The 69,854-nt window shown below is 46.2% G+C and overlaps 2 protein-coding genes across 4 annotated transcripts; both read left to right on the top strand.

Annotated features, from left to right (window-relative positions):
• Nucleotides 1–4,157: 4,157 nt before the first annotated feature.
• On the top strand, nucleotides 4,158–23,575 carry LOC135179385 (myosin-1B). Of its 3 annotated transcripts, none has more exons than XM_064151136.1 (38): nucleotides 4,158–4,361; nucleotides 4,451–4,594; nucleotides 4,937–5,093; nucleotides 5,668–5,695; nucleotides 5,794–5,911; nucleotides 5,992–6,084; nucleotides 6,197–6,260; nucleotides 6,342–6,440; nucleotides 6,544–6,647; nucleotides 6,729–6,867; nucleotides 7,046–7,164; nucleotides 7,254–7,403; nucleotides 8,013–8,183; nucleotides 8,430–8,735; nucleotides 9,470–9,541; nucleotides 9,837–9,924; nucleotides 10,011–10,128; nucleotides 10,962–11,085; nucleotides 11,169–11,305; nucleotides 11,832–12,087; nucleotides 13,952–14,194; nucleotides 14,280–14,456; nucleotides 14,541–14,686; nucleotides 14,778–14,868; nucleotides 14,957–15,346; nucleotides 15,944–16,070; nucleotides 16,992–17,110; nucleotides 17,422–17,618; nucleotides 18,022–18,205; nucleotides 18,292–18,457; nucleotides 18,628–18,752; nucleotides 18,947–19,255; nucleotides 19,348–19,551; nucleotides 20,315–20,440; nucleotides 20,532–20,702; nucleotides 20,789–20,893; nucleotides 21,173–21,268; nucleotides 23,295–23,575. In XM_064151136.1, exons 1-38 carry the CDS (start codon nucleotides 4,158–4,160, stop codon nucleotides 23,448–23,450), a joined length of 5,823 nt encoding a protein of 1,940 aa, XP_064007206.1. In that variant the 3' UTR covers nucleotides 23,451–23,575. The 3 variants fall into 3 exon arrangements, with proteins under 3 accessions (XP_064007206.1, XP_064007204.1, XP_064007205.1); XM_064151134.1 differs by having other exon boundaries at nucleotides 8,430–8,739; nucleotides 9,468–9,541; XM_064151135.1 differs by having other exon boundaries at nucleotides 8,430–8,743; nucleotides 9,472–9,541.
• A 12,289-nt stretch (nucleotides 23,576–35,864) lies between these two features.
• On the top strand, nucleotides 35,865–69,483 carry LOC135179383 (myosin-1B-like). The gene is made up of 39 exons (XM_064151131.1): nucleotides 35,865–36,068; nucleotides 36,166–36,309; nucleotides 36,404–36,560; nucleotides 37,330–37,357; nucleotides 37,448–37,559; nucleotides 40,677–40,769; nucleotides 40,864–40,927; nucleotides 41,017–41,115; nucleotides 41,203–41,306; nucleotides 41,443–41,581; nucleotides 42,409–42,527; nucleotides 42,621–42,770; nucleotides 42,856–43,026; nucleotides 43,735–44,044; nucleotides 45,375–45,448; nucleotides 45,805–45,892; nucleotides 47,126–47,243; nucleotides 48,972–49,095; nucleotides 49,958–50,094; nucleotides 51,289–51,544; nucleotides 53,264–53,506; nucleotides 54,351–54,527; nucleotides 55,150–55,295; nucleotides 55,382–55,472; nucleotides 56,386–56,775; nucleotides 56,861–56,987; nucleotides 57,390–57,508; nucleotides 58,247–58,443; nucleotides 59,915–60,098; nucleotides 60,974–61,139; nucleotides 61,900–62,024; nucleotides 63,927–64,235; nucleotides 64,322–64,525; nucleotides 64,610–64,735; nucleotides 65,651–65,821; nucleotides 67,317–67,421; nucleotides 67,502–67,597; nucleotides 68,039–68,173; nucleotides 69,289–69,483. Exons 1-39 carry the CDS (start codon nucleotides 35,865–35,867, stop codon nucleotides 69,301–69,303), a joined length of 5,817 nt encoding a protein of 1,938 aa, XP_064007201.1. The 3' UTR covers nucleotides 69,304–69,483.
• Nucleotides 69,484–69,854: the final 371 nt, after the last annotated feature.

The following is a 69,854-nucleotide window of genomic DNA, read 5'->3' as shown; positions in this document are numbered from 1 at the left end:
TAAGAGGGACAGGGATCTGCTGGAGAGAGCCCAGTGGAGGGCTACGAGAATGATTAGGGGACAGGAGTACTGCCTGATGAGGAGAGGCTGAGGAACCTGAGGCAGTTTAGTTTGGAAAAGGGACGACTGAGAGGGCATCTAATAAATGTTTATGAATATCTGAGGGCTGAGGGTCGGGAGTGGGGCAGGACAGGCTCTGCTCACTTGCTTCCTGGGATAGGACAAGGAGCAGTGGGTGGAAGCTGCAGCACAGGAGGTGCCAGCTCAACACAAGAGGGAACTTCTTTCCTGTAAGGGTCCCATGGCACTGGCACAGGCTCCCCAGAGAGGCTGTGGAGTCTCCTTCTCTGAAGGCTTTCAAGGCCTTTCTGGATGTGTTCCTGTGTGACTTGAGGTAAATTGTACGGTCCTGCTCTGGCAGGGAGCTGATGATCTCTTTGGGTCCCTTCCAACTCCTGACATTCTGTGATCTCAGCAAAACCTCTCATACTTTTCCACACTGAACACTCAGAGCATTTGTAGCACGAGGACCCTGTGCCTTTGCCTTTCCATCCCTACATATTTCCCACTACAATACACTGTCTCTTCCTCATCACTTTCTCTGCTCGAGTCAGCATCCCATGGATTACAGTCCCAGTGTAGCCCCTTTCATCTCCTCTAGCGCACCCTCCTGCTTCTCCCCCCTCTCAGGCCCTCTTGTGAAATTATTTATAGGAGATTGATTCACAGACCTGTTATGTCTAATTATATCCATTCACTTCTAATATGAATGGCAATTCTGCTAGGAGTTAAGATTGCCAAAAATGTTTTGACCTAAGAAAGAGGAGGCGGTGGCTACGTATGCAGATCAGACCCTATAAAAGCACCCTGGGATCAGTGTGTCTTGTCCTTCCTCAGAAATCTCTAAGGTAAGAATGCCAGAGCCTTTGGGCTAGGGAGGTGGGAGATGAGGGGGAGCTGGCCTTGCATTCCACCAGCACCAGTGCATTCCTGCAGATGCTCACTTTCATTCAGTGGGGTACTGCCAGTGTCAGCTGGGATTTTCAGTCTACTCTCAAGGCATCCATATGTTTCCTGTCTATAACTTTCCTCTGGAATTCTGTGCAGCAGTGAGAAAGGCTAATTCTAATTCACAACACTGACCAGCTTCTGGTCTGCAAGCCATTCACCTTGTCTCACAAAAGGTAAGATCTTGATTTATTCACTCTTTAGGGACAGAGAGAGATGCTGTAAGGTAGGACTTCTACACAGGTGTGTTGCCAATCCCTGTATTCCTTTTGGTTTTGGCCACTGTATAAATATAGCATGAGAATAGAGCTGGACTGTTGATATCTTTGCCAAAGTATTCTCAGAGACAATGGTCTTAAAAGTACTTATTACTGCTGCATTGCCTGCATCCCCCCCTAGATACTTCTGAAGAGAGCAGTTTCCTACATGAACAGATACTCAGTTCAAAGCTTAGGAGACACAAACTGTTCTAAGAAGAAAAAATAATCAGCAAGTAGTTTCCACTTCCTTGTCCACAAATTAAATATATTCCCAAAGCAACTTTAAAATTATTTACTTTTTATTTATTTACCTTGGACATCCAGGGGCACTGCTGCTGGGGAACAACAGGAAAAGGGATATGTATTCACATATAAGCACCTTCTTCTTTCTCAAAAGGAAGCTTGGGGACTGGGGCTGGAAGGTTGTGTACCAAACCATGGAAGTGCTAAAAGAAAGCACTCTCCAAACTTTCTTATGAGCTCTCTCGTGCCTCTGAAAATGTGGCACGATTGTGACATACTTAGATAAGCAAATATTAATAATCATGGGGAAAGGAAGGAAGGATGGAACCTTCTTGTGTAACCAGAGAGAGAGAGGTGGCACAGCAATTACTATGGAAGCCTTAAATATTTGCATCCAGGACCATTAACTGCTCACCTCAAAATGAGAAAATGTCAAGAAGCTATGATCTAGACTATGTAAGTAGCATGGTCTGTGTAGAGTATATAACTAGCATGACCTACACAGAATACATAACGAGCACGGTTTGAATAAGGAGAGGAGAGTTTGAAACCATGCATACATGGTTTGAATAAGGAAAGGAGAGTTAGCATAGCAGCCTTTTCAGGCAAAAAAAATTATAAACCATTCAAAATAGTCATCAAATACTTCAAAAAGTCAGTCTCAATGATACATATAGTGTATATTGTTTTCTCAAAGTGTTTAGTTTGAGTCAGAGGAGGCTGAGGAGAGACCTCATTGCTGTCCACAGCTACCTGAAAAGACATTGTGGAGAGGCTGCTGCTGGGCTCTGCTCACAAGTAAAGAGACAGAACAAGGGGGAATGGCCTCAAGATGAGCCTGGGTAGGTTTAGATTAGACATTAGGAAAAAGTTTTTCGTGGAGTGAGTGGTCAGGCACTGGAATGAGCTGCCCAGGGAGATGGTGGAGTCACCCATCCTGGATGTGTTTAAGGGTTGTTTGGATGTGGTGCTTAGGGATATGGTTTAAGGTGAATCTTGTAGAGTAGGGATATAGGTTGGACTTAGTGATCCTGAGAGGATTTTCCAACATGGATGGTTCTGTGATTCTGTGATAGGATGTTATCATAATATAGCCTAATCTTATCTATCTATCTATCTATCTATCTATCTATCTATCCTGTATATCGTAATTATACCAGAGGCAAATTGCAATTACAGCCTAAAACATCTACACAGAAATGCAGTATGCAATATATATGCATTACACCTGAGGTACACTACTACACTATACTGATGCTATATGCTAGCATAGCATAACCTAACATATATATAATACTCTGGTATTATTAACCTGTGATTCTGGGATTATTCCTCTAATGAACCCTGTAAAAAAATGTGGGATGGTACAGGTAAATCACCAGGTAAAACTGATGGTGAAAGACTGGGTCCATTTTACAGCCTTAAGTAATTATTCTGCTCAATGGTCTCAATTGATAAGTAGCCCTTTAGCAAAAGGGATAACCATTTAGTTAGAAACAAAGTTGTCAGTCAGGGGATTGTACCCAGGCATCTGAAATGAGAACACTGAGTTGGCATCAAGTCTGTCTTTGCAGGCTGAGAAGGCAAAGCAGGTTTGTTCACGTGTAAGCAGTGGAGTGAGTTTTGTAGCACACAGAAATGATTCCAGGCTGGCCACACTGTGATGCTGAGACTGGAGTAGGGTTTAAAAGAGACTTTATGAAAATATTGCAAAGTTCAGAGTATCTTCCCTGAAACCAAAGTCAAACTCTCAAGGAAAAGTTGACAGACTATTTGATTTTCACCTAGAGATCTGCCATAGGTGCAAGTGTTGATAGGGAAATGAGTTCCTTAGCTGATTGGGGGAAAGCTCTTCAAAATCCAAACTGCAGGTGATGAACCCAGATAAAATTAGGCTAAAAAAATTAAAAATTGGAAGAAGAATCATTTTGGAACAATCCACCTACGTGCCAGCTTCACGATTGCATGCAATTTTTCAGCCGGGACAGTTGTTCGCTCCAACATATGGTTACACAGCAGTGCCTGAATGCGAGCGGCACAGTTCCTGTTACAGAAGAGATCAAAGCAGAGAATATCAGCTTTGTCTGCTAGCAGATGGATCTGTGCAATAGTTGAAATGCTTGACAACTTGCACTATTTTACCCCAAGGGAATGTCTTTAATGAGAGGTGCTAATAATATCAACTTTTTCTCATAGCCAGGGTAGATTGCCTCTTCCAGTACTTTGAGTAAACAAATCCAATAGTCTGAAAGGTGCTAAACAAAAAAAGACATGAGAGGCCTTCCAAAGCTCTAAAAGTGGGAATATCTAGTGAGTACAGTCCTTGCAGCCTTGAAAAGCATCTGTGTGTCCTGTTAATTCAACAAATGAGTGGGGAAAACCCCGCAGAAATTATTCCTTTGGGGTCATTCCAAAAGCCTAGAGATCTGACTACACAGAACAGATATAAAGGGAAGAAAATGACAGAACAGAGCTCTGAGTGAGCAAAAAATGGAAAGAGCCAATTCAAGTGGTTCATATATAGACCTGAGCACCACCTAAGCCACCGTGCTGTAGGAGTGTCCTTCCATCAGTACTGTAATGCATTTTCTACCCTCACAGCTCCTTGCTGCCCTAGCCCTAGGGAAGGGAAAGTAAACAGCAGCCATGTCGACGGATGCCGAGATGGCCATCTTTGGGGAGGCAGCTCCCTACCTGCGCAAGTCAGAGAAGGAGAGAATCGAGGCCCAGAACAAGCCCTTTGATGCCAAATCATCTGTCTTTGTGGTGCATGCAAAGGAATCCTATGTGAAAAGCACAATCCAGAGTAAAGAAGCAGGAAAGGTCACCGTCAAGACTGAAGGTGGAGAAGTGAGTGAAAGAAAATAAATGCTTAAGAATACAATTTAACCCTCTTGTGGCCTTTTAGATGGCAAATATCTCTCTCCTGTCTTTTCCAGACTCTTACCGTGAAGGATGACCAAATCTTCTCCATGAACCCTCCCAAGTATGACAAGATTGAGGACATGGCCATGATGACCCACCTGCACGAACCCGCTGTGCTGTACAACCTCAAAGAGCGTTATGCAGCCTGGATGATCTACGTGAGTAGCAGCAGCAGGAGCAGGTTCTTGCTTCTGAGGAGATGGAGACCCTTGTCTATCTCTCCAAAGACTGTCCTGACTTCTTGCCTCCATTTCTCTTAAATTTTCTATTTGTCCTTTCCTCCTTGTGTGTTTTCCTCCTGCTGTTCATAGCCTCTCCCTTTTCTCCACAGTTTTACCTTTTCTGGTCATATGTTATACCTGAGCTGTTCTCTGATAGGTTATTCCTTCACTTTATGTCCTTTCACGACTCTAAGTCTCCCCAGAGCATCAGTCACCTCTGCCTTATCAATAATTCTCCTCAGCTTTCCAAAGCTAACATCACATTCCCCTTGCCCACAGACCTACTCGGGTCTCTTCTGTGTCACTGTCAACCCCTACAAGTGGCTGCCGGTGTACAACCCGGAGGTGGTGTTGGCCTACCGAGGCAAGAAGCGCCAGGAGGCTCCTCCACACATCTTCTCCATCTCTGACAACGCCTATCAGTTCATGCTGACTGGTGAGTTAGTTGATGTCTCTCACAGCAGCCTAACCCAAGCCACCCCACTGATCTCCCTGCAGCATGTGACAAGCCAGCTAAAAGCATCACAGAGAAGTTTGTCTGAGAGCTGCTCTGAGCTATGCAGGAATTAATTTCCAGTGCCTGTGATCCAGGAGCCTGCCTGGGCTCAGCTCTGAGTCCTGTGTGCACTTCATTGTATGGAATTCCACACTCAGCACTGCACAAACATTGTTTGTTACCTTTTTGCACTGCTGGGACAAGAATCACAGTTCCACAAAGCCTCTGCTCCAGCACAGGTAGGCAGCTGGATTAGATCTCTAGCTGAGAACTGTGTGAGGGGCAGGTGGGCACAGAGCTTGTGTGAGGAACATTCTATGCATAGTTTCAAATTACACTATCTACTGTTGGTGTCTGGGAGGAAATAAAGTGATCCTGGATTATTTGAACTGCTTGGACTGCTACTCTTGGCCATTTTAGAAGAGTCCTAAACTTACATTGACAGCTTTACTTCTTGTTCAGCTTAGCATTACATAGGACAACTGCTAACAGTCTTTCACTCTGCCTCTCACAGATCGGGAGAACCAGTCCATCCTCATCACGTAGGTACCCTCCCTTCTCTCATCCCTGTGGCGCTGCCCTGTGCCAGGAGACCTCCTGCCTGACCACAGGCTCTCTGCTTCCCCCTTTGCTCTGGCAGTGGAGAATCCGGTGCAGGGAAGACTGTGAACACCAAGAGAGTCATCCAGTACTTTGCAACAATTGCAGCCAGTGGGGACAAGAAGAAGGAGGAGCAGCAGCCAACAGGCAAGATGCAGGTGAGCTTCTGCGTGTAGGAACCGGCACCTGTCAGACTGATCCCTGAGCTGTATCATGACATTCAGATTTCTATTTTAAGGGGACACTTGAAGATCAAATCATCAGTGCCAACCCACTGCTGGAGGCCTTTGGCAATGCCAAGACCGTCAGGAATGACAACTCCTCACGCTTTGTAAGTTGTGGCCTGGCACAAAGTGACTTCTCTCCTGCCAGTGCATGGGCTCCAATGTTCAGCAGCCACTGCTGCTACAACACACCTCCACTGGCTTTTCTGCTCCTCTCAGGGTAAATTCATCAGAATCCATTTTGGTGCCACGGGAAAATTGGCTTCTGCTGACATCGAGACGTGTAAGTGACCACCTCGGCCTGGGGCTGTTGCTGCCAACCTTCCTCAGCTCCTTCACAACTCTGTCCTACCTTCCTTGACAGATCTGCTGGAGAAGTCCAGAGTCACTTTCCAGCTCAAGGCAGAAAGAAGCTACCACATCTTCTACCAGATCATGTCCAACAAGAAGCCAGAGCTCATCGGTAGGGAAGATCACAAACTCCTGCAGACAAGGTCAGGGGACAGCACTGCCTTCCTCTGTGAGCCTCTCACCTCTGACCTGTTCCTCTTGTGGCTGCCTTTCAGAGATGTTACTCATCACCACCAACCCATACGACTACCTGTACGTGAGTCAAGGGGAGATCACAGTTCCCAGCATCAACGACCAGGAAGAGCTGATGGCCACGGATGTGAGTAGCACAGGCAAGCTTTCTGCACTGCACTCTGCTCTCTAACAGGCCTGCCACTTACTCAAGTGACTCTCTTGGCAGAGTGCCATTGACATCCTGGGCTTCACTCCTGACGAGAAGACAGCCATCTACAAGCTGACAGGGGCTGTCATGCACTACGGGAACCTCAAGTTCAAGCAGAAGCAGCGTGAGGAGCAGGCAGAGCCTGACGGCACAGAAGGTACCAGCGCAATACAGGCACAGCACAGCTTACACCAAACACTCCCTGGCACAGGCAGTGACTGAGGCTCAGAACCCTGCACTCAGCCTGCTCATCTGCCCAGATGCTACTATTGTAGAGCTGCAGTGTGTCTGGATCAGAGCTAATATTTGATCCTGCTTTATGTTTACATCCTTAGTTGCTGACAAGGCTGCCTACCTGATGGGTCTGAACTCAGCAGACCTGCTCAAGGCTCTCTGCTACCCTCGAGTCAAGGTTGGGAATGAATACGTGACCAAAGGACAAACTGTGCAGCAGGTAAGCAACAACTGATGAGAGAAAACAAATTACAAGAAGGAAAAACTTTGAATTTCCTTTTAAGCCTTGCATGGGGACTTTTTCTTTAGGTGTACAATTCCGTTGGTGCCCTGGCAAAATCTGTCTTTGAGAAGATGTTCCTGTGGATGGTCGTTCGCATCAACCAGCAGCTGGACACCAAGCAGCCCAGGCAGTACTTCATTGGTGTGCTGGACATTGCTGGCTTTGAGATCTTTGATGTAAGAGGAGGATCTTCGTACAAATATCCTCACATAGGCATTAAGAGACTTGACCAGTCTGGGTTTGGTTGGTTGTTTTTTATTGCATTATTCATTTGTTCTTATTTCTGGATAATCCTGGCAGCCCTGTAGGAATGGCACTCTTTCAGTTCTCATCACTTGTATTATGTCTCAAGGGCTGCAGGTTTTTAGAGATATTCTTTGTTGTGTGCAGAAGTGAAAACTGCAGTGCAAAACAAATAGGAAAATGTTGAACAAGTGATAGGTAATAGCAGAAAGAGATTTTTAAGGAAGTTAAAATATGTCACCTTGAAGTAAGATTTTGTTGATACCGAAGCCAGATTTCCTCTGAGTGACTGAGAAGAGACTGGCAGTGCAAATTGAAGTAGATGAAAAGCTGTCCTTGGACTAAGCTCTGCGACTCCTTTCAGAGTTCAGAAATACATTGAGACATAGGACAGCTACAGGATGAGACTGTCCAGTCCTGTGACTAGAAATTCAGGATGGCAGTCAGGGAAATGTTAATGGATTGAAAGTAAAACCTCTTGGAATATGGCAAGCGTTTCTAAAATTGAACTGTACAAAAAAGTAAATCTCTGCATTCTGCAGTTCAACAGCCTGGAGCAGCTCTGCATCAACTTCACCAATGAGAAACTGCAACAGTTCTTCAACCACCACATGTTCGTGCTGGAGCAGGAGGAGTACAAGAAGGAAGGGATTGAGTGGGAGTTCATTGACTTTGGCATGGACCTGGCTGCCTGCATTGAGCTCATTGAGAAGGTATTGCTGTAATTTACTGTGTCTAATATTTTCAGGAATGCAGGGGGGTTATATATTTATATATGAAAGGGTTTTATGTGTTTATAGACATAGCTTGAAAGCATAAATGTGATGCTGTAAATACAGACATCGAGATTATTTTACTATTTGCTCTGCTGAGCAGAAGAGCAATTCCTGAGAGTTACTTCTTTATTTGGGATTCTTTCTGCCTTTGTGCATCTTCCTCTTTCCTTTCATTTCTCCCAGCCCATGGGCATCTTCTCCATCCTGGAAGAGGAGTGCATGTTCCCCAAGGCAACTGACACCTCTTTCAAGAACAAGCTCTATGACCAGCATCTGGGCAAGTCCAACAACTTCCAGAAGCCCAAACCTGGCAAAGGCAAGGCTGAGGCTCACTTCTCCCTGGTGCACTATGCTGGCACAGTGGACTACAATATCACTGGCTGGCTGGAGAAGAACAAGGACCCCCTGAATGAAACTGTTGTGGGTCTGTACCAGAAATCATCCCTGAAGACCCTGGCCTTGCTCTTTGCCTCTGCTGGTGGGGCAGAAGCAGGTGAGTTCTCTGAAATTACTTCTACTACAATTTACAGGGGAGGAGGAAATGGCAATAATTCTTTGCGAGATAGTTTAGGTTTCAAAAATGGAAAACTCAAAACTTCATCTGCATTTTGGAACTCAGTCACTCAGACTTATAAAGGGTATTACATTTCCATTGTGATCTTTAATAGATCTGTAGGTTTGGAGACCAACCACCCACACCACAGTGACACAGGTTACCTGACAAGTCACATTCTGCATTGTGGGGCACTCTCATTTACTCCAGGGAATGCAATCAAATGCTTCAGTATGATGCTACATTTATGCACACCTTTAGATGCCAAGATACCCTGAGGCTGCATTTGATGTGCTAACTATTTATTTATTTATTTATTTATTTAAATTACTTCCTATGCCTCATTTTTATTTCCTGTTTACATTCTCTTAACTTCATCTTGGAGCTATTAGATCTCACTCTGCTATCATCTGAAAAACCTCAGGTCTAAGACTGTAACTCAACTTTGTATGGACTTGGAAATTTTGACCATTTCATTACATTTTCTTTTTTTTTTATGATGGGCACACAATGTTTTTTCAGATTCTAACCATATTCTTTCTTCCTTCCTTCCTTCCTTCCTTCCTTCCTTCCTTCCTTCCTTCCTTCCTTCCTTCCTTCCTTCCTTCCTTCCTTCCTTCCTTCCTTCCTTCCTTCCTTGTTTTATTTTTAATTTAACTGTTGTTTAGAGAGCGGTGGTGGCGGCAAAAAGGGTGCCAAGAAGAAGGGTTCCTCTTTCCAGACCGTTTCAGCTCTTTTCCGGGTACTGTCAAATAATCATTACAAATGTTACTGGAAGATTATATAGCAAATTCAGTTCAGAAACCCATTAGATTCATCTAATACACAAAATCCTTAGTTATAAAAAGGCTACAGGCATGTGTCTCTTAATAAAGAAGGGTTCTCATTGAGTCCTTGGGAGTTTCTTCCATAACTGCCCAAAAGTTCTGAAAAACACCCCAGCTGATGATGGGCTGATTGCAGTGGTTTTATTCCATCTAACACTGGGATTGTCCAAGTGACATTTTTAAACCCAAGTCTTTGCTTTTGCTCTTAAGGAAAATTTAAACAAGCTGATGAGCAATCTGCGAAGCACACATCCCCACTTCGTGCGGTGCCTCATTCCTAATGAAACAAAAACACCTGGTAAGTTGTTTGCATTGGAAGATGTGGTAAATCTGTTCTCCTCTGGCCAGAACAGTAAAGTAGCAACTCATTAAGTGATTTATTAGGTGCCATGGAGCATGAGCTGGTGCTGCACCAGCTGCGCTGTAACGGCGTGCTGGAAGGGATCCGAATCTGCAGGAAGGGATTCCCCAGCAGAATCCTCTATGCAGACTTCAAACAGAGGTGAGATTCCAGGTCATCCATCCTCCATAACATCCATCAAGGCTGAATAATTTGCATTTCCATATCTTCTAACTATGGTGGGAGCTATGGGAAGGGTTCACTGTACTTAAGCTTTAGGTATGCAAAGATCCATTGCCCAAGTTAGTCACCCAGCTCCCTTCTGTTGCTCACCAGACTAACAGACACCTTAAAGAGCAGTTATTTATTTCTATCTTTGATTCATATTCTGGTATGAGAGAAAGCAGTTTTTTTAAGTTAACTATCTAGAATTAAAGTTAATTAGCTTAGACTTAATTAAGTTCTGGGCAGCAACGTAAGATGACTTGTAGCTCTCAGCATGGCTACAAGTGAAATAAATGAAGTTAAATATAACTAAAGAAACCAGAGGTTATTCTATACTAACTTGTTGGGGGAAACAAAATAAAAAGATCTTGCATCTTATTCTGTGTCAGCTGGAAGCTACTCAATATGTACTGCTACTGTTTGGGATCAAGAATTGCTCCTCCTCTCCATATACTTTGTTCTTACTTGGAGACAAGGCATTAGACAACAAGATATGCCAGATGTGCCAGTACTTGCACATGGGAATAAATACTCACTCTGTGTCAAGAATTCCTGAAGTTAGGAAAGTGCAAGGCTTTTTTCCTAGAAGCATGTTTACCCATGAAAATGTGGTTTCTAAATCAATAGAAGAGAGTTCAGGCTCATTCACCTTCCTTCCACCCTTCATCCACCCTTCATCCACTTTCAGAGAGCTTCAGCAATGGCAGCAGTTAGTGCAAGTTTGATGGAGTTTCCAGAATCTAACCTTTGTATTCTACTTCCTCCCATAGATACAAGGTGCTTAATGCCAGTGCCATCCCAGAGGGACAGTTCATTGACAGCAAGAAGGCTTCTGAGAAGCTTCTTGGGTCAATCGATGTGGACCACACCCAGTACAAATTTGGCCACACCAAGGTACAGTCTCCTTGACTCACTCAGTGTGTGCCTGTGCTGTGCTCTGCCTGGCAGTCAGGTGCTGCAATGTTCTCTTTCCCAAGGTGTTCTTCAAAGCTGGGCTGCTGGGACTCCTGGAGGAGATGAGGGATGAGAAGCTGGCACAGCTCATCACCCGCATGCAGGCCATGTGCAGGGGTTACCTGATGAGAGTGGAGTTCAAGAAAATGATGGAGAGGAGGTAGATACTTATTTTGCCTGCTAGACCAACCCTAATGAGGTACCAACGACATGAATTCATTTCACCAATAGGGATGCATTTGGGAGTGTACCTTGGCAGTAGATGAAGTAGTACAAAATTCCAATTTAAGAGAAAAAACTATAATTTTTAACTTCTAGAATCCTTTCTACTAATTTTTGCTAAATTGAGTAAATGGCTACCTTTTGTGTGTGTCCAGAAACCAGATGTCTAGTCTATACTAATTATTCTAGGTCATTATTATAATCAGTAGCGAAAAACACTGACTTCCAGCACAAACAAGGACCCTCTTCCCTTGTATAACTTCGCTGTACTAGAGGTGTTCCTTTTCTTTTGCCATGAACCAAACATCTGAACTCCAAAACTGTCCATAGAGTTTTTATGTACACAGGAACCAGAGTATATAATATTATATGGACAATTTCATGTTGCACATATGAATGCATGAAATGAAATGAAATATGTGTTAGCAGCCTAAAAGTATGTAATCTTTTTCATTACCTTGCAGGGAGTCCATCTTCTGCATCCAGTACAATGTTAGGTCCTTCATGAATGTCAAGCACTGGCCCTGGATGAAGCTGTTCTTCAAGATCAAGCCCTTGCTGAAGAGCGCAGAGTCTGAGAAGGAGATGGCCAACATGAAGCAAGAGTTTGAGAAAACCAAGGAGGATCTTGCAAAGTCTGAGGCCAAGAGGAAAGAGCTGGAGGAGAAAATGGTGGCCTTGCTGCAGGAGAAAAATGACCTGCAGTTGCAAGTGCAGGCTGTGAGTATTGCTAATGTTTTATTGCTGATGCTTTCTAATGTCCTGTGCAAAAGTATCCCAAAGGTCTCAGTAACAGACACATTACCCCCAAACAGTATTTACTTTAAAAACAGACATGAAAAGGAAAACCACAAAGAAGATTTAAGCTGAAACCCATAAATATGAATAAATTTGTGATGGATTATTGCAGCTGGTTCCTTACACTTTTAAATCAAGAGAGAAGTAATCAGTTTCCAGTTCCTACATATTACAATGAAGCAAGATTATTTTAAATCACAAAGGGCAACTATCCAGCAGCAATTTTCATCTCTTCATAAAAAAAAATAAAATCCAGTACATAAATTTTGATATCAACTGGTGAATGAAGGTGAGATTTGGAGAACCACAAGTGGATTCAGGTTAAGTAGGAGAGGCTGAGAGTGTCAGGAATTTCTCTCACCTTTGTGTCTCCTCAGGACAAACACCAATGGAAATGAAGTCTTTCTCTTTTCACCTAGGAATAAAAAAGTTGCAACGATAATCCCCTTTAAACTTTTTTTACCACTAAAGCAAGAGTGTGGTTAGTAGGTTGAGGGAGATTCTCCTGCCCCTCTACTCTGCCTTGGTAAGGTCACATCTGGAGTACTGTGTTCAGTTCTGAGCCCCCCAGTTCAAGAAGGACATAAGAGGCTTAAGAGAATCCAGCACAGGGCCACAAAGATGGTGAAGGGAATGGAACATCTCTCTTAAAAAGAGCCTGGGGGAGCTGGGGCTCTTTAGCTTGGAGAAGAGGAAACTGAGAGGTGACCTCATCAATGTTTATCAATATGTAAAGGTGAGTGGCAGAAGGCTGGAGCCAGGCTCTGCTGGGTGATGCCCAGTGACAGGACAAGGTGCAGTGGTGGAAGCTGAGGCATAGGAAGTTCCATGGAAACATGAGGAGGAATTTTTTTCCCTGTGAGGGTGACAGAACCCTGGAATAGACTGCCCAGGGGGACTATAGAGTCTCTCTCTCTGGAGATATTCAAAACCCACCTGGACGGGTTCCTGAGTGATCTGCTCTAGGTGATCCTGCTCTGGCAGGGGGGTTGGACTGGGTGAGCTTTTGAGGTCACTTCCAGCCTCTGAAATTCTGTGATTCTATGATTCCAAAGATTAGGACTTATCTGACACCATTTCAATGTCTAAAGGACAGAAGTCTGCATCTGGGCTAGTAGCTTCAGGTTTTGTCTTCACCAATGAGACATTCATTCCCTAAGAATACAACACAAGTTGTCCACCACTGTAAAGAAGTTTCTCCTCATGCTGAGGTGAAACCTATCATGCTCATGTTTGCATCCACGAGGACTACAAATATGTCTGATACAGCCTCTTGAAATTGTGATCTTGAATCTTGAAAAAAAAAAAAAAGAAAGAAAATTAAATTAATTCTCAGTAAATACATTTGGGAGGGTTGCAATAAGACTTTCTTAGCTGCTTGGATGGAGTTTTTAGCACTTTAAACACTACATGTTTGAAAATGTGCCTTCAGGGTTGCAGTTGTATGTTAATAAGCTCATTAACTGCATGCAGTAAATAAGGTCCTTTAAAAAAAGTATTCAGAGCTTGTATTTAGAGTGTGACAATTCATTCCCTTACTTCTGGGCTGGAGGCAATCAAAGGAAAATGGACATCCGCAGGATCACAGGATATTAGACGTTGGAAGGAACCTCTGGAGATCTCTGAGTCCAAGCTTCCTGCCAGAGCAGCACCACAGGGTCTGGAGTAGTGGGTTTTAAATTAAAAGGATATTGTAAAGCTGCTTTGTAAAATAATAATTAATTGTTTCAAAAGAGAAAAAAAGTAATTATTTGACAATTATTTTCTCTAAATAAATCACATCTAGGAAGCTGATGGTTTGGCTGATGCTGAGGAGAGATGTGACCAGCTCATCAAAACCAAAATCCAGCTGGAAGCCAAAATTAAGGAGCTGACAGAGAGAGCAGAAGATGAAGAAGAACTGAATGCTGAGCTGACTGCCAAGAAGAGAAAACTGGAGGATGAATGCTCAGAGCTGAAGAAAGATATTGATGACCTTGAGCTAACACTGGCCAAGGTGGAGAAGGAAAAGCATGCCACTGAGAACAAGGTAAGAGGCAGGAGAGGTCCCACACAACTCACAAAAGAGCACTGTATTGACTTCCTTTAGTTACACCTCTTCCTTCTTCTCAAAGGTGAAAAACCTCACAGAGGAGATGGCAGCTCTGGACGAGACCATTGCCAAGCTGACAAAAGAGAAGAAAGCTCTCCAAGAGGCTCATCAGCAGACACTGGATGACCTGCAGGCAGAGGAGGACAAAGTCAACACTCTGACCAAAGCTAAAACCAAGCTGGAGCAGCAAGTGGATGATGTAAGCACACAGGCAAAGAGCAAGAAGAGGACAGGGGTGGAGTTTGAGATGCTTGGCAGAGCACTGATGGCTTCTTCTCTTTAGCTGGAAGGGTCCCTGGAGCAAGAGAAGAAACTGCGCATGGACCTGGAGAGAGCCAAGAGGAAACTGGAAGGAGACCTGAAGATGAACCAGGATTCCATAATGGACCTGGAAAATGATAAGCAGCAGCTGGATGAGAAGCTGAAGAAGTAAGTGTGGCTCCATGTGGGGCAGCTGAGCACAGGGCTGGGGAACTTGTCTGTTTCCTCTGAGCTCTAACATGGTTTGCTTTGCCCAAAGGAAAGACTTTGAGATCAGCCAGATCCAGAGCAAAATCGAGGATGAGCAGGCCCTGGGCATGCAATTGCAGAAGAAGATCAAGGAGCTGCAGGCAAGTCTCTGTGGGTTCTCCTCTTTCACCCAGACTCAGGGCAGGCAGGAGAAGGGCATGGGTGTGAAGGGTCCCTTGTGTTCCCCAGGCTCGCATTGAGGAACTGGAGGAGGAAATTGAGGCCGAGCGAACGTCTCGGGCAAAAGCAGAGAAGCATCGAGCTGACCTCTCACGGGAGCTGGAGGAGATCAGTGAGCGCCTGGAAGAGGCAGGGGGAGCTACAGCAGCTCAGATCGATATGAACAAGAAGCGAGAGGCAGAGTTCCAGAAGATGCGTCGTGACCTGGAAGAGGCCACGCTGCAGCACGAGGCCACGGCTGCCGCCCTGCGCAAGAAGCACGCGGACAGCACCGCTGAGCTTGGGGAGCAGATCGACAACCTGCAGAGAGTGAAGCAGAAGCTGGAGAAGGAGAAGAGTGAGCTCAAAATGGAGATTGATGACTTGACCAGTAACATGGAGTCTGTCACCAAAGCCAAGGTAGTTAAAATACATCTTTGTAGTAATTCCAACATCATCAAGTATTCATAGTGTAGCATAGAAATTTGAGTTACTCATTCTCTAAAATAAGCAATTGCACTTCACAACTTGGTTTTATTTGGTTCAGCACTGGTATAATAATTTATTGCATCCTTCAGGTGAGATGTAAGACTCTTAACCCCAGGGACTGTACGGTCTTATTGTTGGTTCAGAATATTGTGACAGTGAAATGAAAGATGCTGATCTTATCAGTCCTCCTGTTCCCCCTAAAATATTAATCACTCCTACCATACTCTGCCCTTTTTATTTCCATTTCTCTTCCCTTAAGTAATTCAATGACAAAATCACTAAGAGCCCAACAGAAATGTGCATTAATTCCTCATGTCACAGTGTCCCAGCATCCTTCTTGGCTATAGAAAATCTAGAGCACACATTAAGAAATGACACAAGTGTTGGAATTGGGGATGCACACTTCAGATGGAGGTTTATCAGCTGATACACTTTGATTTTAGTTCTAAATCAATGGTTTCTTTACTGCCATTTCTAAGACTTCAGGTTGTCAGTAATTCCACCACCTTTCATTCTCCCTGCAAACAGGCAAACCTGGAGAAGATGTGTCGCTCCCTAGAAGACCAACTCAGTGAGATCAAGACAAAGGAGGAGGAACAGCAGCGCACAATTAACGACCTCAACGCTCAGAGAGCTCGGCTGCAAACAGAATCTGGTAAGACATTTCTGGGTTTTAAGGGAACACTCCATATTACCTGGGGCTTTAAAAAGAAAGGTCAAAATGACCAGAGGGTCTCGGTGGAAATTAAAGTTGAATATGAGCCAGAAATGCACCCTTGCAACTAAGGAGGCCAACATAATCCTGAGCTGTACTAAGACAAGGGTTCGCAGCAGTTTAAGAGGGGGTGGTCCTTGCCCCGAACCAGCTCTCCTGGATGTCTATGATTCTATGACTCTGACTCTGTGCCAGTCTCCTCAGCATCTCCTCAGAGAGATACAGATAGGCTGAAGCAGCACCAATATGTATTAAAGGGGCTGAATGACCAGTCACAGGAACAACATCTCCAGGAGTATGTTGGAGTCTCCACCACTGGAGTAGTAATCTTATTTGGGATCCATTGGAGTCTCCACTCAAGAGTAGTAATCTTATTTGGGATCCATTGGAGTCTCCACTCAAGAGTAGTAATCTTATTTGGGATCCATTCCCATGAAAGGCAAAATGAGATGACTTTCTAAGGTCCCTCGCAATGGTGATTCACTGATCAGAGTTTCAAAGAATTCATATATCCCATAACCTTAATCCTTCTACTTCCCAGGAGACACTCAGGGGAAATCAGTGATACAGTTGATTTCATACACGATGAAGCACTCATTCTGTAAGCTCGAGGCTTAAAGTGACCACTGGACTTAGTGCAAACTTACAGTCAGGCTATTCAGTTATTGTAGAACTCTATCTCATTTCTTGCACATAAAATCAATAGTTTGGCATACTTGGAAATGTAGACAAGTAAATAGGATTCCATGACAAAAACAATAATTGCTTAAGACAAAATGATTTCATGTGCATTTAATTATCAATATTAACACTTCCAAATAAGTTGTAAAAAGATTATTTTACTCATCGGAACTCCTCCAGGTGAATATTCCCGCCAGGTGGAGGAGAAGGATGCTTTGGTTTCTCAGCTGTCAAGAGGCAAGCAGGCATTCACCCAGCAGATTGAGGAACTCAAGAGGCACCTGGAGGAAGAGATCAAGGTGAGAAGGCTTTCCAAACCCTGCATTAGCCATTGCAGTCCTTCTGTCAAGGAGGAGCTGCAGATACACAAGGAAATCACAGAGTCAACAAGACGAGAGGCAGTAAAAGAAACCACTTGGGCAGTGCAGTGCAGCTCTGGTGACCCTTTTATGCAGTCTGTCTGTGACTTCCTCTGCCAACTGCTGCTTCTTCCTTTCCCAGTCTGGACCTTGCCATCTTCTCCCAGAAGAGCAATGCAGTGTCCATCAGCATTCCAGCCAGGACATTTCCCAGGACATTTCCCATTCACTTTTGCACTCTTTTCCCTCAGGCCAAGAACGCCCTGGCCCACGCCTTGCAGTCTGCTCGCCACGACTGTGACCTGCTGCGGGAGCAGTATGAGGAGGAGCAGGAAGCCAAGGGGGAGCTGCAGAGGGCCCTGTCCAAGGCCAACAGCGAAGTGGCCCAGTGGAGAACCAAATACGAGACGGACGCCATTCAGCGCACGGAGGAGCTGGAGGAGGCCAAGTACGTGGGGAAGGTGGCGTAGGCTGGCAGAGGCCAGGAATGGAAGCTGGAGGAGACCACTGTGATATTGTCAGGAAGAAGTCAATGTTCTGCTTTGGGGTGGGCTGTCAGGAAGAGATAAATGGTAACTAGGAGCAGGGGTAGAAAGGGGAAAGGCAGAAGCAGCAAATCTCTTCAGACACAGAATAGCAAAGGAACCCTTGTCTGAGCAGCAGAGAACTCCTGCAGGCCAGAGTCCAGGCACGGACATACAGTGTCTGGCTGGGAGAAGTCCTGCACCTCTGTGCAAGAGGCCACTGCCTACAATCAGGTGTCTAAGTGTGCTTTTGTGAGGAATACACTGGCTGCACACTCCAGGCTGCCATTTGCTTCCTCACCTGGACCTCTGCTCACCATCTCCCAGGAAGAAGCTGGCACAGCGCCTGCAGGAGGCAGAGGAACATGTTGAAGCTGTCAATGCCAAATGTGCCTCCCTGGAAAAGACAAAGCAGAGGCTGCAGAATGAAGTGGAGGACCTGATGATTGACGTGGAGAGATCAAATGCTGCCTGTGCAGCTCTGGACAAGAAGCAGAAGAACTTTGACAAGGTCTTTTGGGCTCCAGCACTGGGGTGCCAGGGCAGAGCATGCCCTCCTGGCCAGCACATCCACACTCACACCCCATGTCTCCTCAGATCCTGGCAGAATGGAAGCAGAAGTATGAGGAAACGCAGGCTGAGCTGGAAGCCTCCCAGAAGGAGTCTCGCTCTCTCAGCACGGAGCTCTTCAAGATGAAGAATGCCTATGAGGAGTCCTTGGACCACCTGGAAACGCTCAAGCGGGAGAACAAGAACCTGCAGCGTGAGTGCCTGGCACCCTGCTCCTGGGTGCCCTTTCTTGCCACCCAGCAGCCCTGCTGCTCCACATGGCTCTGTGGCTGCAGGTGACAGGGGTGCCTGTCAGGTTGGTGTGGCAGGGCCCTTGCCTTGCTGCTCTGTGCCTGAGTCTGCCATTGGTCTTTGTTCCCCCAGAGGAGATTTCTGACCTGACAGAGCAGATTGCAGAGGGAGGAAAGGCAATTCATGAGCTGGAGAAGGTCAAGAAGCAGGTTGAGCAGGAGAAATCTGAGATCCAGGCTGCCCTGGAGGAAGCTGAGGTACACAAGTATTATTTATTGCTGTTTTACACACCTTGGATCTCATTACAAACACTGTGAAATCATCCCCAGGCAGAAGAGAAAGCATATGTCTATAGAGGTGTAGAGATGCTACCTAAACCTTACATACCTTTCTACTCAGAGCTTCACTTTCACTGTTTCTGACATAAGTATTCTAATTTATTCTTGTCCAGGCCTCCCTGGAACATGAGGAGGGGAAGATCCTGCGCCTCCAGCTTGAGCTCAACCAGGTGAAGGGTGAGATTGACAGGAAGATAGCAGAGAAAGATGAGGAGATTGACCAGATGAAAAGAACCCACCTACGAGTGGTAGAGTCCATGCAGAGCACTCTGGATGCTGAGATCAGGAGCAGGAATGAAGCCCTGCGCCTGAAGAAGAAGATGGAAGGAGACCTGAATGAAATAGAGATCCAGCTGAGCCATGCCAACCGCCAGGCTGCAGAGGCACAGAAGAACCTGAGGAACACACAAGCTGTGCTCAAGGTCCATTGAACCTACTGGTAAATGTCTTAGCCAGCATTTTCAGGACCAAACTATTCTGAATCTTCTTATACTTTCTTTCTATGGCTCTACAGGATACCCAGATCCACCTGGATGATGCTCTCAGGTCACAGGAAGACCTGAAGGAGCAGGTGGCCATGGTGGAGCGCAGAGCAAACCTGCTGCAGGCTGAGATTGAGGAGCTACGGGCAGCCCTGGAGCAAACAGAGAGATGTCGAAAGGTGGCTGAGCAGGAGCTGATGGATGCAAGTGAGCGTGTACAGCTTCTTCATACCCAAGTGAGTTCTCTTGGTGAGAAATTTCGTCCTGCTAATGACACAAGACTTGTAGGCTTTATTCTAGTCACCACTGGAAGCTCAGCTTCAAAAACAAGCGTTAACTTTTCTGAACTATTCACCATGATCACACAGAAAACCACACAGAATGCATCAGGCTGGAAGGGAACCTCAAAGATCACCTCCAGCTGTATCAGGTTGCTCAGAGCCCCATCAAGCCTGACATTGAATGTTTCCAGGGGTGAGGTGTCCAGCCTAAGTCTACCCTGCCCTAATTTCAAACCATTGCCCACTGTCCTATCCCCACAGCCTCTTCTAAACAGTCCCTCCCCAGTCTTCCTGTCAGTCTCCCTCAGATATTGAAATGTAACTATAAGGTTTGAGGTCCTTTCCAACCTAAACTATTCTATGATTCTACTGATTTCTTGTTCCTCTTTTCAGTTGATCCAAGTGGATTTCGTTCCCCTAATTATGTTGAAAAGGAGGCATTTTGCTGACATTCCTCACTCTGTTTCTATAACTTTACTGCATCAGCTGTAGTGGATAAGATGTCACACAGATTATATTCCTAAATGCTCTTTTTCAAATTAATAAATTAATTGTTGGATTAACACAGGGCATTGTTCTGCAGTGATAAGAGATCCTACAGGAAACCTGGGGCTAACAACTTCTCATGGAATTATGTCTGAAGAGATTCAAAATCCTCTTATGCCCTTGATCTGAAATAATGAGCTAGCAAAAACAAGCCTCTGATGCTTTTCTGCAGAACACCAGCTTGATCAACACCAAGAAGAAGCTGGAGACAGACATTGCCCAAATTCAGAGTGAAATGGAGGATACAGTCCAGGAAGCTCGCAATGCTGAAGAGAAGGCCAAGAAGGCCATCACTGATGTGAGTTGGGGGCTCCTTTCACTGCTGTTGCTGGATCATCCCCCAGACTGTCTCCAGCACCAAAATGCCTTTGACCCTTTGCTCTCATCAGGCGGCCATGATGGCAGAAGAGCTGAAGAAGGAGCAGGACACCAGTGCCCACCTGGAGAGGATGAAGAAGAACCTGGACCAGACAGTGAAGGACCTGCAGCACCGTCTGGATGAGGCTGAGCAGCTGGCCCTGAAGGGAGGCAAGAAGCAGATCCAGAAGCTGGAGGCCAGGGTGCGTAGGGCTGGCATTTGTGTGTGAGTGAGTAGATCCCTTGCAGAGATGTCAGGGAAGCTCCAAAGTTGTGCTCCTCCTTGCAGGTGCGGGAGCTGGAAGGGGAGGTGGATGCTGAGCAGAAGCGCAGCGCTGAAGCCGTGAAGGGTGTGCGCAAGTACGAGCGGAGGGTGAAGGAGCTGACCTACCAGGTGAGGCAGGAGACTTCCTTGGCCCAACAGATCCTTCTTGCAGGAAGCCAAAATATAGCCCTTAGGGATTTCTTTCTGTCTTGAATCACAAAGTCAAAAAGGAGAAGAGTGATGGTGAGAAGAAATCCTCTTTCTGATTACGTTAGGAAGCCCTGGGCTATCAGCTCTGTGTTCCTGGGCAGTGGCAGTCAATAAGCAGTGCTACCTTCTGCTTTAAGAAAAGGGCATTTAAAAAGGTGGGGTTAAAACGTGCTTCACTTTCTTGTCCTTATCTTTAAGTCTGAAGAAGACAGGAAGAACATTCTCAGGCTGCAGGATCTGGTGGACAAGCTTCAAACAAAGGTGAAATCCTACAAGAGACAAGCTGAGGAGGCTGTAAGTATTGCACTGTGCAGTCAGTCCCCACCCAGGTGGAGGTGGAATTCTGTGCTGCTCCTTTTCACTGCACAACTCTGTTCAAACCATTAACTTTTTTTTTCTCTTGGTGCACTTGGGAAGGAACAGCTGAAGTGTTCTGGCTGAAGGGCTCACAGGTCTAGAGGGGTGTAAAATACAGTTTCTGGGAGCACTACTGCAGCAGAAACAGTACCAAAGGCTCAGATCAGAACCATGGGTGTAGATCTCTGCTTCTTTTCCCACTCTGTATCCCATGTTTCTCTTTCTCAGGGGGAAAAAAGAATACCTAAAAAAAAGCTAACATATAATTTTATTGCAGTAAATAAATGCCAAATGGAAATATGTATATATTTAATGGAAATAATTGCAATTGGATATAACTATTCAAACAGTCACAGTGCATTAGCAGTAGGACTGTGAGATCCTGGGAGAAGGAACTTGGAGTCCTGGTGAACAAGAAGTTATCCATAAGACAGCAATGTGCCTGTGTGGCCAAGAAGGCCAATGGGATCCTGGGATGCATTAAGGAGAGTGTGTCCGGCAGATTGAGGGAAGTTCTCCTCCCCCTCTACTCTGCCCTAGCAGGAGTCCAGAGGGCTACAAGGATGCTGAAGATACTGGAGCACTGCCTGATGAGGGAAGGTTCAGAGCCCTGGGGCTGCTTAGTCTGCAGAGGAGAGGGCTGAGAAGGGATCTGATCAATGTCTACAAATATCTGAGGGCTGGGGGTCAGGAAGGAAGGGACAGAGACAGCCTTTGTTTACCTGAGTCCTGGGATAGGACAAGAGGCAATGGATGGAAACTCCAGCACAGGAAGTTCCACCTCAATGTGAGGAAGAACTTCTTGACCGTAAAGGTGACAGAGAACTGAGGCAGGCTCTCCAGAGAGGCTGAGGAGTCTCCTTCTCTGGAGTCTTTCCAGCCTTGTCTGGATGTGTTCCTGTGTGACCTGCACTAGATTCTCTGGTCCTGCTCTGGTAGGGGGATTGGACTCGATGATGTCCAGAGGTCACTTCCAACCCCTAACATCCTGTGTTCCTATGATCCTGCTTTGTCAGAGGGCTTGGACTAGGTGACATATTGAGGTTTGTTCCAACCCTTAACATTCTGTGATTCTGTGAGCCATTCCTTTGGACTCCCTACCTTCACTACTCACATGTCACAATCTTCTTCAGTTTCTTTTATTATATGTTCTAAATTTTCCACCACGTAATGGCAAAACAGCACAGCATGCCCAGTGCAGTGTTGCAGCAAGAACATTATCACACAATCACAGAATCAACCGGCTTGGAAAGACCTTTGAGAGCATTGAGTCCAACTTATCACCTAACCCTTCTAATTAAACTAAACCATGGCAATAAGTGTCTCATCCAGACTCCTTTTAAACACCTCTTCAGGCAGCCCATTACAATGTCAATTAGACTTCCAGTGAAGAACATCTTCCTAACATCCAGCCTGAACCCGCCCTTGAACAGCTTGAGGCTGTGTCCTCTTGCTCTGTCCCTAGTTGCCTGGGAGGAGAGACCAGCCCCACCTTGTTGGGAAACACGTTCGGTGGAGCGCTATGGGAAGATGACTCTTTGTTCACCAATATGGTTAGATGGTCAAATCCACGATACAGTGACTTAAATGCATTCTAGCAAGAGGCGTGCTCCACCAAGATTGGTTACAGTCAGAGGGTCCAGAGTTACTTGTAAGGCATCAATAGGTCAGCATACCATAACAATCTGAGGGTCAGCCTCTGGGGCTGGCTAAACTCTGCCCACCTGCAGCTGCACTCCACCCCCTGCAGCTGCATGTGGGGGGAAGCTACCCTGTGCCTGCTATCTAACTCCCAAGATGGATTCAAGGACATTCCCAGCACGGGTTGCTCATGTTTATAATTCTTGTGTGCTCTGCTAACAAGAATTTCTCCAACACCACCTGGCTACAACCTTCTTTCAGGTAGGTATAGACAGCGATAAGGTCCCTAAACCCTACTTTACCTCTTCCTCTCCCCGCCCAGGAGGAGCTCTCCAACGTCAACCTCTCCAAGTTCCGCAAGATCCAGCACGAGCTGGAGGAGGCCGAGGAGCGAGCTGACATTGCGGAGTCACAGGTCAACAAGCTGCGGGCCAAGAGCCGCGAGTTCCAAGGCAAGAAAGGCGAAGGTGAAGAGTGACTGCCTCCAGTGGTGCAAAGTGAAAGAGGGATGCACAAAATGTGAAGCTCTGTCACTTTGGTGTTGCAATCGCTGCCTAGTCCTTCATCAGTCTTTAGATAATCAACGCCTAGACAATAAAAATCGTAGAGCTTTTCCCATGGAAAGAATTCAAAGTTCATTGTTGCACTTTAATCATTATCCTGAATTCTTAGAACTTCACATTTTTTCCTTACTTATTTCAATTCATTCAATGAGAAATTTTGCTCCAGGTATCTTCATGGCCATGAAGATGCTCAGAAGGCTGGAGCAGCTCTGCTATGAGGACAGGGGCTATGAGAGTTGCGAGTTCTGCAGCCTGGAGAAGAGAAGGCTTTGAGGAGACTTTGTAGTAGCCTTCCAGTATCTGAGGGAGGCCTACAGGAGGGCTGGGGAGGAACTACTGACAAGGACTTCTAATGACAGGACAAGTAGGAATGGGTTTAAACTGGCAGAGGGGACATTTAAACTGGATGTTAGGAAGAAGTTCTTTCCAGTGAGGATGGTAAGGCACTGGCACAGGTTGCGCAGGGAGGTTGTGGATGTTCTCTCCCTGAAGATGTTCAAGTCCAGGTTGGCTGAGTCCTTGAGCAACCTGTTCTAGCGGGAGGTGTCCCTGCCTATGGCAGAGGGTTGGAACTGAATGAGCTCTGAGACTGCTTCCAACCTAAACCATTCTATGATTTTATAAGTCTATTTCAAAATGTTTTAAGCACTGACAAAGTGATCAACGCAGACATCCTGCTTCATTCTCCTGATGGAATTTACTTCAGGGAGAAAATCATTCTTTCTTTGCAGCAGAAAGTAATTAACCTGTAAAAAAATCTGCATCAGGAATGCAGTAGGTTCTAACCCAAAGGTCCTATCCATAGAATAAGGAAAAAAAAGTGTGAAATCTGTCAGCAAGCCAATCTGGCCCCACAACATTCACAAATGGCACAACAGCATGCTGATGAGGTCTCAGACATTTTGCCAACACCAGTAAAAAGATCGAGTTTGACACTTCCTGCTTCCCCTCTAAGTGCATCTGTGACTAACCCCACCTACATCTGTCCCAAATCCATGTGGCCACACCATGGCTGTGTTAGCAGCCCTGTCCACATTCCCTTTCCCCACACTTACTCATGCCCTGTGTTTACAAAGCAGCTCTGCATCCCATCAGCCCAGCTCTGCCTTCCACACACCAGAGGCAGTCTGGAGGGGAACACTGCCTAGTGTCTGCTGAGGAGACCCTTGCAGCACCAGACTATATGTCCATTACAAAGCAGTGCCTTGTGGCCAAGTCTCAAAGCATGACAGCAATAAGGAGAAAAAGTATCTCTGGTTTGGGCAAACATTTCCAACAGGAAGCATCAAACAGCTACAACTGTTCACTCACAGCCATCATGCCTCGGCTGTGCCTGAAGGAAAGCAAATGGGAACAGCTCAGTCCTACAAATGCTTTTATAGAGAGAAGCAAATGAGCCTTCAGCCTGGTTCAGCCATAACATTGTTGCTGCCTTGCTGACTGCTGCTGAACCTCTTCAGGGTGTGATGTGGTAGGCTGCAGAGTGGGATTGACTGAAGAGCTGATCCTACACCTGGAAAAGCTGACACCAGTAAATTCTTGGAGCAGGACAGGCACAGGAATGAATCCCAAAATATCACTCAAGGTCTGTGTGTGTGCCTCAAGGCCTTTCTTCCACCTCCTGCTGCAGATGCCACAGTTTCCACAGGGGAAGCCCAGTTAGTGTGCAGGCAGCAACTGAGCAGTTCGTGTTAGGATCTGTGATTAAAACATGTCTGCACACCCACAAAGCAGCACCAAGGCAATGGTGGCATGTGCCTGCTGGGGATACATCTGCAGCCTTGGCACTAGCTGCACCTGAGGGCATGGAGCTGCAGCAGTCCTGTCATTCTCAGGCTAGCAAATCCAGCATCACAGAATCACAGAAACGTTCAGGTTGGAAAAGACCCTTGAGATCACCAAGTCCAACCTCTAACCCTATTCTACAAGGTGCACCCCTAAACCACATCCTCAAGCACCATGTCCAAACGACCTTTAAACACATCCAGGGTTGGTGACTCCACTTCCCTGGGCAGCTCATTCCAATGCCTGGCCACTCTGTCCATGAACATTTTTTTTCTAGTGTCCAGTCTAAACCTACTCAGTCACAGCTTGAGACCATTCGTCCCCCTCTGTGAAGATTGTTCCATAAAGCTGTGTACTTATCTCATTGCAGAAATTCAGCTGGAGCTTTTTCTGCTTCAAGAGGAGCAGCTTTTCCTCAAAACTCCTGGGCCTGCTGAATTGCTGTTACAAGTGCACCCCAGCGTTTCTTCGGACAGCTTCAGCTGGGAAGAAGGGTAAGGGAGCTAAAAAGTCAGTGAAGGGTGTCTCTGTCACGTATGGAAGGAAAGGACAACAGAGAGAATGGCAGCACACTGCACAAATGCCACCGTCCCTACAGCCATCCTGCCAGATACTTTACTAGCAAGGAGAAGTGCTTGAGAGCGTTGGGGTCAGGTGCCTCAGCAGCTCGGAGGTGGGTGGCTGGCCAGGGAGTGCTGAGTTGCCACGAGAAGAGCCGGCCCCTGAGGTCAGCCCAGGGACCTGTGCAGCTCTGCAGCTGCCAAGAGGTTGAGGAACAGGAGTGCAATAGGGAACAGCAATGACGACTGCGTCAGGCAGTCGCTTCTCCGCTCTGCCTGCACTGCGTCCCTGGAGCAGGGAAGTGCTGAGGCGAAGCAGTGTTGGCGTCTCGGACAGAGAAGATACTTAACCAAAAACAGCAGAGTCCTCAGCACTAGGCAAGCTCTTTCAGACAGCCTGGCAGCCACACCTGGGTACACTAATGATTTAAAAGAAGGATAGCTGTTTCATAACCAGCTAGCAGCAATACGAAGAGGGATCACAAGGCTACATGGGACATTACTTAGGAGGGAGGTGAGGTTACATAAGCTGTGTGAGGACACGAAGCCTATTGAGGCAGGGCTGAAGGGCTCTGCTGGGCACTCAGAGACCATCCCCAGGGACACTCACATGTCTGCAGCAATGATTACTCCTCTCAGAACGATCTCATATAACAACATATAACACTTAGCTTCTTGCAGAAAGGTGATACATCTTCTCAGATGGCTTCTAGATATTCATTATGGCAAGACCAGCTGCTTGCCCCACCTATTTCTGATTCTCCTCTAGGCTCCCTTTACAAATGTGATTTTTTCTCAGTATGTTTCACACACTACTGTGGCCTCAAATTCTACTCTTTGCCAGCTTCTACTCTTTTTCCAGTACAGATGCCAGGTTTATTTTGACACAGCTACCCACAGCACTTCTGAAAACTTGGCATTCCACTAGACAGCTTCCAGATCTTCAAAAGCAAGACAGTTTTAGTAATGGCTCACACTCTAGAACCAACAATTCCACTGCTGGAACCTTTTGGAAGTCTTGTGTAAATCCCATCCAGTCCTGGCCACTTGTTTCTACTCATTTTGTCTTGGGTAACAGGCAGAATATGCAATTAATTTATTAGCTGAACAGCTGTGGCATGGAAGTCAGGTTGGTTTCTTCACAATACTTTTTTTTTCCTCTGCTTCTACTAGAAATCATCTCAAATAAGCAACACAATTTGCCCTTCTAGCAAGAGATGACACGGGTGTGAGCCCAGTTCTAAGTGAGAAGAAACAATCTGTATTATTTCAGTTGCTCCTGCCCCTACGACTGCATTTCCTGCCAGAAGTGCCTGGGGTAGAAGAGGTTTATTGCCTCTGCAGTGCCAAGGTACAAATGATGGCCTAGTTATGAATTGCTTTTGAGTTTGGATGTCTCAGGAAGGGCAGAAGTAGAAAACCAGTCACTTAGGCTGAAATAGCCTCCTGGTCCACAGGGTAACAAAGAATTCTTGTCAATAACTTGCACAGAATATGAGCAGTTAGTTAGTAAGTAGTTAATACATCTTCAATTCAGTATTGCCACAGATGCTCCTCTAGACTGGGGGTAGTTGACAGCTGGGGGGGAAATAAAAGCTTGCAAAGATATTTTTAGAAAGGAATTCCTCAAAGATTAGCATTAATTCTGTTTGGCCTTGGTGCAGCCTCAAACTCATGCTCAGTGATGTAGTGTCATCCTTTAGACAAGTTTAAATTAACTTTCTGCTGCCTTTACATAATTTATCTTCCACCTTTCATTAGGTTAAAGTGTCACTTCAAGTCAGGCTGAGGAGAATTTCTAGTCCAGGTTTTCAAAGCTCAGCACATTGGGTCTGTTGAATGCAAGAATGCTTGCTGAGTTCAGAAGCGTGTTTGAAGACACAGCTTTCTATGCCTATGCATTTATTCTGCCTTCACTGATCAGCTGTGCTTAAAACTCAATCTGCCTGACCTGAGAAGAGCTAGGGAGGAATTCTCACTCTTCTGCCCATGGATTAGGAGACCATATGCCAAAAAGCTTTCAATAATCATGACATTATGAAATGAAACTGCAGGGTTACCATTGCATTAAATTGCAGTGAGTCACACCACAGTTCTGAGCCTTGTGGGGAATGTTTCTTTTCTCCAGGACCAGCCTCACACAACTTTGCAAAGCTAGCAGTCAAAGCACAGGGAGCAGGTTCCATCCCATAAGGCACACCTGTCTGCCTGGCAGGGGGATTGGACTCAATGATCTCTGGAGGTCCCTTCCAACCCTGGAGAGGTTCTGGGAGTCACTCACCCCCTACACCCCCCAAGGATTCACCCAGAGGAAGCTCATCTGGCTGGAAGTTAAGGAGTGAAGCTTTATCTATTCACATCTTAGCACAATTTACAAGCATATATACACAATACATTACAGATAATTACAGCTATATACAGCAATATACAAGTTAAAAGTAATACAGAAATACAAGGCTCCTCCCAGCAGTCAGAGTGCCCAGGAGGGGCTCCCAAACACCCTTCCACCTTCTTTTCACCCCTTCCCTTATCTCAGAATCTCCCTTACATGCAGGCTGATCTGGAAAGGTCAGCAAGAGGTGTTAGAAGCAGAATGATTAGTTGGAAGATGTGCAGGATCAGGCAGAGGAGTTTATATGGCATAAACCAGGCAGAGACTGTCTTATCTATGTTTGTGTCCTTGCTTTTATATGTCTCAGCAGAACAGATGGGTAATTTAGACATCACTGTATTTCCTTTTTACAGCCAATAATCTAATTTCTCTTATTAAAATATTCCAGTTAGCCTCAAACCAAGACAATCCCCTCGCATTCTATGATTCTATGAATTAAGAGCTCACATGCTAAGAATATGGATAGAGAAATGGGGCATACATGGGGCTAAAAGTAGCCAACTGACAATATTTACTCTCAACTACTGTCAAAGCTCTTAGAAAATGCTGAACTTCATGCTTATGCACCCAACACAGCACCACTTAGCCACCTACACTTGAAAGACACTGCTACCTTCATCACAAATAGCCTGCCAGGGCGAAGAGGAGGCCAGTGGGCACCTGCAGCAAGAGGTCTCAAGAGAGTGGTTTGGTTGTTGCAGAGACAGCCAGCACACGCAGACCACTGATCATCTTAGCAGAGAGACGGGCACACAAAAAGCCACCAAACGTTATGGTGGATTCCCAGGCTGATCTAGGACAACAGGCTGGCTGCACCAGGAACTGCTGACTGCAGACTGCAAGAGAACCTGAGGAACGTCAGGGGCAGCACATAGGCATGCATAGCTCAGATTACAGCCAGTTCAGAGTCAGGGACTGTGATGGTTTGAGGCTAAGTGGACTATGTTAACAAGAGAGATTAGATCACTGTTTGTGAAAATAAAGTAATGATGAAGTCTTTATCATTCAGTGGTTTGCTGAAAGGGATAAAAAGCCAAAAAGTAAACAATTTGTCCCACTCTGGTCTGGGACATTGCTTCTATTTGCTTCCCCTTCACTCCGCCCTAATATCTCCACTAATAAATAATAATGTAGGCTTTGCTGGTTGTTTTGTTTGCCTGTCTGGGAAAGTAGAGGAGAAAGAGAGGGTAGCTTTGAGCCCCTTCTGGCCAGTTTTCATTGTCCAGGATGGAGTTTAGACTTCTGTATAATTTCTAATTTGCATATAGTTGTAAATACTTGTAAATATGTTGTGTATATATGCTTGGGAATTTTGCTTTGCTGTAAATTTAGCTCCACCTAACTTCCAAGCCCTCTGAGCTGGTCTGGCAAATCTCAGTTGTGTGAGTGTAGGAAAGTTCCTAACCCACCACAGGGACTCAGAGACACAGGCTTGGGCTAGGGAGCATAGAAGGGCTGCAGGTGAACAAGGGGAGGGTTGTCAACTAGGAATGAGGCTGGAGATGGTCAGGTGTAGAAAAATCCCAACATGCTTGGACAAGCACACATCCATGATGAAAAGAGAAGCGGAGAACATCATCCCACCCTAATCTTCTACCCACTCAGAGCTGCTTCAAAAAACTCCATGTTGCATTTTCAGTCTGGTACTGCCATGTAGCACTTCTTCAGCTGAGAGGCTCAGATCACAGCATGCTGCCAGTGTCTCCACGTCCCTTAAACATGAGTTGGCTGTGCTGCCACCACATTGATAACCACTTGCTTACCACATGGCTTACTAATGAGCACCATCAAACAGGGAGCTAAAGGTGGGCTGGATTTGGAGGATGTGGTGTGGGTATGTAGTCTGTGGAAAAGATGAAAAAGGTTATTCAACATAGGAAGCAGAACTGCAGAGACAATGACAGCATTCAACTAAGCATTCAAACTTTCACCTTCTGCCTCAGAGAGACATCCTCAGTGAGGAAGATGCAGGGATGGTAATACTTGTCCAGTGGTGTGTGCTGCAGTGAAAAATGGTTACAGCAAATCAAGAGGTGAAGGATGCAGAGAAAGGGTGGTGGTGAGATCCCACTGGTGATACCTTACTGGTATAGGTGGTGAAGTGAGAAGTTCCCCCGACAAAGCATTGCTTGTGGACAGTCACATCTGAGGGGTACATAGTGCTCATGTGGTGACATTCTTCTGTCTGTGACAGTGCAGTTTCCTCCTCTACACTCATGGCTTGGCAGGCAGCACATCCTCAACTCAAAACCCAAGAAGCTTTTTTGTGAAAGAGGTCTCCACCTACACACTCCTAGCACAAGGACCTGGTAACCAGAAGGGATCCAGCAAGTTTCCCACACCTCCCAAAACTATTGCACCTCTGTGACGGAGCATGGTAAGTGATGTTAGAATGCACAGTCACTTCCTCTAGCCACCCCAGGTATTAATCCTAGCTGGTCACTGGAGGCCAGCCTGGTGCCCGGGGATGTGAGCTCTCTGCCACTTTCCTATCTGTGGGTTTCACAGAATCACAGAACATTAGGGGTTGGAAGGGACCTTGAAAGATCACCTGGACCAATGTCTGTGCCAGGGCAGTATCACCTAGAGTAGGTCACACAGGAATGTGTCCAGGTGGGTTTTGAATATCTTCAGAGAAGGACACCCCACAAGCTCTATGGGCTGCCTGCTCCAGGGCTCTGGCACCCTCATAGTGAAAAAGCTTTTCCTGATGTTCCCATGTAAACTCCTCAGCTCCAACTTGCCCCATTGACAGGACCCACATGACCTGAGCACGAGAGATCTGCTCCAGCCCTGGTCCCTGGTGCAAGCAGACATTCCTCATTTACACCCGAGTGCAGATGCCCATTAGCAGCCCCCTCGAGCCCAGCACAGCTCCTGTGTTCCCTGCTGCCCCAGCTCAGATCTCAGCCCTAGGACCTGCCCCACACTTACCTCTTTGCAGGCTCATCCAGCCTGATGCTGGCAAGCGTGCAACACTCACACTCATCCCACGAGCACCCCACATTCACAAGTGCCCCTGGGAATACCACCATGGCCCCCTGCCTGCCTGATGGCTCAGCCTGGATCTGAGGCCCCGCTGCTGACCAGCTGGTCCAGCTAGGGCTTGTGGCTGAGTGCACCTGCACGCACCATGCACACCAGGACTGGGGAAGACAGAGATGCTAATCTCAGCCCAGCAGCCAGCACCAGGCAAATGGGCTGTTAATTCTGGTCCCACTCCAACCACCAGCACTGAGCCCCTCACTTCACTCACCCCTGGTCTCCACCTCTATCTGGTTTTAGGAATCAATCCCACCCAAGTGGCTGGAAGCTAAGACCCCTCATTCACTGTGCTAGCTGATGCTGAGAGCTCACTGCCTCCAGCAGCTGACAGCACAAGCCAGGGATGCCATCAGTCTGACTCCCGTAGCTGGAACCAATTTTCACTCACACACAGAGGCCTCAGCAGTAGCTGGCACTTAGCCCATGCCTGCACACACACAGGTGTGATATAGAGTGAGATTGCACAGACAGTTCAGAAAAGACTGAATAAGAAGATGTCAGAAGCCAGCACAGACCAGGTGCAGAGCTCAGTCAGACAAACACAGTGGCTGGCTCCATTCTACATGCAGCTGATCCCTCTCACATTTGTTCTCTTTACCTGCCTTTCTGTTCCTCACTGCTCCTCCTTCCCCTGCATGGCCCCTCAAGGGTTTGTACAGCTCTGCCAGTTCCTGTACCCACACCAACCCTGTCTGAGATCTAATCTGGTTCATGATTTTCTAAATCATCAAGTCCTGGAAGTGGCAGCCTTAGCTTCTTGATAGCCCATGGATCACCACTGGTGAGATTTGTTCCTTCTCATCGTCTCCACATTTGTTTTGCCACATCTGTATCTCTCTCTGTTGTTCCTGGCTCCCTCTTTTACATCCCAGTCGAGTTTACATCCTAGTATGCTCTTGTTCATGGCTACCTCCCTTTCTTCTTAAAGAAACAGACACTCTTCTTCCACATGCCCTCCACAAGAGCAAATCAGAGTTATTCTGGATCAATGTTCAGCCTGCTCCATGGCGTCCTCCACAAGACAGTGGAGTGGCACAGAAGCCAAGCTCCTTCCTGCAGGCTGAAACTTTGAGCATGCACACAGGCCTAGACCTTGTAGACTCACAGGCCAGGGCTGTCTTGTGCTCCATGGGCTGGCAGCTGCTTTTCTTTGTCCCAAGCTTGAGGCTGGCTTCAGGCTTGCCAGCAACCCATACAGTAGTATAAAGAGATTTCATGAAAGAAAACTTCTGCCTCACTAAACCTTCCTCCTTCTCTATCAGCACATGTAGGCAGACAGAGAGGATAGGATGGGATCCACTAAAATCATCATCCATAAAGAAATAACTGTGCACGTTGAGAAGACCCCATCTTGTTAGTTAAAGCAAGCTTGTGAAGTCAGGAGCCAAGAGTTGCCTTATTTGGCTTTATCAGAGCTGCCTTTGGATTTCTCCATCCTCAATCCTGGCACAGAGCAATGTGAAAAGCACAGGTCAGTGCAGCTGACTCCATACAACCTTAAACCAACCCTGTCTCTGAGTAATTAGCAGAGAGATCAGAGCTTCAACACGTTTACAACTAAAGAGTAAATTATTATTGACCAAAAATAGAGCACTTGAATGCTGCGTGGGCAGGAGGTTACATATAAAGAGCCACAGCTGAGGGCAACCTCACTCTTTGTTACCTCAGCATCTCACGGTAAGTCCTGTCTGCTCACTTTATACTCTGACCAGGACATCTCTACAGCTCTGCAAAGAGCTGGAATACATGCAGGCATTTTCTTCTAGCTACCCACTTCTGATGTTCCAGGTTGAACCTTGTGTGCAGTTTCAAGGTTATACAAACCACAGCATGGCAGTGTAGTGGCACAAGCAAAAGCAGGAGAGCCCATGCCACTCCTTGGAGGGGCCTTCAGCAGACATTACTACCTCTAAGTCATAGGAAAAGCACAAGAAAGCTAACTCTGAAGGCAGCTGAAATCTACTAGGGAAGTGCATACAATGCAGTTGATCTTTTCCTAGACATTACGTTGGCTTTCAGCAGCTCTCAGCAATGTGGGGAGGAACCCAAGATGTTCTGTGGGCTTTGGCTGTAGCTCAGGAACTGTAAGGCTCTGTGTGCAGGTCAGCTCTTGGGAGGAACTACACAAGGTATAAAAATGATTGACAGAGCAGAAGTCAGTGGACTGTTTTTGATGTAACTCTCTCTGTCCTTTCTTTAACCATTCCACACAGATACTGAAGGCAGATTTCCTCCTGGACTCTCTCTAAAGGTAAGGGCTTAACAAATAATATTCAGTTTTGCTAACTGATCCTGAGGAATGAATGAAACTCCTCCAGACAATGGCAAGGGCAGATGGCAAAAGACCGTGCTAGAGAATCAGGCTCACTTGAAAGGATATGTGCTGCTTCAATCAGTGAGTATGTTCACAGCTCTTGGCAGGACACTCCAGGAATCAGGAAAAGAAAAGTGACAGATACTCAAGCCTAGCCAAGAGAACATGAGAGACAGTGACAATGATATATGTTTGTGGTGGAACCTAGGATTTTAGGATCTACAGATGGCAAAACTCAGCCCCTGCCATCTGCACAACTGAGGCTGTGTTCAGAGAGGAGGCTCAAAGTATGATTTAAGAAGGGTCTAAGCTGATCCTGTGTTAGGTTAGTTCCCTCTAGGGTAAGGTGCAGAACAGCATATGCTGCCTTTGGCTTATCACGTAGGTGCTGAAACCGGAACAAAGTTCAGGGCAATCTTGTCTGATTGACAGATCTGTTTATGTACAGGGTCACCTTCACACAGAACCTAATATGCACCACTCCCTTTGAGGTGATCAGGGGAAGAGTTCACCTGAGCAACAGAAGGAAACCTCCACACATGTGCATCCTAACAGCAAAAACTGCTGAAAGACAATGGGAGCTCAATGGGATGGAAGTACAGGTTATGCTCCCAGAGAATGCCTTCTTTGCTCATGAACATGCAAAGATCTAAATTTGGCACTATTTCCTACCAAAGACATCCAGCAGGTTAACAGACTGTCTCCCTTAAGAAATCTTCTGATAAGCTGTTGGCATTATCTGGTGCTCTGCTTAACCTTTTCATGGACACCCTGAAATAACTCCTCTCATTCTTTCATGTTGCTTCCCTTGAGCTACACAGAGGCACACAGGCATAAATGCTGGGCCCTGTATACATGGGATAATACTTCCAAAGCAAATTAAAAGTTCTGGATTCTGTGCTTGGAAATTCCTGGGTACTGAAGGCTCTTGAGAGATGCTGCCCCTCAAAGCCCTGCCAGGAGCATATCCTACAGCAGATAGTTTTACTGAGGGGTCAGCACTTGTACAGCAGTAAGCCCAAAGGTAGCATTACAAATGCCTTCAGACTCCTTTCTGTGGTGATGGTTTCAGAGCTGTGATGCCTTGGAAGTATACACCTGGGCTGTTCAGCTCTGTCCTTTTTTCTTTAGTAGCACTGTGGCAGGCTGTGAAGCAGCAGGAGCCGAGAATGATTTCTTTCTCTAGCCTATATAATCAGTTTGTCTGGGGAAGAACATCCTGTTTATGCTACTTCCTCACTACCTTACTTCTGCCTCTGTTATCTTCAGATACTCTTGAACTGTCCATGCCACTCCTTCTGGCTGTAGCACCCAGTAGCATCTCTCTATGTGGAAGAGCTTTTACTAGATACTGCTGAAAATGTAAAATATAACTGAGCATAAAGCAGTTTTCTGAACTGCTTCTCTTAGAATTAAAGTGTCTGGTGTATATTGCAACATATTGTCTTTTAATGTATTTATACTGATACCATCATTGAGATTAGAATATAGAATATGGTTGAGCTAAAAGGTACTTTGTAATTGCAATTTTTTGAGATGTTCTATCAAGTACTTCTTTACCTAGCTAATACTATGCTATTATTTACTCCTTTCAACATACATTTTATTCTTTTGTTAGCTAATTTTGTCACAGACCTGGAAAGATGTTTCAGATTTGCTTCATACAATGAACAGGTTCAGCTTTAGATAGGTCATGACTGATCTGCACAATTTGTTCCACTGCCTGATGTAGATAGGAGCTACTTAAATGTGCTTGACATTAAAACATAGAAAACAGAAGGGTGCCAGAATTGCTTCCACTGAGAAATTCTGAAAGTAAATCTGCTTAATTTATGGATCCTACTTGGGTCTAAATTTGTAGTTGTCTAAGGAAACAACCTGTGTATATGTGGCTTCGAGAAGTGTGTGGCTGTGCAGCTGTGTGAATAGCAGGTGAAGACAAAGAAGGAGAGGCTTTGAAGACTTAGCTTGATAATCTCCCTGCCCTCATTTGGGCAGACAGGCATCCTGTTTAGGTGGGATGTCTCCAAACACAACGCATCTCTGTCTGTCAAAAGTCTTTACTAAGATGTCTTCAGTGGATACTTAAAACTGAAGCAGAAGTTAAGTGCCTGATGCAGATTAGTCCTCTCTTCCCTTTGAGTCACTGAGCACAAGCACTGTCTGGATGGAGCTGTATTACAAACGTACAGGCTCTCTGAAACTTGTGTGAATCCCCCCAGCGACCCCAGCCATGAGCTCGGACGCAGAGATGGCAATCTTTGGAGAAGCTGCTCCCTACTTAAGGAAGTCTGAGAAGGAGAGAATTGAAGCCCAGAATCGCCCATTTGATGCCAAGGCAGCCTGTTTTGTAGTGGATGAAAAGCAGATGTATGTGAAAGGCACCATTCAAAGCAGAGAGGGTGGCAAAGTCACAGTTAAAACACAGGATGACACAGTGAGTAATACCAGCTCTTACACATCTATCGCCATCCAATTTAGGCCGTTCCCTAACTTAGACACCTGAACTTGTTGTTCCCTTCTGGCTTTGGCAGACTGTGACTGTAAAGGATGATGAAGTCTTTCCCATGAACCCTCCCAAATTTGATAAGATCGAGGACATGGCCATGATGACCCACCTGCACGAACCTGCTGTGCTGTACAACCTCAAAGAGCGTTATGCAGCCTGGATGATCTACGTGAGTAGCAGCAGCAGCAGTCTGCCTTTGGGGGCCAGCAGGAGCTGCTGTGCCAGGCTGAGTGGAAGCCAACCTGCTGTCTCCTTGCCCACAGACCTACTCGGGTCTCTTCTGTGTCACTGTCAACCCCTACAAGTGGCTGCCGGTGTACAACCCAGAGGTGGTGTCTGGCTACCGAGGCAAGAAGCGCCAGGAGGCTCCTCCACACATCTTCTCCATCTCTGACAATGCCTATCAGTCCATGCTGACTGGTGAGTTAATTGCCAAGAATGGTAACCTCTGACATGAACCCTGACAAGTTGAGTCTGGGTAGGTTTAAATTGGACATTAAGAAAAAGCTTTTCAGAGGGAGAGTGGTCAAGGACTGGAATGAGCTGCCCAGGGAGGTGGTGGAGTCACCAACCATGGATGTGTTTATGGGTCATTTGGATGTGGTGCTTGGGGATATGGTTTAAGGTCAATCTTTTAGAGTAGGGTTATAGGTTAGACTTGGTGATCTTGAGGGGCTTTTCCAACCTGGATATTTCCGTGTGACTCTGTGATTTTGTGAATGGAGCTGGCTGCTTGGTCAAGAAACACTTGCCAGTTCAGGAGTCTTAGCTGCTGTGCCTGACAGGAACAGCAACCATAGTCCTACAGCACAGTTCATCCTAATGACCTCTGTGGTGTCAGACAACGAAGGAAAGGCAGCAACTACCTGTATAGCTTTGTGCCCTCTCTCCAAGTAAGGAATTCAAAGAAACAGCAAAGGAGGAACACAGCAAGTATTTGGTTCTGATTAAACAAATCCCATATATAAAGGAAAACAAGTGGGAAGCTTTACTTGCAGTCAGTCTTTGGGCTGCTCTATCCCTTCCTGCACAGAAAAATCCACACATAGACTAATGTAGAACTTATCTGTTTACAAAGCAATAAATCCAGCTGCAGGATTCTGCCCTTGAAGTCAGTTAGTTCAGTGCGAGGAACAGGAGATCTCCACACATCTTGCTTGAACAGCTCTTTCTGTCACTTTGTTTTCAGATCGTAGCAATCAGTCCATTCTCATCACGTGAGTACACCCCTGTTTGTGTGACAAAGCTGACAGAGAAGCAGGAATGTTCCCTCTTTCCTGTCTCAACTGATATTTTCATTTCAACAGCGGAGAATCCGGTGCAGGGAAGACTGTGAACACCAAGCGTGTCATCCAGTACTTCGCAACAATTGCAGTCACTGGGGAGAAGAAGAAAGACCAACAGCCTGGCAAATTGCAGGTATGGCACTGGCTGCCCCTTCTAGTGTTCAGCCAAGGCTGTGCCTGCAGAGCAGAAGATACCAATGCATATTTTGGGGCTGCAGTAGTAGCAAAAGGCAGAAAGTGAAGGGCAGCTGAGGACACAGTCAGGACGCACAGTCCTAGCGCATCTACGCTTCTCTGCCCCTGCTACCCAGTCTCCATCCCTCTGAACGCTAAAAGAACTCCTCTTAAAGAAACATTCATAGAATGGTTTAGGTTGGAAGGGACCTCAAAGTTCATCCAGTTCCAACCCCTCACCATAGGCAGGGACACCTCCCACTGGAACAGGTTGCTCAAGGCCTCATCCAACCTAGCCTTGAACACCTCCAGGGAGGGAGCAGCCACAACCTCCCTGGGCAACCTTCACCAGTGTCTCACCACTCCCACTATAAAGAACCCTTTCCTAACATCTAGTTTGAATGTCCCCTCTTCCAGTTTAAACCCATTACCCCTCATCCTGTCATTACAAGACCTTGTAAATATTCCCTCCCCAGCTTTCCTGTAGGCCTCATTTCCTAAATGTAGTGAAGGCTCAAGCCTCAGTTTCCCTTCAGTCTCCAATTACACATAGGAAGTCTTCACCAGGGAGAGGAGGATGCAAGAAGACTGTCAGTCCATGTATCCATCCATTACTATCCTGTGAGACTGGCCACATCCACAGCACCAGAGTGCTGTGAGCAGTTCCCACTGCCCTATGGTTGTGCCACTCCTGTTCTTTGGTTCGCGCCTGTTGACAGAACTCTGGACTCCAGTGGTTGTGCTGAAGTTAACTGTCATTTCAGTTGTGTTAGGTAGTAGTAGTCCATGGGGCTTGTTCTCCTGCCTGTGGTCAACATAACATCTCTGAGGGGCAGCGTAAGAAAAGAGACAGCTGAGACCACTTGCCCAGCAGTTAGTAAGTAACCTCAGAAAGGGTCCTCCCGTGGCAGAAAGCACTCGCTCTGATGCTCCTTTTTGCTTGGCAGCCCAGCTGCTGCAAACTGAGCCCACTGGTGTATTTGCAAGGCATGGGATAATGCCCTAGGATAGAGCAAGCAACAAACTTCCTTGTGGTACAAGTGTGTGCCAGCAAAGCCTGTGAGATGGTATGTGCATCAAAGCTGGGACGTGTGGCAGCCTGTCATTTGAGTGCTCAAGGGCACACTGGAATCTAAGGAGATTGCAAGGCTGAATATTCTCTAGTGGTCAGAGGCAGGTGTCTGTGATTGAAGGGTTGATATGGCCAAGGCAAGTTCATCACAACCACTCTTTCCATCAGCACCACTTCAGAATCTCCTGGGCTCAGCTTTCACCAGCTGCTCGCAATGATGGATCTGATCTCTGAAAAACTTGGAGGCAGCTGAGCTGACCGTGTCGGATATAAGGAAAATCACCTGGCTTTCAGATGACCACCCTCCTCTTCTGCCCTCTTTTTGTTTAGTCACAGACTAGTCCATGTCCTTCAGTAACACTTGTGTGTGCCTCTTCACAAGAACATGGGTTATAGCTCTGTCTAGCCCAACGCCCTATCTCAGATGCAGGCTGAAGCCAGACTCCAGGCCAGAGTATGATAATCAGGGAAGCATGTAACAGCATTTCCCCGGAATACTGTCTCAGCCCCCATCACTTTGTCACTCAGTCTGCAGACTGAACTCCAGAATGAACTTGTGTAAAGAGCTGCCATGTCTTCTTTTGTGCTCTTCTCCATGCACAATGTTTCCTTGTGAGTTTTTAGGGAAAGATTCTTTACAATGAAGGTGATTGAGCACTGGAACAGGTTGCCCAGAGAGGTGGCTGAGGCCCATCCCTGGAGGTGAGGTTCAACACGGCAATGGACAACCTGATCTAGTTGAAGAGGTCCCTGCTCACTGCAAGGAGTTGGATTAGATGACCTTTAGAGGTTCCCTCCAACCCAGGCAATTCTCTTATTCTACGATTCCTTGGTCATGGCTGTGCACTGAAGAAAGCTTGGTGTTGGTCAGCTGCACTGACACAATTTCTTCTCCAAACCAAGCAAGTTAATTCAGAAGGCTGGAAGACACACGTGCCAGGGCATTACTCTAGGGCTTGGGGACTGGCTATGTAAAAAGTTTAAAAGAGAGATCATACGCTACCGTCTTGCCCTCATTTTATAGGGTCCACCTTCACGGTGGGCTGATAGAAACTTAATACAGTTGTGCCACCTTCAGACAGTGCTGGGAACAGCTCTCCCTCTCCGCCGCAAGCTATTGAAAGCTGCACTGAACACCAACCTCTTGAGCTGCGCTGCTCATCTGCATAAAAACTGACACTTGTTCTTTGTTGGTCATCCTTGGTTTGGAAATCATCCCTGGCAACACTTCCATGCCCTGGCTACTGTAGGGATTTATCATAACTTTTGCTAGCAGCCGTGAGAAAACCTTTGCACTGTCATTCCCCCCAAAAAGAATGACTGCTTTCTGCACCATATCACACAGAAGAGACACAACTGTCACAGCAGCTTCTTTGCCTCCATGTTTTTGCACTTAAGAGTGATACAACAGAATATCAGAAATTTACATGCTGACCACTCCTTCTACAGTCATGCAGCAAAAAGCTCAAAAGAGTTTGTGTTCTATGTTCTTTTGTTACCTGAGTCTCGTGCTTTGCCCATGAACCACTCTTCTTTTTTGAATCACACCTGCAGATGTGCTTCTGCATTCCTGAGTGGAATTGCAAAGCTTCACATTCTCCCTTGCTAGCTGTTTCCTGAAAGCTGTATCTTTTTCTGCATCCAGGACTCAAGCAACCTCCAGGAGGGGGGGAGTATATCACTTTTTTTTTCACTCTGTCGTGGTCATTGTGAATGGGAATGTAGAAGGATCTCTCTCATACAGATTTCAAATTCCCCAAGCCTCACTGTACTGACTAAAAAAATATATGGTAACAGGTAAAAGAAAATACAGGTTTGCTTTGCAGCCCTCTGGAACTAATGGCAACATCCTTCAGTGATGGCTGATGAGGGCTTAAACACTGCTAAATTTTTGGTTAAAATCATGCATGAAGTGTAAGAATGACCAGCTCCAATAGCTTCTGTGCAATATTTGTTATCAACTAGTGGTGAAGGCTGGTAAGCAGCATTTTCTCCTTTAACTAGGGAACTCTGGAGGATCAAATCATTCAGGCCAACCCGCTGCTAGAGGCTTTTGGCAATGCCAAGACTGTGAGGAACGACAACTCCTCGCGCTTTGTGAGTCCTTTTCATACTTGCTGGAATGCAAACGTTTAACACATCGTATTCAGTGATGGCTATAACCAGTGGGCTGATCTGTACTGCTTGACAGGGGAAATTCATCCGGATTCACTTTGGAACCACGGGCAAACTGGCCTCTGCAGATATCGAAACCTGTGAGTTGGAGCAAGTCAGCACACGCAGAGTTCGAGTGTGTGTGGTCTCAAGTTCACCGTGAGACAAACAGCATCCCTCTTTTGCTTAGATCTTCTGGAAAAATCCAGGGTGACCTTCCAGCTGGCCAGTGAAAGGAGCTATCATATTTTTTACCAGATCATGTCCAACAAGAAGCCAGAGCTCATTGGTGAGTGCAAAATAGCAGGTCTGGGCTTAGCTCAGCGAGAGCTGTGACCTGCCCCGGTGCCACCCAAGATTCTCTGTATGCTTGCAGATCTCCTCCTTATCTCCACCAATCCCTATGACTTCCCCTACGTCAGCCAAGGAGAAGTCACTGTTGCCAGTATCGACGACAGCGAGGAGCTGCTGGCGACTGACGTGAGTGCAGCGAGGCCCCCGGCGCCGGGCTGGCTGCGGCCGGGGAGAAGCCCAGCGCGGCACAGGGCGCTGCTAACAGCACCTTGCGCTCCAGCCCGCCTGCTTCTCTGACCCTGCCCGACCTGTGCCTCTGCAGAGCGCCGTGGACATCCTGGGCTTCAGCCCCGACGAGAAGGTGGGGATGTACAAGCTGACCGGCGCCGTCATGCACTACGGGAACATGAAGTTCAAGCAGAAGCAGCGGGAGGAGCAGGCGGAGCCGGACAGCACGGAAGGTAGCGCGGCTGCGGGCGGCCGCTGAGCCGCGCCGAGAGACCGGCTAGCCAGCCTGCCCGGAGTGCCCGGCACGGCGCGGTTCTCCCCCACAAACTGCCTTTGTAAAGTTTGCGCCCTAAACTCTTAGACTGATAGGTTGGGCTCGATGGTCTTAGAGGTCATAGAATCACAGAATGTCAGGGGCTGGAAGGGGCCTCCAGAACTCAAATCCAACCCTCCTGTCAGAGCAGGGTCGCCTAGAGCAGGTCACACAGGAACACGGCCCGGAGAGGGAGACTCCACAACCCCCTGGGCAGCCTGTTCCAGGGTTCTGTCACCCTCATACAGAAAAAAATCCTCATGTTTAAATGAAACTTCCTATGCCTCAGCTTCCACCCATTGCCCCTTGTCCTGTCATCAGGCATCACCCAGCAGAGCCTGGCTTCAGCCTCCTGGCACTCAGCTTTACATCTTTATAAACATTGATGAGGTCACCTCTCAGTCTCCCCAAGCTAAAGAGCTCCAGCTGCCTCAGGTTCTCCCTGTAAGAGATAGTCCGTTCCCTTTAGCATCTTTGTGGCTCTGTGCTGGACACTCTCAAGCAGTTCCATGTCCCTCTTGAACTGTGGGGGAGATCTTTTCCAGCCTGTAGAACTGGAGTGTCTTGCAGCTGAGATACTGCCTGTGCTAGGAGAATATACTCTCCACGAGACTGGAGAGTAGCTTGGCTTGGCAATAGGCACATTTGAGTAGCACCTGAAGCAGGATCCTTGTAAGAAAAATGCCCTAGATGACCAGGACACTTTTTGTTATCTCTTTTGAACTCATTTTCTGTCTCTGATTCTAGTGGCTGATAAAGCTGCCTACCTGATGGGTCTGAATTCTGCTGATCTGCTCAAGGCTTTGTGCTATCCCAGGGTGAAAGTCGGAAATGAATATGTAACTAAAGGACAAAATGTCCAACAGGTATTAGAGAGCTGATCAGCTTTTCATTTTGTTCAGACAGGTCTTTAAAGCTAACTCCACTTGCATTGCTTGTTCGGGCTCCATTTCTTACAGGTGTACAATTCAGTGGGTGCACTGGCTAAGTCAGTCTATGAGAAGATGTTCCTCTGGATGGTTATCCGAATCAATCAGCAGCTGGACACCAAGCAGCCCAGACAGCATTTCATTGGTGTCCTGGACATTGCTGGCTTCGAGATCTTTGATGTGAGTTACAGCAAGCTTGCCTGTGCATTGATGGCTTTGCATAACTAACTGGGATCTTCTATTTTTTTATATTTTGAATTTGCAGTTCAACAGCCTGGAGCAGCTCTGCATCAACTTCACCAATGAGAAACTGCAACAGTTCTTCAACCACCACATGTTCGTGCTGGAGCAGGAGGAGTACAAGAAGGAAGGGATTGAGTGGGAGTTCATTGACTTTGGCATGGACCTGGCTGCCTGCATTGAGCTCATCGAGAAGGTAGAGGAAATCTTTCCATTTTAGAGAGCATGTTTATTTCATGATCATTTATTTTAGTCCAGCCATTCTTAATAAATTGCTAAATGTGAAAAGAGGCAGTTCATAAAACCACAATTTTGGAATGACAGGCAGCCTCTGCACAGCCAATGACTTCCTGAGCAGTATGGTTGGAGTGGAAGGCAGAGGAGGTACACATTGTTAATTTGGTGCCTTTAACAAGACAGCCTTTAATAGTAAGGCAAACCTCAGCTCCTTGCAGTAATGGGTCAAGTTCTAGGTTCCAGCAACACAACTCTGACCCCCACTGCTACAATCCATGCCAGTGTCCACTGGTTGTGCACAGCACTCACACATCCTGGGCAAATCCTATGTGCATGTACCCAAACATCTTCCTTCTCAGGGGTACCCAGGTGTCTGCTCCCAGCAGTATCATCCATGCCCAGTGCCAAGGGACTCATTCAGCCATCCCACAGGCATATTCACAGCTTAATATTCATCCCCATAGGTTATGGCTTTGCTCACATGAGCCTCATTTCTTCCTGACTTCCCACACATCCCACCATGTAGCAGCACCTCCAGGCGGTACTACCTTGCACAGCTAGTGCCCGCTGCCTCTTGCTGTATTTAACATCCCAGTCCAAGCTGGCATTTTGTTTGCTTTTTCACTCCCCACCACTTGCTTTCTTCTTGTATTCCTATTTCTCCCAGCCCATGGGCATCTTCTCCATCCTGGAAGAGGAGTGCATGTTCCCCAAGGCAACTGACACCTCTTTCAAGAACAAGCTCTATGACCAGCATCTGGGCAAGTCCAACAACTTCCAGAAGCCCAAGCCTGTCAAAGGCAAGGCTGAGGCTCACTTCTCCCTGGTGCACTATGCTGGCACAGTGGACTACAACATCTCTGGCTGGCTGGACAAGAACAAGGACCCTTTGAATGAAACTGTAGTGGGGCTGTACCAGAAATCATCCTTGAAGCTGCTGTCCTTCCTTTTCTCCAACTATGCTGGCGCAGAAACAAGTAAGTGCTTTTTCAGTGATGACTGATAAGGCAAGACTCACCTAAAGTCTACTTCTGTTTCTCCTCTCTGTGGGCACTCTAAACTCTTTATCATCCCTTAATGTGCCCTTATTCTTGTGAGCACCCAGATGTGCCACAATTAGGATGCAAAACTGCAGGGCTGACAAAACCAACTTAGTCATGTATGGAAATAAAACTCAGCAAGTCCGAAACGAAGTCACAGGAGATGTATGCTTCCTGATGTACTGTGTTGTGAGTCATGTGCATGCTTACTTATCCTCTAGACAGGTGCCAGATACACATGTAGAGTGCAAGCACTTCACAGTCTTTGAGGACAGAATTTTGTTTCTTAAGATGAACTGAAAGAACTAGGAGACCCTGGAGCTATTTCTTATCCAGCTGAGCAGTCCTGGTGTTGTGAAGGAAAATGAGAGAGACAGATAATATGATTTAAGCATCCCCCAAGGATGGCACTTCAAACTCTTTCCCTTTTTCGTGTCTGAAAACCATCCAGTGGGCAGTCAGTAGGTCTGCCCCTACCAAGAATGGGTACACAGCTTTCTACAAAAGCTCCCAACATTGTGTCAGCCTGGTCACTAGGCAAAAAACACAGAAACATACAGTAGTAGGAGTCAACAGGCATATGGACAGCAGGGTTTGAGGCTTGAGAGGAATTTCTTGCAGTTTAGTTTGAGCAAGCTCCTAGGAAATATAGGACATAAGTCAGCTATGGTTCTTTCAAGTATCCTCAGTATAAAGGAAGGGAGGAAAAAAAGGTTGTGGGGATGACATTTTGGACAAGGTGTGAAGTTGTGAGCACAGACACTCCATGTAAATCATGGTTTAATTGACTTCAGCAATGCAGCAAATACAAAAAGACACTGAGCTGCTTGGATTTAAGTTCCTGAGACTGTTATTTGCTTTCTGCCTTGGGGCTGCCCTAATTTAAACCACTGGATTAGAAGACTTCATAGTATCATGGATTTTCACCTACTTAGAAAAAAATAACATGAGGCTATGTCTGTGAGTCCAAGTGGTGTGACTGGCAGCACAGAGTACACTTAGGAAACTAATATCAGGCCATAGTGTTCTGTTCCATCAGAGCCATATACATTATGATGTAGCCTAAATCATGCACCTGAGACCAAGCATGCCATGTGCTGATCAGCAGCCAGCTAGTAGTAATTCACTAAAACTCTCATGGAGCAGTGAAGTAATATTTAACATTGAAAATTAATTCTTTTCTTGAGCCATGACCAAAGAAAGGAAGGTAAGGCCACAAAATATACTGCTTGATCTAACTGCTCACCTCCTGTCTGCTTCTTCCAAGGTGATAGTGGTGCTGGCAAGAAGGGTGCTAAGAAGAAGGGGGGCTCCTTCCAGACGGTTTCTGCTGTGTTCAGGGTATGTGACTTCCCTTTTAAATGAGGCATGCTCCAGAGGGCAGGAATACCTCCCCAGTGAAGGAAGGCTGAGAGGATCGGGGTGGTTCAGCCTGGAGAAGAGGAGGCTCCACAGAGACCTTTTAGAGGCCTCTGAGTGTCTAAAGGGAGCATATCAGAAAAATGGAGAGAGACTTTTTACCAAGGACTGTAGTGACAGGACAAAGAGCAATGGTTTAAAGTGGTGTTGGACTCAAAGATCCTCAAAGGCCTGTTCCAGTCTAAAACATTCTGTGATTCTGTAACTCCTTGACATTTGAGTAAGAATGCAAAAGCTTTGTAGCTCAGAGCTCAAACCCTTGCTGTGTTCTGCCACAGGAAAATCTGAACAAGTTGATGACTAACCTGAGAAGTACTCATCCTCACTTTGTGCGCTGCCTGATTCCTAACGAGACCAAGACTCCTGGTATGCTCATCCTTGTACTCTGAAGACTTGGGATTGATGGGAATTGCCCTGCTTAGCCTTCACATCAACCTCTTCCCTCTGTCTGTGAAGTTCTTTTGGGGGTTGGCCTGTGGGACAATACCCAAGCAAACCTTCTTGTATTGAGTCCAGAGGAGGCCATGAATATGTGCAGAGGGCTGGAGCAGTTCTGCCATGAGGACAGGCTACAAGAGTTGGGGCTCTTCAGCCTGGAGAAGGCTTTGAGAAGACCTTGCAGTGGCCCCCCCAGTATCTGAAGGGGGCCTACAGGAGGGCTGGGGAGGGACTATTTACAAGGTCTTGTAATGACAGGATGAGGAGTAGTGAGTTTAGACTGGATGTCAGGAAGAAGTTCTTCACAGTGATGGTGGTGAGACACTGGCACAGGTTGCCCAGAGAGGTTGTGGATGCTCCCTCCTTGGAGGTGTTCAAGGCCAGATTGGATGAGGCCTTGAGACCTGTTCTAGTGGGAGGTGTCCCTGCCTATGGCAGAGAGTTGGAACTGGATGATCTTTGAGATTGCTTCCAACCTAAACCATTCTATGATTCTGTTCTATGATTCTATGACTGTAAAGTTTTGAGTGTTACATAGTCCACAACACTTACTCATCTTTGCCTGGTGTGTGTACAGAGCTGATTATAATATCCAACAGATATTTTAGGAGGAGGAAGACAATTCTTCCAATTTTAATCAGCTGTCCTCTACAGGTAGTCTGAGAGCTTTAAGCAACCTGCTTATCCACTCCTGTGTTGGAATATACCTAGCTAACAAATTAATCAAGTTTGAGTTTAGTCAATACTTGCATGGCAGGTCCAAGGCAAAATGTTACCTAACATGAAGAGCTGATATCCTAGATGCCAAGACACTCTACACTGTGCCAGCTCTACCTACATCCAGAGGTGGTGCTGATGCTGGCTAAGCTTTTTCAGCTGGTCTCCTAAAGCACCCTCCTGCTGGTTTTGATCAGTATAGCCTCATGTCCTTTGCCCATTGGCAATTCACAAGCACTGCTATTTGTAGGAAAGCTCATCTCACAGAAGTAGCTCTCTGCAGCCTGTGTGTATCAAAAGCTTGCTCTGCCTTCACTTGCTCTATCTTTAGGCAAGTTGAGTTTTATCAAAAAAAAAAAGGGGAGAGGAGGTCATTCTGGAATGCTAATACATATGGAGAGTTTGGAAGAAGAGGAGAGTGATGGTAGATGTGTTTTGTCTAAGGTGAAATGGACCATTACTTGGTGATGCACCAGCTGCGCTGCAATGGGGTTCTGGAGGGCATTCGAATCTGCAGGAAGGGGTTTCCAAGCAGGATCCTTTATGCAGACTTCAAGCAACGGTAGGTCTTTAGTTATCACTAAAGATAAGGCCTCAGCAAACCTACACCTCAGGTGACAAGCCTGGTGACTTTATGGAGTGGCACCTTTTGAATAAGACAAGATCAGTGGCATTTGAGGGAACCAAGTCATTAACCCCATCTTAGGTCACTCCAGTCTCTCCTTCCTTGATCAGGCCAGAGATTTCCTGAGTCATCACAATTAACATAGTTCCTAAACTGAGGTTAATGCCTAATGATGTAGAGAGATGCAAAGTGCTTGTAGAGTAATGAATTAAGTGGCATTACAGATTGCTCTGTGAATTCCCCAGAGCAAAGATACAAAACCATACACCTCTGTGCAGATTGCTTGCAGTGCCCTGCTGGAGCATTCAAAAATCCAAACCTTTGCTGCTGCTGTGTCACTGGACCACCTCCTGTGCCTTTTTGTCCTCATCTTTAAGACTGAGACAGTTAAAGTTGTTTATGAGAGTTCAGTTTCTATAACACGCTGAATGAAACTGGCTGCTGTTACCATTAAATGTAACAGTAGCATCGTCTGTGCTAAACTGATGTGAACAAGACTCAAAACCGCTCTGAAACAGCCTGAAAAATAGGTATTCAGTAAGGCATTAGCTGGTCTCAACTGTCAGATCACAATTTGATGTGATAGGTGAATTTGAGACAGGTAATTTGAGACAGAGCAAAGGGGAATGGCCTCAAGCTGAGGCTGGGTAGGTTTAGATTGGATATTAGGAAAAAGTTTTTCATGGAGAGAGTGGTCAGGCATTGGAATGAGCTGCACAGGGAGGTGCTGGAGTCACCCACCCTGGATATTTTAATGGTCATTTGGATGTGGTGCTTTGGAAAATGGTTTAAGGTGAATCTCATAGAGTAGGTTTCTAGGTTAGACTTGGTGATCCTGAGAGGCTTTTCCAACCTGGATGTTTCTGTCTGATTCTGTAAATCCATGAAGGAATCTGTCCATAATGGCCACGGTCCAAAACCACAAAGCGCTTTGTGGTTCAAAGGAAATGTGCTGAAGTTTAGAAAGAACTCCACTGGAAGGCTTAAACTGAGAATAAACTCACTGCACCATTACCAGCTGTTGCTTTTACAAACTCTCTTTCACGGTAAACTTGAGAATAAGATGTGCTGCAGTGTGCTGTTGTGCATCCTCATGGATGTATCTGAAGAAACCCCCTTAGAAGGATTAGGTGATCCTGTCCATGGCACAGGATTACTGCAATCATTAAGTGACCTTGCAAAATACTCAGACTGCTGTTAGCATTTACAGAATAATACCATGACATTTTCAGTCCAGACTTGAGGATTCAGCAGTGCAACTTGTAGAGACTGTGAGCCATGCAAGATCTGCTTTCCCTTTGGAATATACCTTACTGTTATTTTTTTAGTAGTTTTAATTCATCTTCAACTTTAATTTGAGCAGCATTCCTCTGGTCAGTGAAACAAGATGAGAGGAAGTTGACGTGTTCTCACCACCTTCTTCTTAATTCCTGGACCTGCAGACACTCTAAAGCATGCACATTAAGTTTGTATGTAATAACATGCTGTGTTGTTACACAGCCAACAGATTCCTCTGAAGAGTAACTGTGTCCCCTTGTCATCACCTTCTGCATGGCCAAGACTCTCCAGATTTCAGATAGCACATTCAGCTGTCTTCAGATAATTCAGCTTCCATATAGCTTGTGATATACTCTTTTCCTCACTCTGCAACCTCTCTTACCACAGGTACAAGATTCTGAATGCCTCAGCCATTCCAGAAGGCCAGTTCATTGACAGCAAAAAGGCTTCAGAAAAGCTTCTTTCCTCCATTGATGTTGACCACAACCAGTACAAATTTGGCCACACTAAGGTAAAGCCTTTGTGGGAAAGTGGGTAGAAATAACGGCATATATATATATATATATATATAAATATATATATATATATATATTTCTTACATATGAAACCTGCTTCACAATGATCAGAAACAAAGCACACCACCAGCAAGGAGGAGTACAGAAAACTTGTCCATTTCTGGGGTGCATGTGAGAGGAAGCATCATCAGCCCTGGCAACACCACTACACAAATGACCCAGCCTGGCTGCAGCTACAATTTAGTGCTGCCCCTTCCTCCTGCCAGTCAAACTCATTTATACCAGTATGTGTTATACAAGGCTCAGACAGGTTTGGACAGTTCAGTCAGATTTCTCAGGGGATTCAGGCACACACAGAGGTTTCATTTTCATAGCCAGAGACTCTCACTCTCTGGTCAGCACAGCCAAGGCAGCACTGTCTCTGGAGAAAAACCCAGTCACCTCCAGCACTGAGAAGACTTTATCATGCGTGATTCTCATGCCATCTCGGAGTCAGTTCACAGAGCAAACCTTGAGCCCAACACAGAAGGGTAAGCCACAGTGAAGAGACAGAGCAGCATATGGTACAAAGGGCAAAGTTAAGCCTTTCTTTTAAAAGCTGTTAATGAGCAGGAGCTTCCACAACCTGCGCAGGAGCAGGTATCAGACACCGCAGTGATGTGATTCGATCAGATGCAGAGCACCTTGTCATGAATCAGAGGAGCACTGAGCATATGGACACTGAGACAGATTTTCTCTAGCTGTTAAACCTTCCCCCTGCAGGCATTTTTCCCATGCTGCCTCATAATACCCTGCGGCAGCTGCCAATTTTTGTGCATCTGCCTAAGCCTCAAACGATTTGACCCTCTTATGTTCTAGGTGTTCTTCAAGGCAGGCCTCCTGGGACTTCTAGAAGAGATGAGAGACGAGAAGCTTGTGAGCCTCATCACTCACACACAAGCTATGTGCAGAGGGTTCCTCATGAGAAAAGAATTTAAAAAGATGAATGCCAGAAGGTAATACAGGAAAATCCTAACAGGACCAAAGTCCTGCAGGGCAGCAGATTGACTCAGGCAAGAAACTGTCCTCAGGAAAGACCCACAGAAAACCATGGGGAAACAGAGCCTGCATGGACTAATAGTTTCCTTCTTCCAGCCTTCCACATTCTGGCAATTTAGCAACCATGATATTCAGGATGTAACACTAAACTTTTTCTTCAGGAGTGCTCTTACCATTTTCAGCCTTCGTAGAACCCCATGACAGAGGCAGCCAACTAAACAAGTGCTAAGGTTGCTCTGCTTCGAGCTTGCTGCCTGATCCTTTCATTGGATCACACTGGTTTTGAAAGGAACAGCACTCAACCACTCTGCTCTTCTTCTCTTGAATTGCCTTTCATGGCTCTATCATCTTAAGTGAACAATTCTAGCTGGTACAGAGGAGGTACTCCATAGAACCACAGACTCATTTAGCTAGGGAAAGACCTTTAAGATCATACTTTTGACCACCCCAGACAGCATTCCCCTTTCAGCTCTTTCGCTTTGAGATGGAATGAACCGTGGAGAATTTAGAGTGGAGGAGTGGCAGCAGTGGGTGAGCCAAGCAAACTTTCTCAAGGGTTGTTGACAAGTGAAAGCTTTAGGGGAGCCAGGAATGCATAAATCTCTGGGATGCTTTGGCAACTGCCTGCTTTTATTTGTGATACTCTGTGGTATATGTTTAGTTCAGGGGCTTCCTCAGCCAGGGACAGTTTCTGAAAACTTGATAACTCTTACTGCAAGGAATTGTCTAATCTCCCCTTGAACTGTGGGCACTAAGAACATTCTTTTGCATACCATAAAACACCATCACAAGACTTCATTTTTCATTTCAGTTTCAGTCTTAATAATTTCTAATGAGATATTTGGGTTGCCCAGGGAGGTTGTGGATGCTTCCTCCCTGGAGGTGTTCGAGGCCAGGTGAGATGAGGCCTTGAGCAACCTGTCCTAGGGGGAAGTGTCCCTGCCTATGGTGAGGGGTTGGAATTAGGTGATCTTTGAGGTCCCTTCCAACCTAAACCATTCTATGATTTGCTAGTTAGAGTAACCCAAAAAGCATCCAACTGCTGTTTCCAGAGTGGACAGTAAATTTGAGAAAAAGGCTGTTGCTGTGTGGCCAATGAGCAGAGTGTTTCCTGCCCCAGCCTCATAAACCTTGCTCTGATGTGCTTTCAGAGAATCCATCTATATCATTCAATACAATGTCAGAGCATTCATGAACGTGAAGCACTGGCCCTGGATGAAGCTCTATTTCAAGATGAAGCCCTTGCTGAAGAGCGCAGAATCTGAGAAGGAGATAGCCAACATGAAGGAGGAGTTTGAGAAAACCAAGGAGGAGCTTGCAAAGTCTGAGGCTAAAAGGAAAGAGCTGGAGGAGAAAATGGTGACCCTGTTGCAGGAGAAAAATGATCTGCAGCTCCAGGTTCAAACTGTGAGTGACCTCCATTTCAGATTCTAATCGCTTCCCCTCATTCTGCTGCTCTTTCCCTTGTCCTTCATAAACAGACATGTAACCAGGCCAGACTCTCCACTGATCTTGTCATTTACACCTAAGCAGGGTACAAAGCACACATGAAACATTGCCACTTCTGACTGGGCTGCCGTGTTGATTTCCTACTCCACTATTAAGCAATCACAATGAAAGGAAGAAGGTTCCTGTGCTCCTGCCAGGGCTGCCTGAGCAGGCTGTTCCCACATCTGCTGACCCTGAGAGCGTGGAGCTGGGGCAGGAGAGCTTTTCTTATAGAGAAGGGGTTTTACCATGCTTTTCTCCAGAATACTGCTGAGCAGAATGAGCACAAGACAGAACTTCTGTCAGGGTCTTATAAGTAGTAAGATACTACATGGCTAAAGGTAGTCTAGTGCAAGCGGACCCAGCCCTGTTTCCATATGCTTTTGAACAAACAGGGTTTGACAAGAGTCTTGGATTGTTTCAAGCACCAAGGCTGTTAGCTATGCCTGCTGAAGACCAGATTCATTACCTTCTTCAGAACTTGAGCTTAACCTCACCCAGGTTTCTGAATTTCTTTGTACCCTTCTTGATAGTTAATGCTCTGTTCTCCAGAACCCACTCAGTTTACAAGCATTTGAGGCTTCACTTTAACCTCTTTGTGGATGGTAAGCAAAAAAAACAAAGAAGCCCAGATTTAATTAGGTTAGCATGCCTTTCAAAGCACTCAGATTTAAGATTTTAGAACATAAAATAACTTCTGAGGTATGAACATTGCCCTTAAGTATTTTATCTGGCTGTTAGTCAGCTCCCAGTTTCTCACTGTGACAGCTCTAGGAGAGTTCTTCCTCTCTTCTCAGTAAGTCTTATTTTCCTGGGGGAATTTCCACCAACCCTACTTGAAAGGTTCCTCAAGCACCACCTTCTCCAAGTTTGTCCTTAGGAGATGCAAACTCACTAGCTATGATTTTCAATATGCTTATGGTCAATCAGTATCTGAAAGAGAACTAAACACACCAGTACTGCTTTGATGGCTTCCAGCCATAACTCTTCTGAGAGGCAATAGTTATCTTTCCTGGTATTCTGGTTAGAAGAACTCAGAGTAGCTATAATTTAGATTTTTTTTTTTCTTTTGAACATGTGTCAAAATCTTAGCTATGGCAAAAGTTGCAGATTGCAATTTAGTCTGAGCTTGACCCTGTCTTGGCTGAGAATGGTGGGAGCAAAGTTAGTCTCTTGTGAAGAGAGTGGGAGAAGTTTGAGAGGAGACAGCCTGACCTGTGTCATTAAATTGGAGGAGCTTATTAAAGATGGAACCTCCCAAAACTCTATCAAAGATGGCTTTGAAATGCTGTATGTTTTACAAATCCAGACTGCAGATCCAGGAAATCCAGTTTGCTACCCACCTGTTTATCTCACTAATTCCATGCACACTGTTCATTATGACTGCACCCAGCGAGTCTACTGCTGGGTATTGCAGTCAGCTGAAAGGAAGTATCCCTGCCATAGGATTATGGTCCACTTTCCTAGCCACCCCTGAGCAGAACAGCTTTCTCATGATCACGTTGTGTGCATTAGTTCTGATCTGTGTGGGAAATTCTGCCCTGACTTGTGTAACCAGGTTCCTGGAGGTGGTGTTTGAATAACACGCATTGCCTGCTGTCATTCTGGTGATAATGTGCTTTCAATCTCTTCTGACAGGAGAGTGAAAGTCTAGCTGATGCTGAGGAGAGATGTGAAGGACTCATCAAAAGTAAAATCCAGCTGGAAGCAAAGATTAAAGAACTAAGTGAAAGAATGGAAGATGAAGAGGAGATGAATGCTGAACTGACAGCAAAGAAGAGGAAGCTTGAAGATGAGTGCTCTGAGCTGAAGAAAGATATTGATGACCTTGAGCTAACTCTGGCCAAAGTGGAAAAGGAGAAGCATGCAACAGAGAATAAGGTGACAGACATTCTTCCCCTGACAGTTTTCAGTTTTGTGGAAAGTTGAGGTGATTTCTAAGTGCTCTGAGTGGAAATGGTATGTGCCCAAGGCATAGGAGAGAGGATTGCCACTCAACCATGTCTGACAAGATGGTTTGGGTTAAAATTTTAACTTTCCTGTAGGAAAACTACATTTTCTGCAAACAGTTTAAGAAGAGCTAAGAGGCTGTTAAGGTGCTTCATAGAGATACTTGGCTATTTGCAGTCCTAAGGAAGCAGTGTAATTCTGTCTCTGTGGATAAGGAGGACCAGTACTTGGAGCACTATAACAAGGGGCAATAGTTTCATACTAGAGTAGCCTAGATTTAGGTTGGACATTAGGAAAAAGTTCTTTACTGTGAGGGTGGTGGAACACTGGAATGGGTTGCCAAGGGAGGTGGTGGTCACCTCATCCCTGGAGACATTCAAGGTCAGGCTTGATGGGGTTGTCAGCAAACTGATCTAGTTGGGGATGTCACTGCTACTGAAGGGGCATTGGACTAGATGACTTCTAGAGGTCCCTTCCAACCTGACACTCTGCATGACTTAATGTTCCACTACAGAATTCAGCTGGGTAGGGGTGGCAGTTAGTAGGAAACAAACAAACATAAAACCACAAACAAACAAAACCCAAAGCCTACATCAAGAGTACCTACCAGAGAAGTGTAGCTGTTAGACACAACAGTTGTTGCTGCCTTCATCATACAGAGTGTCTGTGGAGAGCATTTTGGCTTCATCCATGCAAGGTTTTGCAAGGGTGCACTCACTATGTGCTCAGGCTGTCATTTCTCCCTCTCAGAGTACAGATGCTGCCTGTCTTGCAGGTTAAGAATCTCACTGAGGAGATGGCAGCTCTGGATGAAAACATTTCTAAACTCACTAAGGAGAAAAAGGCCCTCCAGGAAGCCCACCAGCAGACACTGGATGACCTGCAAGTCGAGGAAGACAAAGTCAGCACACTGACCAAAACCAAGACCAAATTGGAGCAGCAAGTAGATGATGTAAGAAAGAAGTTTTGGGTTCTGTAAGCAAATCCATCCAATTCTATGCATTAGAAGAGACCAGAAATCTGTAGTTAGAGTATAAGCAACACCTAAAGCTAACAAACCATTGCCAGTGGACAGGGAATTGCAGAATCTAGCACATTGTTCAACTTTCCCTGTGTTCAGCACTGGGCATTTCAGCACCGCAGAGTCCTGTGCCCCTCTTTAACCGATTAGCAGGTGAAGTAAATCATTGCAGAGCTCTCTGAGGTCCTCTACTCTGCAGGGTGAATGGATCTTACTGGAAATGCTCCAGGAAGTTATGCACACAGGAAATTTGCCAATATCTTGTAGTCTGTATGGTAGGAGCTGCTACCACTGGAACATTTTATTTTCTGTATGTTTCAGAAGCTTGCATTTCAGCTGTGCATGGCCAAGCTGTGGGCAGTTGGCACTGGCAAACAAATCAGAATGGCACTTACAGGCTTGCAGTGAGAATGTAACACATCTGGAAATGAGCAGATACAGGATCTGATTGTTTTCTCTATTCATAGATTTCCAATATGAGACAATTCTAAAATAAGAATAGTTACTTTCAAAGCCTGACTATGTCTTTCAGAGTATATTTCATGTGTTTTAGCTTGAAGGAACTCTGGAACAAGAGAAGAAACTGCGAATGGACCTTGAGAGAGCAAAGAGAAAACTGGAGGGAGACCTGAAAATGACCCAGGATTCCATCATGGATCTGGAAAATGATAAGCAACAGATGGATGAGCGGCTGAAAAAGTATTGCACTGACTCATTATGCTCTGAATTCTAACATTCTGATTTTAGCTTGACCCTGTTGAATTTGCATTCTTGTTATTTAACAGGAAGGATTTTGAAATTAGCCAATTGCAAACTAAAATTGAAGATGAGCAGGCTCAGAGTTCTCAGCTGCAAAAGAAAATTAAGGAGCTCCAGGTAAAGTCTAAGAGTTGTGGATATTTTTCAGTAGCTAAGCAGAAGTTCCTCAGAATTAATTTGTATTTATTCTTACACTGTGGCACAAAAATCTTCTCCTACACACAAGCAAAATGATTAACATGGCCTCTGGGTGATGTTCCCAGGGCAGTTTTAGAGGAACTCTGGCCTCTAATCTCACCTAACTCTGTAAGATAATTCTTGAGTGAAGCTTGCAGCAGGCTGTGACAATGGATTCGGTACTCAGCTGTAATAGTAGCAAAGCCACTGAGCATTACTTTCTGGAACAACAGAAGGTAACATAGCCTGGCATGACCAGCACAGGTCACCTTTTAAATGCAAAGCCAGGAAGACAGTTCTGTTCAGTGCTATTAGCCCACAGATGCTCATCTCAAGGTTCTTTCCATCTTGGTTGCAGATGGAGAGAGGACACTGGTTTGGCTTGGCCTGACCCTTGAGGCATTTGTAACCCAATTCACATTCTGTTACATTTTCCAGTGACACATCTCCTGCTTCTTCATAGAAGTGCAATACTGGATCCTTCATAACTCAACAAATCCATTCTGAGCTATAACATAAAGTGAAATAGCAGATTCAAGGTCAGGCTTGATGGGGTTCTGAGCAACCTGATCTTCTTGGGGATGTCTCTGCTTACTGCAGAGGGGGCTGGACTAGATGAGCTCTAGAGGTCCCTTCCAGCCAGTCCACTGATTCTATGATTCTGTGGTCTTACATTCATTGTTGTTCCAAACCTCAACATTGCATGTCCTGGCACACAATTCAGTCCAACTTCTAGTGAGGCTAGACTCTATATGATGATATAAATGGATGTGAGTATTTTCACTTTAATATTTAATGGTAATTTCAAATCTGTCTACTCAGAAGTCCTCATTTAAGCAATTAACCTTTATAGGCTCGAATAGAGGAACTGGAGGAGGAAATTGAGGCCGAGCGAGCAATCCGTGCAAAGACGGAAAAGCAGCGAGCTGACCTCTCGCGGGAGCTGGAGGAGATCAGTGAGCGCCTGGAAGAGGCAGGAGGGGCAACAGCAGCTCAGATTGAGATGAACAAGAAGCGAGAGGCAGAGTTCCAGAAGATGCGTCGTGACCTGGAAGAGGCCACGCTGCAGCACGAGGCCACGGCTGCTGCCCTGCGCAAGAAGCACGCGGACAGCACCGCTGAGCTTGGGGAGCAGATCGACAACCTGCAGAGAGTGAAGCAGAAGCTGGAGAAGGAGAAGAGTGAGCTCAAGATGGAGATCGACGACCTGGCCAGCAACATGGAGTCTGTCTCCAAAGCCAAGGTTGTTGCACGGGAACAAGCATTCCCTGTCACCGCCGCTGTGTCTCTGCACTGAGGTGAAGGTTCTGCTTTCTGTCTCCTAACAGAGCAATCTGGAGAAGATGTGCCGGGCTCTCGAAGACCAGTTCAGTGAAGTCAGAACCAAAGACGATGAGCATATGAGGCTGATCAATGATCTGAACACACAGAAAACACGCCTGCAGACTGAGAACGGTGTGTCCCTAGAGGGAATGTGACTGTCTTGTGCTCAGTGCTTGAATACCTTGCCCGAATGCCAGTGTGTTTTGTCATCTGCTCACCACTGGGTGTTCTGAGCAAAGCTCAGGCAGAATTTCCTCCTTGGTGGCAGTATTAGAAACTGCAACAAGGAGACAGAGCCACATCCAAAGCAGCACTGTCAGTGACAATGAGTATGTGAGTTTGTGATCAGTTCATCCACTTCCCTTTGATTCCCACACATTTCTTGGATACTTCTTTCCTGCTGGTAGGAGTGCAGTGGCTACTCTTCCTTCATGCTGCCACATTATATCTTGCAATCACTCTTTATATGGCTCTTCTCATGCTTATTTTTTCCTGTCTTCTACCTCTATCTAAAAGACTGCATTTGCTCACTAGGTGAACTTAGTCGGCAGCTTGAGGAGAAAGAGTCCTTGATTTCTCAGCTGACTCGAGGCAAACATGCTTTCACTCAGCAGACTGAAGAGCTGAAGAGGCAGCTAGAGGAAGAAAATAAGGTGACTTGTTTTGATTTGTGCCAGCCAATCATGAAATAAATCCATGAGCTAAAACAATAGAAGAGATTTCTCCTCAGAGAAAGATGGAGACATCAGAACAGTGGAACTATTGAACTTTGCCTTGGAGTCTTCTCTCAGAGAAGAGACATTAGAAATTAAGAAAGGGTTTAAGTCCTTCTCATCGTGCTTTCTGAAGGTCAAAGCCATGAGAGAAGTGAATGAAAATAACTCTGTGTGCAGAGAAAATCCCTAAGGCAAAGAAAGCAGCAGCAGTCAAAAAACAGGAAGGAGAGCAGGAAAGCAGGTATACCCAGGGCTGGATATGGCAAGAGTCTAAAGTTTCTTCCACCTTCAGATAAACACCAATTTCTACCTGAAAAGCTTACAAGGGAACTTCTTGAGAGATAATTCCTACCTCATCTGGGTTTCTTGTGTCTTTGCCTGAGGCACCTGGTGCAGGTGTGTTTGAGAGGCAGTAACCCAGACAAGATGGACAAGAGTCTGATCTTAGAATCATAGAAGCACATTAGGGGTTGGAAAGGACATGTAGAGATCATTTAGTCCAACCCCCTCCCCTTGTTTAACGAGTGTGAAATGCAGAGTCCCCCTTTGCTCCTTCTGTTACTCCAGCAACTGTTGCTCTTGGGCAGTAAGATGTGGAGTTGTTATCAAAATGTAGTAAAAAAACAGTCACAAAGTGTTTGGGTTCTGACAATTTGCTTCATTTTAACTTCCAAGGCCAAGAACGCCCTGGCCCACGCCTTGCAGTCTGCTCGCCACGACTGTGACCTGCTGCGGGAGCAGTATGAGGAGGAGCAGGAAGCCAAGGGGGAGCTGCAGAGGGCCCTGTCCAAGGCCAACAGCGAAGTGGCCCAGTGGAGAACCAAATACGAGACGGACGCCATTCAGCGCACGGAGGAGCTGGAGGAGGCCAAGTAAGTGAAGGGATGGTCTGGAGCAAGTAGATAAATATTTCAGTATAAATGAAGACAGGCTATGAAAGTTGGAGCTTTGCAGCCTGGAGAAGAGAAGGCTTCAAGGAGACCTTGGAGTGGCCCCCCAGTATCACAGGAGGGCTGGGGAGGGACTATTTACAAGGTCTCTTCCAACCTAGTTGATTCTATGATTCTATGACTTGTAGTAACAGGACGAGGAGGAAGGGTTTAAAGTGACAGAGGGGACAATTAAACTGGATGTTAGGAATAAGTTCTTTCCAGTGAGGGTGGTGAGACACTGGCATGGGTTGCCCAGGGAGGTTGTGGCTGCTCCCTCCCTGGAGGTGTTCAAGGCCAGGTTGGATGAGGTCTGGAGTTACCTGTTCCAGAGGGAGGTGTCCCTGCCTATGGCAGGGGGTTGGAACTGAATGAGCTTTGAGGTTTCTTCTAACCTAAACCATTCTATGATTCTGTGGTAAATGTGAGAAGGTGCCTGTGGCTTGTTTATAGAGTAGACAGATTTAGATATTATTTTACTTTTAAAAGCAGTAAAATGATAAGACTCTTACTGAAGTGCAGAGGAGTACGGGAAAGTGTATTTAAAGATGTACAGGAAGAAAATATATGGAATACACAAATCCTTAGCACCTAATACAGATACAGGATATGTGAGAATTCCCCCAAAACCTTCCCCCCAATCAAGCTAAACCACCAAAACCCCAGTGCTTGTTTTTTTCCCCTTCCCCTTGTCTGCTGGTAGGCCCAAGCTGCAGCCTTGGAGGCCACAGGCAAGTTACTCTTCCAGCAACCCACACAAGACTCCCTCTGGACAGCTGAAAGGAAGGCATAGAAAAGAAAGAGATTTGACTTTGCTGCCCACTTAAAAAGTGATAGCAGAATTATGGGATTGAATAACGAAATTACAATTTCTGGGGACAACCAGGTGCGTCCCCTGGGATGTGATTTTGTCTCTGGTCTTCTTAAGGGACCCTGGGACCCCTCCCAAACTACCACAGAAGGAACTGAAGGAAACCAGGGTGTGCTTGCAGCGGCAATATGCAGAGCAGTGTGCTTTGTTAGTCAAGAAAAGGGGAGTAAAGAAAGGTTTAAAGTAGGAGAAGAAGTAAAGGCTTAAGAGTGTCTACAGAAAGAAGGATTTCAGTGCATGAACTGTGGAGATAAACACAGCAGTCAAAAGGTCACATTCTTTACACTGCCAATACTGAAAATGTGTCTCTGGTTCCTCTCCAAACTGCTATGACCTACCTCTTGGCTAAGTCTTCTCCCAGCCTATGCACCACTCTAGTGTGCCATGTCATCCCAGGCCCCTATGGATGCTCTCCATTCACACTATCACACCCTCCTATGTTGCTGTCTCTCCCCGTCTCTCCCATGCCAGTCTCTTTTCCTATCCATCTTCTGAGAACATCAGGATTTTCCTTCTCTCAGCACTGATTTTCTCATCCTCCAGGAAGAAGCTTGCTCAGCGCCTTCAGGACTCAGAGGAGCAGATTGAAGCTGTCAACTCAAAGTGTGCTTCACTGGAGAAGACAAAGCAGAGGCTGCAGGGCGAAGTGGATGACCTCATGATTGACTTGGAGAGGTCCAACGCAGCTTGTGCAGCATTTGATAAAAAGCAGAAGAATTTTGACAAGGTTCATTCAAAGAGCCTGCCAGAGCTGAACATCATTAGACATTTGATAGGCCAGGCCAAATTCTGAACTGATGATGAATGTTCTGCATTCTCAGTAAGATAACCTGCACTTTACCCAAAGCAGAGCTGTAGTAAGGAGCACATGAGAGAACAGACAGTAGTGACAGTGTCACACTGTGAGTAACCCCAAATGACCATGCCAAACAATAAAGTAGCTTTCTGATAGCTTTAAAAAGCATGAAGTCTTCACAAAGGAGACTGGGAGGATCCATACCTAGTCTTTAATCAAGCAGACTTAGCAAGTGTTCACATGCAAGCTGACAAGCCCTGTCTTTTGTCTGGTGCCAGTCCACTGGCCTCATATTCAGGTTGGGCTGAGCCGACCCCTTCACACATTTCCAGCCTGCACTGTCAAAGAGCCAACATGGTTTGGCCAAGTGATGCTGCACAGCAGCATGCCTTGGCTCAGCCTTGTGTGAGTCACTTGGGTCAATGTGCTAAAAAGGAGGCCCCACTGTGGTGTCCGGCTCAGGAGACAATCAGTAGAACAAGACCTTTCCTGGTGGGCTGTGTGCCAGGCCACTAGCTCCTGAAGTAATGAGAAGGCTGTCACAGCCTCATCCACACTAACCACATTGTGGCCAGGCTGGTAACAAAGCAAACTCCTGCCTGAGAGCTCAGAATGTGCTCTGGTGCTGGCTATGGAGGATAATTTAGGTAGCTTCCAGCAGAACAGCCAAAGTATGTGTCACTGTATGATGAACTGACTGTCAGTAGGCAGAGAACAGTCCAAAGCCCCTCTGCGTTTCTTGCCTTACAAAAAGCAGAGAGAAAAGTGTTGCAGAATAGGTCATTCTTATGCTCCTTCCACCCCAGGTCCTGGCTGAATGGAAGCAGAAGTACCAGGAGAGCCAAGCTGAGCTGGAAGCTGCTCAGAAGGAGTCTCGCTCTCTCAGCACTGAGATCTTCCGGATGAAGAATGCATATGAAGAAATTCTTGACCAGGCTGAGACTGTCAGGAGGGAGAATAAGAACCTTCAGCGTAAGTCCAGATCACCATCCTGCTTCCCTGCTTGTGGGCTACCAGAGCACTGCCTCTCCCCAGGATATTGTTCTTTATGATTTCTCCACACAGCTGAGCTTAGGCAAATTTCTTTCCTATTCAACTGCTCACAGTCACCTGTCAGCACATGCCTCCAGCTCTCTACAGCATCCTGCTTCCTTATGGTGTTCTCCTCCTTCACACCATCGTGAGCCCATCCAGGGATTATTAACATGAGTCATTAGCTGAATGGACAGAAATGATGGTGAAATCAGACACTTTTTTTTTTTTCAGATTGCTTTGGTCACTGTCATTAGAAAAAAAATCTGGAGGGTTGTTGTCTGCCTCCTGATGACTGGAGGGCCATGCAGGTGTGACCCAATGGATTGGCATTTACTAAACAGTTAACTGTACAGAGCAAACACAGCTCGCTTCTTTTTGCTCAACTGAATGATCCCTGGGGAGTAGCTAAGGGTACAGAGAACAGTCAAACAGGACTGTCTCTGGAGGTGGAATTTCTCTACCCGTTAGTCTTTGAGCTCAATCCATTTGGTTCCTCTCACTTTCAAATTGCACACTGAATAGGAGAGGGCAGGTAGTCAGAAATAAAGCTTGCACATGGGGAAAGACCTGTAACTTCTTGGTGCTGTATCACATTGCATTGTTATCTCTTCCACCTCTCCTCTTGCCAAACAGCAATTGCTTGTGCTGTTGACACCATTACCTAAGATGAGCTGAGTGTCTGCTTCCTGTGTTGCAGAGGAAATTTCTGACCTGACTGAACAGATTGCTGAATCTGGGAAAGCTAATCATGGACTGGAGAAAGCAAAGAAACAGATTGAGCAAGAAAAGTGCGACCTTCAAGCGGCATTAGAAGAAGCAGAGGTAAGTGTCCCCAGTAAGGGGCTTGGTTTAGAGAGATCATGACTGGAGACAGTGTGGAGATAATGTGTCCTTGTTTATCCTGATACTGTCACAGCAGTGCAGCATGAGAGCACAAGCAGACCAAATAGCAGAGGGACTGCTCCTCTCCCATACCAATGTGGCATTTCTTGCTGTTCTATCATGCACAATAATCTCAGTCCCAGATGAATCCTGAGCTCATTTTTCACCACCTGTTTGAGTTTGCGCCTCAATCTGTCCTAAGAAAGGTCATTTGTGTTTCAAAACTTGGACAATTCTTTGTTTACTAGTCAAAATACTTAAGGACATTTTCAGAGCAGGTCTAATACATACTTCTGAGTCTTCTCCATGTCCTCTCCTGTTCAGAGAAAGATGAATGTTGAAGAAAACTATGGTTATATTTCTTCAGCTCCTCCACTTCCAGTGAACGGAAGTCAGTAAGACATTCAAAGAGGAGTCAGTAAGACATTCACACAGGAGTCAGTTCACATGACATGGGTTTAGATGAACATGGAGAGGTTGCTGAGAATCAGCTGAGTCTTGGAGATGCCACTAGTATACTGATGTGCTTTTCTGACACTGCATACCAGGTCCCACAGCACCATGATTTCTCAGTCTTCCTCCCTGTCTTTGGCTCTCTAGACCTTTATAAGTAAATCTGACTTTTCTTCTGCAATCTATGACAGATTTTAGATCCTGCAGTTCCCCCTTGTCTGGGTTCTGCCTTTTGTTCCCTGTCTGCCCTCACAGTCTCTCAGAAAAGCTTTTATTACTTCTTTATGACCATATTCGATCATTCACAAAATGTCTTTGAAAGTTTTTCATGGAGTTGCCCATGTCATAACTGGGGCTTAGCTCAAACCCAGAGACATTTAGGTTGGAAAGCATCTCTGGGTGTCTCTTGTTCAAGCTCCTGCTCAAAGCAGGGCTAGCTTCAAAGTTCACAGAATCACAGAACATTATGGATTGCAAGGGACCTCGAAAGATCAGTCCAACCCCCCTGCCAGGGTGGTGTCACAGAGAGTATGTCACACAGGAATGTGTCCAGGCAGGCTTTGAAAGTCTCCAGATAAGGAGACTGCACAACCCCTCTGGGCAAACCATTGCAGTGTTTTGTCACTCTCACAGTGAAAATTTTTTCTTTATGTTCACATAGAACCTTCTATGCTCCAGCTTCCATGCATTGCCCCTTGTCCTATCACTGTGTATCTCTGAGGAGAGTAAATCCATCTGCTCTAGTTTATGTACCTAAATGTCATCAATCTTATCCTGAATTAGTCACCACAGGCTCATAGACACTCCTGTTCTTAAAAGCAATGCAAACATTAACTGTTTAATTTTTGGTATGTGCTTCTTTCTGCCCACTGGTTGTAAAGATCCAAGCCTTAGGCTTTGAATTCCTAGACACCTGAAGCTGGAAGATCAGAGGGGAAAGGCTGTATGGAAGGGGCAATGCCCACAGTCACTGCTGTGGGGCTGAGTGCAGAGCACCTAGGCAGAATTCAGCACAGAGATGCAAGAGAAGGCTTCTGAGTATGGGGCTTGAGTGTCCTCTTGGATATATTCACATATTTTGTTACTGCTGCAGTGTATGTGTAGCCCTCAGTGCCCAGACCTTGTGATACTGGAACCATTTCCCTCAGGAATCTTATTCCTATATTACTGATTAGTATCAGGCTGAGGTACAATGACTCTGCTGTCATCAGGCTGAGGTATAATGACTCTGGGTGTGCAGGAACAGCTTCCGTGGTCACAGGCCCTCCTGACAGGTCCACTGTAAGGCAAACAGATCTTGTTATTGGGTGCAAAGCCTCAACATCCTTCTTGGGCATTTCCCAGCAAGGGACATTGCAGAGACTAATGAGATTATTTCAACCCTCCCAGGGCTCTTTAGAACACGAAGAGGGAAAAATCTTACGTGTTCAGCTGGAACTGAACCAAATGAAGTCAGATATTGATAGAAGGACTGCAGAGAAAGATGAAGAAATTCAACAGCTGAAGAGAAATCACCAGAGGGTATTAGAGTCTATGCAGACCACACTGGATGCTGAAATCAGAAGCAGAAATGATGCTTTGAGGCTCAAAAAGAAGATGGAGGGAGATCTGAATGACATGGAAATCCAGCTGAGCCATGCCAACGGTCAGGTGGCAGAGACACAGAAGCACCTCAAAGCTGTGCAAGGGCAACTCAAGGTAGGGACCCGAGGGGCTGCTGTCCTACAGGTCTTTGTCACTTGCTCTGCTTGCATCTGAATCTCATGGTGCTTTCACCCTCAAAGGATTCCCAGCTCCATTTGGATGATGCTCTGAGAGAGAATGATGACCTGAAGGAGCAGTTGGCTATGGTAGAGCGCAGGAACAATCTGATGACAACAGAGATGGAGGAGATGCGAGCTGCTATGGAGCAGACAGAGCGAGCCAGGAAAGTCTCTGAGCAGGAGCTGACTGATGCCAGTGAGCGAGTGCAGCTCCTCCACTCCCAGGTACTCAGGGTCTGCTTCATCATGGGCATGTGACAGTGGCATGAATTGGGACAGGAATGACCTCGATTGGGTCTGTCTCAACAGAACACAAGCCTCCTCAACACCAAGAAGAGACTGGAAGTGGACATTACTCACTTACAGAATGAAGTGGAAGACAGCATTCAAGAAGCCAGAAATGCGGAGGAGAAAGCAAAGAAAGCCATCACAGATGTGAGTCCTCCTGCTCACCTCTCTTCCATTTTACACTGCTGCAATGGCTTTCACGCTTTAGAAAGGCTGCAGTCGGGTGGAGGAGAACAAATTCCTCAACACAGGAACAGAATAATCCCTCTCGCACGCCACAGAAGACCCCTTCAGGCTAGGTCCTTTACCCCTGTTCGGCTAGCAGTCTGCCTGGAGGAGGCATAGTGTCTCCCCTTCCTCATACCAACATTCAGTTCTGCTTCCAAGATAAATGTAATACACAGGATAGAACAGAAGGTGGCGAAATTGTAATAGGAAAAGGGTAGTCTGAGCCAAGTCCTCTGCACAGCACAGAAAGGCAGAGACTAAAATCATTTCTACTTTTATACAAATGCTAGGCATGTAAGAAATATAAAGATAATAAAATCATTTCATTTAAACAAGGCGACAGTTCCACAGCATCAGAAGAAACAAATCTGTCTAGGAAAGGCACTTGAAAACGAAACAGAAAATGGTTACATCAAGTCCTTGTGCACCTGGGCCTGAAGTGCTGGGTCTAGCTCTGGCTGCCAGCCACCAGCAGTGCTGCAGGTTTCTCTCTGCCCTGTCACACTGGTGCCAGCTCTCCATCCCAGGTCCTAAAGATCTCAGTAGGCTCAACTTTTCATTCTAGTTCAAGATACTGTAGTCTTCAGCAAATTTAAGCACCAAAAGGCGAGATATTGAAAATGGTTTGGGAGCCCAGAGGTGCAGAGTGCTAGCTGGTGACACTTCAAGATGCCCCTGGTTGCCACTGACACTTAAAAAATGAGGCAGTTGCATGCCTTTGTGGATTTGTTCTGTCGGTAACTCTGCCTGTTTTCCAAGGTATTGCTGCCAGGGAAAGCACAGAACTGCCAGGGACAGGGAGTCATATATGTAACATAACTGCACTACATCCAGGCAGCCATGATGGCAGAAGAGCTGAAGAAAGAGCAGGACACCAGTGCCCACCTGGAGAGGATGAAGAGGAATCTGGAACAGACAGTGAAGGACCTGCAGCACCGTCTGGATGAGGCTGAGCAGCTAGCCCTGAAGGGTGGAAAGAAGCAGCTCCAGAAACTGGAGGCCAGGGTATGGTGAAGGCCAGGAAGGGGCTGTGGTCCTAAATGAGCCCTTGGTTGCTGGTACCTCTTAGGAGGGTTGCAACAGAGACAACCCCAAGTATCTCCAGCAGGTTCGAAGAGTTACGCTGAGCAGTCGCATGAAAACAGAGTGGGCAAAAGTGGTGGCACATGAACACCAGGGTAGAGATATGTGGTTACTTTGCTAGGGGAAAGTATTTTGAGATGTACTTACTTGGGGATGAATCTGGAACTGGCAATTATAGCTCAGCCAGGAGATCTCAGTCTCTTCCGTGACAAGCCTCAGAAATTTGCTTGTTCAGTGTGCAACAGAAGCAAAAACTCAAAAGAGGAAGAAGGTTGGGCTTCATTAAGGAAAGTGCTGAGCACCAAGACAGAGAGCTTCACTTGCACTAGATTAAATGTACCATGTGCAGTTCTGCTCTCTGCAGCTCAAGAAGGACTTGACAGTTAGAAAAGTACCCAGGGAATGGCAGCTGAGTAGGTGAAGCCTTATCAGAAGAGACAAACAAGGCCAGGACTCTGTTTTGGGGTGGAGATGGCTGAGGGGAAGGAGATCAGAGTTTGCAGAATCATGACAGCAGTGACCAAGACGGACGCATTCTGGATGATCATTGATCGAATTGCACAACATGACAAGTAAGGGCACACGATGCAGATCAGGACATCTGCACCTGGGGGTCAATTAAAGACAAATAAAAAGTAGAGACTGAGCAGTGAAATCCTGGGACCTCCTGTCAGGGATGGCTGTAGATGCTGAAAAAGAGGTTAGAAACCAGCAGGTATGTAGATGTGCATAAAAGAAGCAGCACAGATTTGCCACTTTCCTTCTCTAATCTAATGGCTGTATAGGGGGAGCAGATAGCAGCCTGGTTCCCATGTTGAATAGTGGCTGCTGCTGCTGCCACACCCAGAGGCAGAGTGCTGCTCTAGATGGACCATTTGCCTGGCCCGTTTACTGTGCTCTTCAGCTGTTCCTGTTCCAAAATACAGAACAGCTGACTGGGGTTAGGTGCTCTTGGTTTCTGAAGGAAATCTCCACGCAGAAATAAAAACATCAGTTTGGCTCGAAGTCAATAAATCATAAGTCATATGCTGCAGAAGAGGTATGGAGCTATGGGACGCCATTAAGGACAAGATCTTTCCCATTTGCCTGGTGAACATTGCTGGAATCCTCCCTTCCCAGTTTTAATTTCTGTCTTCTCTGAAAAAGCGAAGCCTAATTTTGATTATCAGTGTGGCAGTTTTGCACACCCAAGTCCAAACCTACTATAAATAATTATGGATTCATGTGCTATGTCACTACTAGTGCTATGTCACTGCACATGCTGAGCAGCTCTCAGCTAGACTAGCCCCAAGGAGAAGCTGCAGAAAGCTGCCCTGCACTGCCACTTTCTATGCAGCCTTAGTCTGGAGAACTCCGGTTCCCAGGATCCTACAGTGGGACCAGCAGCTTGCTGTCTTCACCATGCACTGTCTTTCAGATTAATGAGCTAGAAAATGAGCTTCATGCCGAGCAGAAACGAGGAATCGAATCACTGAAAGGCGTTCGCAAGTATGAACGCAGGCTGAAGGAGCTCACTTACCAGGTATCTCACATTCTCTGTCTTCTCAACGAGCATCACCTTGACCCATCTCCCAAAGCTGACTTGATTTTCACTTCCCACAGTCTGAAGAGGATAAGAAAAATATTCTCCGGCTGCAGGACCTGGTAGACAAGCTGCAGCTGAAAGTGAAAGCATACAAGAAACAGGCTGAGGAAGCTGTGAGTGGAGGACTCTTTTCAAAACTTTGTGGGTCCTGGGTGGAACTTTCCAAAAGATCTGGCTCCCAAGTTCATTAAAAGAATTGAATGCTTAATTTGATTGGGCAGCTATGTCCACTGCCTCTGAATGCTCCTTACCTCATAAAGACTCAACGCTTACAAGAGAGCAGGCACAGCAGTAATTACCCTGAACTTGAGACATTTTTGGAGCCACATTATCCCATCTGGATCTGAGCAGGACCAATTGATCTGCCCCCACCTGAGTGCTCACATCGTTGGAGTACTAGTAAGAAGGTCAGGAGTGCTGACAATGCAGAGGTGTAGCTGTGAGGCTTAGCAGTAGGTGATGTTAGGGTGGTGCAGCCACAGGGGGTTGGGTTAGCAATAAAAGGGCAAAGTCAGTCTGTGCCCGTGGCACTGATGGCACTGCTTGGCTTGCAGGAAGAACAGGCAAACACTCATCTCTCCCGATGCCGCAAGGCCCAGCACGAGCTGGAGGAGGCTGAGGAACGAGCTGACATTGCCGAGTGCCAGGTTAACAAGCTGCGAGCCAAAAGCCGCGACATCGGAGGACAGGTGAGCTGGGGAGCTGCAGAGAAGCAGCTCCTGTGCAGCAGGTGTCAGAAAGATCTCTGCCCAGAGAGCTAGCAGCCACAGCTGCATTCTTCCCATTCTTGCCCTGGAGTGTCCTTACAAAGGAAAGGCAGAAACTGGTACTAATTCAAAACTGGTGGCTGTTGAAAGTCCAGGTCCTTTAACAAGGCCAAGTGCCAGGTCCTGCACTTGGGCCACAACAATCCCATCAATGCTCCAGGCTTGGGGCAGAGTGGCTAGAAACTGCCCAGCAGAAGAGGACCTGGGGGTGCTGATTGACAGGAGCTGAAGATGAGCCAGCAATGTGCTCAGGTGGCCAAGAAAGCCACCAGCACCCCGGCCTGGATCAGCAATGGTGTGGCAAGCAGGACCAGGGGAGTGATCATGCCCCTGTACTGAGCACTGGTGAGATCACACTTCAAGTCCTGAGTTCAGTTTTGGGCCACTCACTCCAAGAAGGACATTGAGAAGCTGAAGCAGGTCCAGAGAAGGGCAACAAAGCTGGTGAAGGGTCTGGAGAACAGGGCTGGGGAGGAGCAGCTGAGGGAACTGGGGTTGTTCAGCCTGGAGAAAAAGAGGCTGAGGATTGACTTCGTTGTTCTCTACAGCTCCCTGACAGGAGGTTGCAGCGAGGTGGGGGTTGGGCTCTTCTCCCTAGTATTAGGTGACAGAACAAGCCAAAATTGCCTGAAATTGTGCCAGGGGATGTTTGAGTTGGAGATTAGGAAAAAATTCTTTGAAGTGAGTGGTCAGGGATTGGAACAGACTGCCCAGGGAAGTGGTGGAGTCTCCATTCATGGAGATGATCAAGAAACGTGTGGACATGGCAGCTGGGGACATGGTTTAGTGGCCACGATGGTGTTGGGCTGATGCTTGGACTCAGTGGTCTTTGAGGGGTTTTACAACTCAAACAATTCTATGATTCTATAGTTCTGTGATTGACTTAAGAATCCAGGCCTTGCAGCAGACCTGGGAGATATTGGTCCTTCACCAGTAACGTGGCACAACATTTGCAACAGCCACTGACCTGAGGTGACCCCACAAATAGCTCAATTCCTCCAGTAGCCTCTCTGTGATCTTCCTTTTTTAATATGCAGAAATCAGAGGAATGAAGTCTCCCAGAGCTGCGGCAGCTGTCCTTACAACAGGCGCTTCTGTGCATCCAAGAGAGATACTCATCACTTACTTCAAGTAACTAGGGGTGTGTGTGTGTAACTGATCTTTGACCTGGTTGTGTTTATCCAATGCTGAGTAGAAGCTGTGAGACATTAAAATAAACCTGGGTGACAATCTGGTGGCTCTGAAGGCTCTCGGTTAGTTAGGGGTGAGGGACAGGGAGTGTCTCTGAGTGTCCTCCATGGTGGGCATGTGGCCATGTGGTAGATCTGCTCCATGCAGTGTGTGGGAAGGTGGATCTGCTCCATGCAGTGTGTTTGGGAAGGTGGATCTGCTCCATGCAGTGTTTGGGAAGGTGGATCTGCTCCATACGCTGTGTTTGGGAAGGTGGATCTGCTCCATGCGCTGTCTTTGGGAAGGTGGATCTGCTCCATGCAGTGTGTGGGAAGCTGTGGGTCTGTTCCGCGCAGTGTCAGGAGCAGCCGCGGCCGGAGCTCCCCGCGGATAGCTGCCGCTGAACTCTTGCTGCGGGAGGGTCGGCAGAGGG

The sequence above is a fragment of the Pogoniulus pusillus genome, chromosome 11 (assembly GCF_015220805.1).
Source record: "Pogoniulus pusillus isolate bPogPus1 chromosome 11, bPogPus1.pri, whole genome shotgun sequence".
In the NCBI taxonomy this organism is placed as follows: Eukaryota; Metazoa; Chordata; class Aves; order Piciformes; family Lybiidae; genus Pogoniulus; species Pogoniulus pusillus.
This window is presented reverse-complemented; position numbering and strand designations above follow the sequence as displayed.

What these genes read in the sequence shown, in the direction of transcription:
- LOC135179383 (XM_064151131.1), top strand. Translation starts at nt 35,865, where the DNA reads ATGAGCTCGGACGCAGAGATGGCAATCTTTGGAGAAGCTGCTCCCTAC. An exon ending in AGTCTGTCTCCAAAGCCAAG is followed by an intron (nt 56,776 to 56,860) that starts GTTGTTGCACGG and finishes GTCTCCTAACAG; the next exon opens with AGCAATCTGGAGAAGATGTG. An exon ending in TGAAGGAGCTCACTTACCAG is followed by an intron (nt 67,422 to 67,501) that starts GTATCTCACATT and finishes CACTTCCCACAG; the next exon opens with TCTGAAGAGGATAAGAAAAA.
- LOC135179385 (XM_064151134.1), top strand. Translation starts at nt 4,158, where the DNA reads ATGTCGACGGATGCCGAGATGGCCATCTTTGGGGAGGCAGCTCCCTAC. An exon ending in ACCTGGAGGAAGAGATCAAG is followed by an intron (nt 17,111 to 17,421) that starts GTGAGAAGGCTT and finishes CTTTTCCCTCAG; the next exon opens with GCCAAGAACGCCCTGGCCCA. An exon ending in AGCAGAAGAACTTTGACAAG is followed by an intron (nt 18,206 to 18,291) that starts GTCTTTTGGGCT and finishes ATGTCTCCTCAG; the next exon opens with ATCCTGGCAGAATGGAAGCA.